We start from the raw sequence: 72,089 nt of genomic DNA, 5'->3' as shown, positions 1-72,089 counted from the left end.
AGGTTTATAGCTTGCATATGTGGGTGTGGATGTGTGAATACATATATCTCAAAACGGCTGTCTGTGTGTGTGTATGTTCCAGCATAATTCTGGAATGCCTCAACCAATTTCAACCAAACTTGGAACACAAATGACTTTCTCTCTGGAAACAAATACTGTGGGTAAGACACCCCTAACACCCCTTGGGGGGGGGGTGTGTGTTCTGTTGTGTACAGCCTGTTGTGCCTTTAAATGGCTTCTACTGTGCAGTGCAGTGGAGTTGTCATGGTAACGGCTTCACAGTTCTCCACAAGGGGGCTCCCTCTGGTAAGGGGGAAAATCCAACAGTAGAAATTACATTTGGTCCAGACATTTTCACCAAGGCTTTGATTATTTTGAGGTCAAATGTATGGCCATGATCAATAAAACATTACTGCAACACGGCCTGCCTACACTACTATGAGACCAGCACAACATACTTCAAACAGATTACATACCAGAAAAGAACTACAACGTCGAACAGCTTAGTGCAAACATCGCGGACAAGAAGCCACTTCTAAATCAAGATCAGAAAAAAACATACCATATGATCAAGAAGTAGAACAAGAAGCAATGGGTGGAAACTAATCAATACAATACAATACAATAGCAAACTTGGAAGGGACCTTGGAGGTCTTCTAGTCCAACCCCCTGTCTAGGCAGGAAACCCTATACCGTTTCAGACAAATGGCTGTCTAACATCTTCTTAAAGACTTCCAGTGTTGGGGCATTCACAACTTCTGGAGGCAAGTTGTTCCACTGATTAATTGTTCTAACTGTCAGGAAATTTCTCCTCAGTTCTAAGTTGCTTCTCTCCTTGATTAGTTTCCACCCATTGCTTCTTGTTCTACCCTCAGGTGCCTTGGAAAATAGTTTGACTCCCTCTTCTTTGTGGCAACCCCTGAGATACTGGAACACTGCTATCATGTCTCCCGTAGTCCTTCTTTCTCTTAAACTAGACATACCCTGTTCCTGCAACCATTCTTCATATGTTTTAGTCTCCAGTTCCCTAATCATCTTTGTTGCTCTTCTCTGCACTCTTTCTAGAGTCTCCACATCTTTTCTACATCGTGGTGACCAAAACTGAATGCAATATTCCAAGTGTGGCCTTACCAAGGCATTGTAAAGTGGTATTAACACTCCACGTGATCTTGATTCTATCCCTCTGTTTATGCAGCCTAATCAAGGAGAGAAGCGACTTAGAACCGAGGAGAAATTTCCTGATAGTTAGAACAATTAATCAGTGGAAAGCTTGCCTCCAGAAGTTGCGAATGCCCCAACACTGGAAGTCTTAAAGAAGATGTTGGATGTCCATTTGTCTGAAATGGTATAGGGTTTCTTGCCTAGGCAGGGGATTGGACTAGAAGACCTCGAAGGTCCCTTCCAACTCTGCTATTGTATTGTTGTCAGGCCTGCGTTTATATTCCTTTTAGAATTTTGGCCTGCCACACTTTCTCTTATTTAATTATGCTGTTTCTTTAAGTATAGTCAATGGGAGGGGGGATTAGAAGGAGTAGGATTTTGGAATGTGTTGTTTTTCATTCTTTGCTAGAAGTCAAGGTCATCCTTTGTCTCTGCACTTTCACACCTGACCAGAAGAAGCTGGGCATGGACGCCAGCATGGAAGAAGGAGATTGGACCATGTGATGGACTGTGGGTGTGGGGATAAGATCATGAACTTTTAACTGGGTGGGATTCTGATGTAACTTTGAGAGTTGGGATCCCCACAGCTATGTGCCAACATGCCTGCTTTATTAAATTGGAACTTTAAGTAAAGTTTTGCCTTCGATTCTGATTTGATTCTACATGGTATATGCAATGCTGACATCTCTATTGTATTGTATTGTATTGTATTGTATCAGGGATCAGCTACCCAAACAACAAGGTAGTATCACTTTCCTTGATGTTTCTGGGGGCACAGGGAAAACATTTGTAACTAATTTAAATGTCACTGAAATCAGGGTTTTCCCTGTCTAATACAGGATTAGGATAAATAAATACCTGGGCAACACCGGGTTGTCCGCTAGTTTAAAGATAAATGAAAATACAAATACGGTGATAAAAATAGGAGACCTGTGTTGAATTTCAAACGACTGCCTGTTCATTTAAAGTAACCAAGGATAGCCACAGGAAGGTCAAAAAAAGACAAAATGATGACCCTAAGCATGTGATTAATGCTTGGCATGCAACACATGTAAAAACCATCTGAAGGTTTGATTGCATTATCACCATCCTCATTTTGACTTTTTTTAACTGCCCTCCCCTCTTTCCACAGATATCCCTGAACTAATTATATTATATATGGTGGCGTAGACCAATGATGGCAATGTATGACATGCATGTCAAAAGTAACATGCCACAACATTTTGAGTGACACATCAGCATTCCCCAGCATCTAATAACTGTTGTTGCATGATTTTCAGAGGCTACGGAGGCCACATGAGAATGGGATGTGTCCTATGATCAGGGTGTATAATAATCAGTGGTGGGTTATGACCGGTACACCCCGGTACGGGTTTATGTGATCCAGTGGTGGGTTACAACTGGTACACCCCGGTACGGGTTTATGTGATCCAGTGGTGGGTTGTAGGCGGTACGCCCCGGTACGGGCGTACCGGTCCCTGCCGGGAGCACCAGGTACCATTCTGGTACAGTGCTCCAGAGGGCCCATCCACCCGCCCATGCTCCTTACCGATATTTGAGATTTTCGGGGCTTCCACATACAAGCATGGAGTGCACCTGCACAACACTCCGCTGAACAGCTGGAGTGTCACGGAGGTGTCACGGAGCATTGGGGACAGTAAGTACGCATGCGCGCGCTGCGTTCATGTGGTGGACACCTGGCCCCGTTGCACCATACCAGTTGCAACGGAATCCAGAATCCACCACTGATAATACTATGTATATAAAAGGATAAATAAAGGATAAATAAAAAGGATTTGATATAGCCAGTACACTATTGTTGCAAAACTGGAAATGTGATGTAGCACAAAGGAAAATGCATAATTAAAAATTATTTTAAAAAAGAGAATAGGACATGTCAAAATGTCATGAGCCAGAAGAAACCTTTTACTGTATAAGATGGACACATTAAAAAAGAAACATACCTGCTCAGAAAATTTTAGAAATCAGACTTGAAATGAAACATAATTCTTCTTCCTAGGCATAATTCCAAAATCTGTTAACAAAAAATATCACAGTTTACTATACTCCATGTCTATAACTGCAGTGATAAATTTAGCACAACACTGGGAAAAAGATACATTACCAAAGAAATGAAACTGGGAACTTCAATTTGGAGAACATGTAGTAATGACACAATAAACAGTATATATTCACAACAGACTTTTAACCAAATTTAAGCAAGAACAGGTTTCACACATTCTGTATATTATGTAACAAGGCAAGTGCAAGTATTTAGAAAACAGTTTTATAAAGGGAAGAAAAACTGACTAAAGAACTGAAATCAGAAACACACACAAATACGTAATGTTTATAAATATTGTAGAAAGCCAGTCTAATGTAGTGGTTCAGATGCCAGATTAGAAACTGGTAGAATGTGAGTTCTACTCCCACTTTAGCTATGAAAGCCAGTTAGCTGAGAGATTCACATTGTCTTAAAATAATTTAATGTATTTTGTTTCCTATGGTTAACTTCTTGTCAACAATATAACGCACACTAACTGGAGAGTAACTTCTTTATCCACTTATTGACATTTGTACTACTGTATTAGTTTTTTCTTTTTTAATGGCTATCAAATGATCAATGGGAAAATTCAGTTTTGATGGGTTGCATTCAAAATACTTAAAAGAAAAAAAACAAATACATAAAATATTAGGCTAGGGCCGGGGTGGCACGCTGACCAGCTGACTTCAGCCTTTTTTTGAGGCCATTTTTCGCCCTTCCCAGGCGCCAAAGGCTTTATAGGAGCCTGGGGAGGGCGAAAATAGCCTCTCCCGCTCCCCTGGAGTCCTTCCAGAGGCTTCAGGAGCTACCCTGAAGCCTTCAGCGCACAAAATACCGACCATACGGGTAAACCGGAAGTTCAGGAACGGACTTCCAGTTTGCTCGTAGGACTGGTTTTAGCCCTCTGTAGCCTTCAGGAGCCTTCCGCAGGCTTCCCTAAAGGCTCTGGAGGGCAAAAAACGACCCTACGAGCAAACCGGAAGTCACTTCCGGTTTGTCCATAGGGCCATTTTTCATCCTCCGGAGCCTCCAGGGAACCCTCCTGAAGGTTCAGGAGCAGTTCAGCTGAACCAGTAATGGTTGGCACCTGGGTTGCTGAAACCGGCAGCGATCCAGGCCGCCAAACCACTACTGGTTCGGCTGAACTGGTCCGAACCGGTAGGAACCCACCACTGCTTGGAAGGATGGAAGCAGAAGTGGGTTCCTACCGGTTCGGCCGAATAGGTAGTAACTTAGCCGGACACGTAACCACACCGGTTCTATCCTGAGCGCTGCCATCTTTATTTTATGTTGTGCACATGCACAGAAAAATCTGCATTTAAAAAAATGTAAAAGGTTTTCCTTTTTTAATGGTGTGCGCATGTGCAGACCTTTTTAAGTGCAAATGGGTGCGTGCATGCAAAAATGTTCGGGCACCAAACTGGTAGTAATGCTGGTAGGAACACACACACACACACACCCCAGATGGAAGGCTGAGTCAACCTTGAGCCTGGTGAGATTTGAACTGCAGCTAGCAGTCAGCAGAAGTAGCATACAATATTGCACTCTAATCACTGCGCCACACCCACCCTCCCTGGCTCTATTTCATCCTATTTAGGAACGTTTTTTGAGCAAAGCGCATGCGTGGGAAGCCGGGCGCATGCACATGCACACACATTTGCAAACCGGTAGGGAAGGTAAGTGAACCCCCTCCCACCACAATTTAAAAAACAGCAACCAGAATTCCCTCTATGAAATGCTCCTTAAATATCCAGCCCTGCTCATAAGTAGCACGCTGTCCGTTTTGCAGCTGCTTGTCCCAGTCTTGGGTCAAGCTGGGTATTTTCTTTCCCAAAGAAAGAAATCAACTACTGTATGTATAAAACAAGAAATTGTGGCCCTTTCACAGCCAGCGAGGGAGGAGTTAAAAATTAGGCTGCATACTCCAAGCAAATTGAAATGGCCTTTCATAACAGGGACTGGCTTCCCCCCCCCCCCCCCCGCCCCAGCAATCTTCTAAGCCAGCATACAGTGTCTGCCTCTTAACTGATGTGCCCTTGCAAAACTTGTGCAATTCATCCTAGCAAACAAAAGGCATAGTTGCTAAGAGAGTGTCAGCATGGCGATACATAAAACAGAGGGGAAAAAGGGGGCGGCTCTAGGTTTTGCCAAAATGTTTTCTCTTCTTAAATGTTGTTTCTTTCTGTTCCTCCGCTCCCGCCCCCAAGCCCTGGGCTTTCTCTTTTCAGCCAGAGTTGCTTTTCCTTTCAACTGCTTTGTCCTTTTTGGGTGAAAGTAGCCAAAGGACATTGGCCCAGAGGTTTAATTTCTTTGTTGCAAATGCCAGTCCTGGGCTCTGCTTGGCATTCAGGACCAAAAAAAATGTTGTTCTGCATGATCTATCTGTGTTTTCGCCTGGCAATCTTGGAGGTCAAATCCAAACACTTTCTTCATGAATGTCTTCTGCAAACATAACAGTCTAGAGCAGGGATGGCTACCCTTTTTCTAAAGGGGTGCCAAAATTGTGTGCATGCTCACTATCGCAAGTGCACACCGGCCGCCCCCCACCTGTGCATGCACGCACGACCCCCCACCTGTGCATGCGCGAGTGATCCCCCCCGCACATGGCAGGGATTTTTGTCCTCCCCAGGCTCCGGAGGCTTTTCTGAAGCCTGGGGAGGGTGAAAACGGCCTCCATCGGAGGCCGGGGGAAGCCGTTTTCACCCTCCCTAGGCTTCAGAAAAGCCTCCGGAGCCTGGGTAGGGTGACAAACAGGCCCAATGTGCCAACCAGAAACAAACTTCTGGTTATCCCGTTGGGTCTGTTTTTCGCCCTCTCTAGGCTCTGGAAGCGTTTCTGAAGCCTGGAGAGGGCGAAAAATGGCCTTCCCCGGCCCTCTGGAAGGCCGAAAATCAGCTGGCTGCCGCACACATGCACCCTGGAGCGGAGTACTGCTGCGCCAGCAAATATGGCTCCGCGTGCCACCTGTGGTACACGTGCCATGGGATCACCATCCCGGTTCTAGAACATAGAACAATAAAGTTGGAAAGGACCTTGGAGGTCTTCTAGTCCAACCCCCTGCTTGAACAGGAAATCCTCTTACCTTGTCAGGTAAATGGTCATCGAATCTCTTTTTGAAAGCCTCTAGTAATGGAGCCTCCACAACTTCTGAAGCTATTTCATTGGTTAATTGCTCACACCGTGAGGAAATCTCTCCTTGGTTCTGGGTTGCTTCTCTTATTGGTTAGTTCCCATCCATTGTTTCTTGTCCTGCGTTTCTGGTGCTTTGGAGAATAGGTTGCCCCCCCTCATCTTTGTAGGAGCCCCTCAAATATTGGAACACTGCTATCATGACACCCATAGTCCTTTTTTTCCCATTAGACTAGACAAACCTGTGACCATTCTTTGTATGTTTTAGCAGTGGTGGATTTCAAAAAATTTTCTAACCTATTCTGTGGGTGTGGCCTCCTTTGTGGGAGTGGCTTGCTGGCCATGTGACCTGGTGGGAGTGGCTTGCCGGCCATGTGTTTTCTTTCTCTCTCTCTCTCTCACTCTCTCTCTCTCTTTCCTTCCTTTTGTCTCTCTGTCCCTTTTTCCTTTTTTTCTTTCATCTCTCACTTTTTCTTTCTTTTTTCTTTTTTTCTATTTCTTTCTTCCTTTCTTTCTCTTTCTCTGTGTGAGTCTGTCTGTGTGTGTGTGTGTGTGTGTGTGTGTGTGTGTGTGTGTGTGAGTGAGAGAGAGAGAGAGAGAGAGAGAGAGTGGTGGGTTTCAAACACTTTTGGAACCACTTCTGTAGGTGTGGCCTGCTTTCCGGGTCCACTGGTGGAACCTCTTCTAACCGGTTCAGTAGATTTGACGAACCGGTTCTACTGAACTGTGCAAACTGGTAGGAACCCACCTCTGTGTTTTAGCCTCCAGTCCTTTAATCATTCTTGTTGCTCTTCTCTTTCAACATTCAACAAAGGAAGGAAAGAATGTTATTAGATATATCATCAGTCCAATATATATTTACTTCCTTAACTAAAACAGAGCATAAACAGCCTGTCTCCCTCACCTGTTGGCCAAAACCCAGGTTGGGTTCATCTGATATAATTTTCTTTCCTAACAAAGCGGGCTTTGTTAGTTGTGGTGCCTTTGGTATACTATGGTTAAGCAAACAATGGGATAGTGCAATGTGTGAATCCAGTTACTAAATCTTGCTGGTGAAGGAAGTTAGCACCTACCCCTCTACTAGAAAAATGAAATATCCTAGGAAATATTAAAAAGGCAGAATATTACATTTCTCTGGATGAGAAATGGGGAAACATGTGTTTAGGCAGGAAACAGACTCACTCTTAATACTCCCACCCCTTTGTCAATGGGGCATTTAGTCCTGGGTCAGTCTATTCTACATAACAAAGATCTACCCCCTTCAGGCAGAGCCATTTCATTGCCCTTCATTGCACCACCCACCAAGTTTCAACCAAACTTAGCACACAGACAAACTTCAAAGCTAGCTATGACCTCTGACAGCAACCAATCAGGATACTCTTCCTGTGCCCCAGGAAGTTCAAAACCCAGAGAGGGCATAAAATCCAGGAACTCTCAGCATCTCTTCCCTTTTTCACCCAGGAGCTCCAAGCCATGTGGTCCTGTCCACCATTAAAACCATCTTTCCAAACAGCCTCCATGTTTCCAGTGTCTTTTTCCTCACTTGGAACTGAACCTAGATGGACATTTCCTCCAACACTGGCTATGTTTGAGGGTTCTGGGGCAAAATTCCACATTGTGCTTCTGCTCAAAAAATGATATAAATCTTGCAAATAAACAAAAAAATGTCTTCTTTTGCATATTACTTTGGTGGAGACAGATGGAGAAAGCTGCTTCTCTTCTTCAGGCCTTATTCACAAAAACATTTGCAGAATTACATGCAAATTAAAACTCAAGTTTCTAGAAAGGCCTACAGCTAATTGTGGGATGTGGAGGCCTAGCTCCTCATGAGCTAGGCTATCAGAGGAATTTCAAGTGGTAAAAAGGAGGGGAAAAACCAGAAAAACTAATTTCTTAAATATTTGTCTTTATTTTAACATTGAATTAGCTTCTCAATGTTCTCTCTATTTGGAGTAGAAGTAGGTGTTTAGGAATTTTCTGGTAATGTGACAAGAATGGACAATGACAACAGCCATTTGCCTTGTCTTTAAAAACAGATGACGCATTTACTCACTCATGGATAAGAAGTGGAAGGGAAGAGAGTACGCACTTTAAATAATATGAATATTTAATTTAAATAATATGAGAATAGTATGAGAAAGGAATAAGGAGAGCCAGGTATATTTGGGCTACAAGATCTGGGCTGCAGAAACCCTATGCGACTACTAGGTGGCAGCAAATACATTCAGGATACTCTGATCACTAGGTTGCCATCTAGTGGTTGTACTGATTTTTGCAATGCAGAATCCTAGGATAAAGAAACAGCTGCTTTAATGAGCTATTCATTAAATCCTGCAGGTTCCCAAACACCCTTTCCTAAATCACATCCAAAACACTGCAAATCAATTATTATTTATCAGTAGTAAAATTCGTAGTGGCATTTCATTTCATTTCAAATGACACACACACGTAGGAACTGGTGAAGATTCAGTAACTTCCACCTGGACCTTTTTTTTTTTTTTTTTTACCCTACCTTGCAGGCAGCCAAGCAGGGGAGATTTATAGCACTGCTGTTTCTTTCTCTACCAATTTTCCTCTTTTGCTAAATAGGAGGTTTTTTTTTCCAACTTCCCCTGCTGATGAAAGTATTGCAAGGGGAAATTGGAAAGGGAAATAAAATCTATTTCTTGAACTGGAAAAAAAATCTTCTCTGCTTTTGGTTTGGGGTTTTTTGGGTAGTGGTGAAAGGAGATTCAAAATTGCCTTTCCTTTTTCTTCTCAGAACATCTCTTTTTATCATGTAGCAGCTATCTATAACCTCTCAATGGCTGGTAGCTGCATAATCCACTTTAACTAAGAAATTAGCAGAGTTGGAAGGGACCTTGTAAGCAGTGGTGGGTTTCAAATTTTTTTAGAACCTCTTCTGTAGGTATGGCCTGCTTTGTGGGAGTGGCTTGCCGGCCATGGGATCAAGTGGGAGTGGCTTGACAGTCATGTGACTGGGTGGGCGTGGCCAACTTGTAAAATGTGGTGAAACTCATTTAACAACGCTCTTGCTTAGCATCAAAATGTTGGCTCAGAAACTCTGGCATTTGATGCACACAAGTCTTAAAGCTGTCAAGTTACAAGACCCTTGCACCCCTAACCCTTTAGGAAAAAAAAACCCCAGGGATGTTCAAACTTGACAGCTTTAAGACTTTAAGGTTTAGATAGGACTCTTTGAGGCGGGCGGGGCAATTGGTGAACCAGCCAATCAGTGAGTGGTGGGCGGGGCAAGTGTGGTGCGGAGGGGCGGGTGGGGAGCTGGAACCGGTTCTAAACGGCATGGTAGATTTGAGGAACCTCTTCTATAGAAGAGGTTAGAACTGGCAGGAACCCACCCCTGCTTGTAAGTCACCTAGTCCACCCCCCCCCCCAAGCAGGAGACCCTGCACCATTTCTGACAAATAGCAGGGGGATGGGGAGGGAAGGGGTAGGGAGAGGGGGAGGAGGAGATGATGATGATGATGATGATGATGATGATGATGATGATGTAGTAGTAGTAGTAGTAGTAGTAGTAGTAGTAGTAGTAGTAGTAGTAGTAGTAGTAGTAGTCATCGTCAAGGATCTTCAGTAACAAAGAGACCAGTTTTGCATTTGCTTCTAAGTCCTCAGAGCATTTTTTTCCCAAATGATCTTTTCCAAAATTATTTTGCCACGTATCAGGCTGACAACTACCTGGCTGGTGGTTTCTGCCTTTTACATGTTTATTTTGATTAATTAACTAAAGGAAGCTAGTCTGTTCACATTATAACTCCGGACCAGACAGAGATCAGGCACATCCTACTATGAGCTAGAAAGGGACAGATAAGGACAAGAGAGTATTCTATCGCAGAAAGCAGAAACTTCCAGGCATGATCTGGTGGCAGGCATGCACACAAATTAGGCACACACTATTTCTCTTCCTGTGTTGCTCTAGGAGAGACATTTCATTCAAATTAGTTTTATAATTCAAATGATTTCAGTAGAGCTTTTTGTTTGTTTGTTTGTTTTAAAGGTGGGAGGGTTGGTTTGGAACAAGCAAATCGCTTAGTTGGCGAGAAAGTATATGGGATACAAATAGGGTAGAGAAGAAAGGAGGGAGTTTCATTAGCATTTTCTCTCTGGTAACACAAGGGTTGGTGCTGGTCATGGAGCTTCTGCATTTTTTTAAAACAACATCACATTCGGTGGATGGCAGAGAGCAGACTTCAAACATTCCTTCACAACCAAGGAGAAATTGAACAACGATCCTCCTGATGAATGCACTTTTATTTACAAGGTGGTCATAACTCATGGAATCATAAAATTATCAGGGTCGGAAGCAGAGGTGGGTTCCTACCAGTTTGCACCTATTCAGTAGAACCAGTTCATCAAATCTACCGAACCGGTTAGAAGAGGTTCCACCAGTGGACCCGGAAAGCAGGCCACACCTACAGAAGAGGTTCCAAAAATTTTTGAAACCCACCACTGGTCGGAAGTGATCTTGGGGGTGTTTTAGTCCAATCCAGCCCCATGCAGGTATCTTCATATCATACCAGACATCTGGTTCTCCAGTTTTCTCTGGAGAACCTCCATTGATGGAGCACCCGCAACATCAGGAGACAGCCTGTTCCATTGCTTAATAGACAAGAAATTCCTTTTTATTTCAAGGTTGGATCGTTTACTGTAGAGCTTCCAACTACTTCTTGCTTAAGCCTCCCACACTATGGGGAATAAATTCACACCTTCCCTATGAAATCCCTTCATCTGTGGGAAGTATGCTATCACATCTCCCTTCTCTTCTTTAGGCTAAACATGCCAAGTTGCTTCTATTGCTCTTTGTAGGATTTAGCCTCTAAACCCCTTATCGTCTTTTCAATGTTCCCTGCAGTCTTTCCAGTTCCTCATTGTCCTTTTTGCATTGTGGTGGCAGAATTAGAAACAACATTCTAGGTGTGCGTGGAGCCATGCTATCACTTCCCATGAAATTGATACTATATCCTTACTAATGCAAACTCATACAGCTGTGCTTATCAGCTTTGGAAGCCATATTAACACTGGAAGCTTCCACGTTGCCACATTCTTGTGCTTGGGAAATTAGGAGGGGGGATTTAGTAGAGGGAATGTAGTTAGACATAATAGCATTCTTCTTATCGGTCAAGGTCATGGGATTCCTGCACCTGGATGAGGAATGAAGTGATGTCTTGAGTTGGCATGGATTGGGATTAGACCAGTGGTGAAATTCATTTTTTTTTATTACTGGTTCTGTGGGCATGGCTCGGTGGGCATGGTGTGGCTTGGTGGGCATGGTGTGGCTTGGTGGGCATGGCTTGGTGGGCGTGGCAGAGGAAGGATACTGCAAAATCTCCATTCCCACCCCTCTCTGGGGCCAGCCAGAGGTGGCATTTGCCGGTTCTCCAAACTACTCAAAATTTCCGCTACCGCTTCTCCAGAACCTGTCTGAACCTACTGGATTTCACCCCTGGATTGGACCACGTGATGGAGTGATGGGTGCAGGGGCTGGGTTTGGACCTTTGACTTACTGAGGAAAAACCCGGATCTCTCAGATTCAGATTTTCCCAGATGTGCCTGTATACCTAAAATAATAAATGGGAATTTTGAGCAAATGCCTGTCTCTGAGTTTTTTAATTGGAGTTGGGTCCTTCAGGAACACTGACAGCCTCACAATGCTGGCTCATCCTAATTTGTGGACTACCAAGACCACAAATTAGGAGGAACAGCATTCTAATATTTGAGGGGATGCAAGAAGCGGTCAGCCCATTTTCCAAAGCCCCAGAAGACAAGACAAGAAGCAATGGATGGAAACTAAACAAAGAGAGAAGCAACCTAGAACTAAGGTGAAATTTCCTTACAGTAAGAACAAATAACCAGTGGAACGGCTTGCCGTCAGAAGTTGTGGGTGCTCCATCACTGGGAGCTTTTAAGAGACTGGACAGCTTGTCTGGAATTGTATAGGGTCTCCTGTGTGAGCAGGGGGGTTGGACAAGATGACCTCCAAGGTCCCTTCCAACTCTGTTATTCTGTTCAGAAATACAGATCACAAATGCTACTCCTAAACAAGGTAATACTTGGTATTTGTTCCTCTGCGGTTTTTTTTTCCTGCCAAAGTGCTGTAGGAAGTTAAAATCCACCCCCCTTCCATCCCACCTCTCTGTTTCCTGTTCCTGTGTAAGAAATGTATTCTGATTGGTTGTCAGACTCCCAGGGGCTGGTATGTGTGTCTTAGCTAACCTTGTAGGTTGTGTGTCTTTTGAGTCCCAAAGCTTGGTTGTGTTCCCAGGTGCCCTGTGGTGAGATGGGTAAAGGGCTAATACTATCATGCCTTAATCCCACCACCCTGGAGCTGAAGGGGGAAATCGTTGTTATGTAGAATAGATGGGCTCAGGCATTTTAATGGCCCATTGACAAAGGTGGGGGCTATTAAGAGTGAGTCTGTTTCCTGCCTAAAACATGCATCTCCATTTCTTATCCGGGGAAATATAATATTCTACCTTCTTAATATTTCCAAGGATATTTCATTTTTCTAGCAGAAGGGTGGGTTTTAACTTCCTGCAGTGCAGAACTTACATTTCTCCCCACCTTTTATTCAATAGGGCCAAATGTTTAAGTCTGTCAAGATTCCTTTGAATCTTAAGCCTCTCTTCTGAAATATTAGCCATTTCCCTCCCTCCCCCTTTGTGTCAATTAAGCAAATCTATTAGTGTTCATTTTAAAGACCCACTATAAAACATTATTGTCTCATCAGGCAGCAGGATCTAGACAACCTTGAATGAACTTAGAAGTAACCAGGATTGGTACTCGATTGAAAGACTTATTAGGAAATCCCAGGACCGCAGGCTGAGAAACATAGTCATCATGAGAAATCTGGAAGAAAATTGCACGATTGTGCCTTTGAAGTCTCCAAGAGTTGAACATGATTTGGAGACTTCTTTATCTTGATTAATGTAAAAATGAAAGCACATTTTATTTGCCAGCCTAGGCTGTGCTGGGAGTTTCCATTCCGGAGAATTGTTGAAAAATTATGACTTGAAGCTATGCTGATCAACAGTTCCTCTGCAGCCATTAGCTGGCTCGCTTGCCAACTATCTCAGCCTAGAGTCGCCCTTGCCAGAATGCCCTGTTACTGCCTGATAAGCATTCCTTCTACATTGTTCTCTTCATTCCAGCATAATCTTCCTCCTGTTCATCATGAATGGTCTTTGGACAATCCCATCCATCAAAATATCCCAGCAACAAAACGCATGGAGAAATTTCCCCCTTCACTGCTCTCCTGTTGCAAAAACTGCCTTCCCCCAAATTCACCGAATCCCAACCAAGCTATGGAGATTTTTTAAAAAAATGTTTATTATAGGTGGGGTGAACTTTACAGAGCCTGTAACTGAAGCTCTGTTCTAACTGTTGGTCTATTTCTGCAACAGATTGAAGAGGCTGGTTGGATCTGAAAAAACAGTAGTATCTATCATCCATCTATCTATCTATCTATCTATCTATCTATCTATCTATCTATCTATCTATCTATCTATCTATCTATCTATCTATCATCTATCTAATCCAAATACCATTCACTCATCCCAAAATCTCCAGAACCGTAAAGCCTACAAACAAACTTGAAATTTGGCACGTATGTTCCTTTTGGCTTCTTGGTGCTTGCTAAGAAAATATTTTTCAAAATGACAATCAGACTATTAGTATTTCTTATACAGTAATTAACATGCTCTGATGCTAAGGAGTTCTACTCCTCTTCCCCACCTTAAAAGAACTCTGTTCTAATTGGCAGTTGCTTTATATTAACATGCTCTGATGCTAAGGAGTTAAGACATTCTACTCCCCCTCCCCACCTGAAAAGAACTCTGTTCCAACTGTCAGTTGCCTCACATTCTTTTACGTTAGTTCAAACTGGCAGACATTCCACTCTTTCACTCAGGAGAGGTTTGGGGCCCCTTACAGTACTTAAACGTCGGTACCTCACCAAAATGTCTACGCCTTCCACCTATGGAACTGCTTCCGGACTCAAGATGGCAGGAGCGATAGTTCCCTTATGTGTTTCAATTACCAACCACCACTGAGCCAACGTATTGAACTGGAGTGAACCAAATTTCTCCTGCATTGCCTGATCACATAGTTTTATTGCAAACGGATGAGTATCAGCTAGTATATATATATGAACTGAAATAGCATCCTACTTACAACTACAATTGACTCCAAACTTTGTGTTGCTAAGCAAGATTGTTGAGTATTCCCACATTTTACAATCCTTTTGCCAGTCGTTAAGCAAATCACTGAAGTTGTTAAATGAATTATGTGGTTGTTAGGTAAATCTAGCTTTACTCTTTGACGCTGTTTGTTGAAAACCAGCAGGGAAGGTACACATGGCGATCACATGACCCCGGGAGAGTGCAACTGGCATAAGTACATGCCAGTTGCCAAGTGCTTGAATTTAGCCTGTCCCCTCTGCCAAGTAGCTGAAGGGAACATAAAGCACATCCTCAGAAATTGTGTTGCGATGAGCCAGCCAGCAACCAAGGATACCAAACCACAAATCATTAGCAGAATTTATGCTATGCTCTAAATCAGAAGTCATCAACTTTTTCTAAGTTAAGGTTTGGTACGGTTTACTAAGAAACAGGTTTCCAAAAGCAAGAGACCAGTCAACAACAACAACAAAAAAATTGAGCCTGCTGATTTAAAATTTAATATATTGAAATGATTACTCTGCACTTGGGTATTTAACCATGTTCATCTTCTGTCATATTGGCAAATGACAGTTGAATAACTGGGGGATGGATATATGTGTTGTGGCCCGCCAGCAGCCAGTGGAGCTGGCAGCAGATTCGGACAGCGAGGAGGTTGGGGAGGAACATGGGCAGTGGTGGGATTCAAGTAATTTAACAACTGGTTCTCTGATCTAATGACCAGCTGGGTAGGTGTGGCTTGGTAGTCATGTGACCATGTGGGCATGGCCAACTCAACATCACTCAGGTTGATGGGCGCTTCGCCTTAGCTATTACAATGTAATGAGGGTTAACCAGAGAGGCAGTTTCTGTAAGCAGGTCAATAAAGATTAGGCTAGAAACAACACCAGAATGTTTCCTTCCTGCCTTCCTTACAGGATTAGCCCTGTAAAGTGGAAAAAAGCAAAAGGAGGTTTCTTCCAACATCTGGTTCTCTGAACTGCTTGGAAAGTTAACAACCGGTTCTCCCAAATAGGTGCGAACTGGCTGAATCCCACCACTGAACATGGTCCAGTCCTGGAGTCTGGAGAAGACTCTGATGAGGCAGAGAGGGGGGCCAGAGCCGTATGCCAGTTATCAGCTGTCTTCAGAGTCAGACATCAGTGAGGCAGACGAACAGCTGGAGCCTGTTCCCAGTGTGTGCATGCGCAGAGTTGCCAGATGAAGGGAACAGTTAAAGAACAGGGGTCGACCTGGGAGTAAGGCCACAGGTGGATGGCGCCTCCCAGAGGAAATAAAAAAGGAGCAAAAGGGGAGTGGAGTTTGTAGGAGACAATTAGTTCACTTAATTGGTTCGTGACTCTCCGAGACTCCTTGCCAGGTTTTGCAGATATCGGCCTGTCAGCTCTCCAAGCCAGATAAGGTCTGTGACTGTAAATCCTCCCTTGAAAGACTTCAAGGTGTTTGCTTCATGCTCTTGGGAAGCCTAAGTCAGAACAATATGAAACCTGGGGACCAGGGCTGTCTGTAGGGTAGACTTCAAAAAATGCTAAGATGGTATCCACCACCAGGCAGATACCCGCCTGGGTCCTCCAATTGTGCTTTTCTGGACAAAACCATATATCATAGCTAGTGCCACACATTGACTGTGACTAGTTTCATGTAACACACTAAGGTAAAACCACATTATGGCTTTCTGCAATGTCTGAAACCCAAGCAACACTGCAAGGAATTTCTTCCTGGCTCAGCCAAGGACATCTTATCTATCATTAATATATTGTTTGCATTCTCTGGCAGCCACGAACAGCCTGTTGCCTACTACCTGAGGCCAATCTGCTTATATCCTAAATTGACTCATATATTATAGCAAGTCATGGTTGCTTCTCTGCCTTCCTGCCACTGCAGCAATCCCATAAATGCAATAGAAACCCAGGGGCAGAATGCAAAAATACATTTACCTTGTTCAGTTTTCTTCTACTTATCTGAAAGGAAAGGGAAGTTTTTCCCCTCATTCGTTCGTTCATTCATTCATGTCATTGTTAAGATATTGGATTGAGTCTGGGAAAACTCAAGGGTCCGAATCTCCGTGGGGAGTTCATTCCAAAGGGCCGGAGCTGCAACAGAGAAGGCCCTCCCCCGGGTAGTAGCCAGATGGCATTGGCTGGTAGACGGAACCCGGAGGAGGCCCACCCTGTGCGATCTAATGGGTCTATGGGAGGTAGTTGGCAGAAGGCGGTCTCTCAAGTACCCAGGTCCAATACCATGAAGGGCTTTATAAGTTACAACTAGCACTTTGAAGTGTATCCGGAGACTGATTGGTAACCAGTGCAGCTCGCGGAGGATAGGTGTAACGTGGGTGTACCGAGGTGCACCCACAATCGCTCGCGCGGCTGCATTCTGGACGAGTTGTAGTCTCCGAAGTGCAAGTAGATTCTCATCCATGGAAGCTCTCTGGATAAGTTGCTGTTTTCCTTTCTTTTTTCTCTCAGCCCATCCTCAGTGGTGGGATTCTGCCGGTTTAACAACCATTTCAGTGATCATGTATTTGGGATATAAATGAGATAATAGAATAGAATAACAGAATTGGAAGGGACCTTGGAGGTCTTCTAGTCCAACTCCCTGCTTAGGCAGGTAAAATGGATCTTTTTCAATTCTTGGGGGAATTTTTGTAATGGAGGCAGGTGCTTTTCTGACTTTCCTTGGTTGGTCTGTCTTTATTATGGATAAACCGGGCAGGTGTATTAGGCTTTAGATAGGTCTACTGCAACTTCTTTTACCATCTCCCCTCCATCTCCATGTAAAATGAGGAAAAATGTGAATAGCGTCATTGCTACATCCAACAGGATCCACAAAGGCTGACCTTCAGTGAAGCTTTCTACTTTAGCACCTAACATAATATGGAACGCACAAACCAGAGCACTCTAATTCAAATCCTAAAGTTGTTTTTCAAAAGGCAACTGGACTTTCTTGGGTTTTTTTTTTCTTGAAAACATTTCGCTTGTCATCCAAGAAGCTTCTTCAGTTCTGAGTCCAGTTGCCTTTTGAAAAGCACCTTTGAGACCACCATGACCTAGATGATTGAGAATCTCCATGGACCCTCTAATCCAAGATATATAGGATATACAGGATCAGATACATAGTAGTGGCCAACCTTTTGGGAGGAAAAATGTATTTTGAAGTTTGATGGCTAATAACATCACTTTTTTTGCAGTAGTACCATAAAAGTATATATCAATGGAAAGATAATTTAATTAAGAATGTGATGCAACAAATTTTGTTCAATTATCTGTGTTCTATGAAAAGTTATAGATCAGAAGCGATCCAGCAATAAAACCCAGTTAATAGAAGCAATCATTCAATCTTGGTTTCACATTATAATAGTTGCAGAACTAAAAGACTTGGCTCACTCAATGGGAAGACGTTGTAAGGCTGTAATTCATGCTAAAGGTTACCAACTAAGTATTAACTGACATGGTGATAATTTTTGTATATCTCATTTTTTCTATGGTGATAAATTTTATATATCTCGTTTTTCCTACCTGTTTCACTTTTCTTCTTTATGACTGCTATTCTAATAGCAATTCCTTCATAAAAGTTATGGCATTGCATTCTTGATTAAATTATCTTTCCATTTATATATAATTTTATGGTACTACTCTCCAAAAAAAGTAGTGTTATTAGCCATCAAACCTCAAAAATACCCTTCCCCCAAAAAAGATTTCTACAATTTTGGCTACTACTGTACAGTCCAGTGAGGTAGCAACCCATAGATAGCTCCCAGTTTCTCATAAGGTAGCCAAAGCACGACACAATCTTAAAATTCAAAATAGTTTATTGCTCTTCTTTGTAAAAATGCACTTCTTACACTGTCTTTTACTTATTCAGCACTTTGTACCACTGGGTGTCAAAACTCTCTTGTTCAAGTGTGTAACACCATAATAGAGCTCGGATTTATCCCTGACATTCGCCTAAACAGTGCTGGTCGAAGACCCCGCTTAGCTTTTATATAAATACTGTAAAATTTCTCTAGACCTGCAGCATCATAAACAAAAGATCTATTAAAGTAGACAATGTGTTCAATAGTTTTTTTTTCTCGCTTTTCTTGCTTTTAAAAATATACCTAAAACTTTGAGATAATCTTAAAAGAGTAACAATTACAAATAAGAAAAAAATACAGTGCATCGACTTGAATATTGCACCGTCCTTAAAGCCAATATTACTTTTGCATGTCGAAAGCAATTTAGAACTCCCCAACACACAATTAATTTAGGTGTGAGTATTAGACAAGGCAGATATTACTATATTTTTCACCTGCAATTCACAGCTCCTGTGAATAAGGAGAGATCACAATAAATATTAAAATAGGCTCTCTTTTTTGTCTTTCTTGTAAGGCATTTGAGTAGTACAAAGTTTTTAATGGAAGGATCCTCCCACCCCTTGACCCCCAAAATTTGCTCCTCCCCCCCCTCATTTATGTATTCTCCAAATACCTTTTGCAACAAGGCTAAATAACAGGTGGCAAGAGTCGGATGGCGCATAAGCAACTTAAGTAATAAAGCAGAAAATGGCTGGTGATGAAATGAAACTGCCAGGAAGTGTTCAACAGTTTGCAGTTTTCACTTATAAGCACAGGGAGTGGGTGGGTGGGTGGGTGTGTTTGTCATTTTAGTCTATCTTTGCAATAATATCTGTCTCGATAAAAAGGAAGAGAGGGAAAGATGGAAAAAGAGATTTTCCAACGTTCGTCGTAAGAAGTCTTTTTTTTTTTTTTTGCAATGATGTTTTAAAAAGTCTGTAACACTATAAATAGCTTAGGTATAGATATGCATCCTTCCTAATAGGATCAATTTTTCTTTTTTTACTTTTTTTTTTTTTTTTTTTTACAAAAACTTGATTTTTTTTTTAAAAAAAAATTAAATTATTGTTTTTCTCCTTTGTTTTCTCGGCCCCCTTCCACGTCTTTGCATTCCTTCATAGCCAGAAAGGTTTTTCCGAAGACGGGTTTCTATTGCATACGGTCTGGTTGCAGCTGTGTCGCTGGATACTGCACAAAAGTTGTGGGTGCTGCTATTGGTAGACCGGCAGCCGTGGTAGGTTGAGGAAGGGCGCCCGTGTACCCGTATCCCACAAAGCCAGCAGCAGGAGAAGGAGCATAGGGATACTGGTCGTAGGCAGCAGCGGTGAATTGCGAGTAGGCCTGGCTCGCCGTTGTGTAGTCTATGTAAGGAGAAGTGATGGACTGGACAGGAGTCGGGATGACCACGCTGGGCTGAACAATTGCTTGAGGGTAGATAAAGTGATGGGCGAGCCTGTAAGAGGAGAGAGAAAGAGGTACAATCAGATTGTTTCTCTAAACAGTAAGTCGAATCATAACTGGGAAAGTAACAACACAGCTGAGGTTTAAATAAGATATAAGGATGACTGAAATCACGGAATGGTTGACTTGATAGATTCCTGGGAAGACATGGGTCATGAATAATGCAACGCAGAAGCTCCTGTTCACACTTACAATCAGCCAACGGCTTCAGAAATATTCTAGGGCACTCACTTTCACGACATTTGTAAAAGTCAGTAAAATTCCTTTGCCTGGATGTTTAAATGTATGTTCATATTTATTGTGTTAATATTTTAATGTTTTAAATGGTATTATAACTGCAAGACAGTTAGCCCACATAGAAACCGCCTTGGATGGATGGATGGATGGATGGATGGATGGATGGATGGATGGATGGATGGATGGATGGATAGATAGATAGATAGATAGATAGGTAGATAGATAGATAGATAGATAGATGACAGATATGGTATTCCTCACATGTTCACCAAAAGAGACTACTCTTTAACAGGAATGCCACATGGATTTCTTTAAACCTTGATGTTTCCTTCAGCCCGTTTCATTCCTTCATTTTAGGTCAGTCAAACAAACCCCACACTCACTAACACCGATGAGGTTGGATGATGAAACACGTGGAAGAAAACAACCAATTTCAGACAGCGCCAAGCACTCCGCAGTACGTTTGCAACTGCTGCAAAGCAGGTTGGAAATAGCTTCCTTAGATATTTTATATTTCTGGTTGTTTCATTCTCTTCTTTGAATTTTTTTTTTACAACTTATTACTTTTCCTTTTCTGTTTTCGTACTTCTTTTTCTAAAAAGAAAAATTCTACCAATCTGCCTGCTATAGAGGACCTGTATACTGCATGAGTCAAAAAGGGGGCAGAGAAAATATCTACAGACCCCTCACATCCTGAACATAAATTGTTTCAACTTCTACCCTCAAAATGACGCTATAGAGCACTGCACTCCTGAACAACTCGACACATGGACAGTTTTCCCCACATGCCATCCACTCTGCTTAACAACTAATTCACACAACACTGTCAAATAATTTACCAAGAATATATTCTTCTTCTCTTCCTTCCTAGTATCTATCTCTCCCCACTTATCACTATAACCATGTTGTTTGTATCTTTCAACTTATATTGTTTTTGTTTCCTAGTACTATTTGATAGCTTATTAGTAACCTTGACTATCACTAAGTATTGTATCTTTTTATTCTTGATGAATGTATTTTTATTTTCCTTATGTACATTGAGAGTATATGCATCAAAGACAAATTCCTTATGTGTCCAATCACACTTGGCCAATAAAGACTTCTATTCTATTCTATTCTATTCTATTCTATTCTATTCTGAATTTTTGCTTTTGATTTGATAGTTTTTAATCCTGTATAAATTATTTCCCAATAGCGTGTGTGTGTGTGTACACACCGTATTTTTGGAGTACAAGATGCACCTTCCCCCGCCCCCAAGTGCATGGAAATGTTGGTGCATCTTATACACCAAATACAGCCATTTTTGGCCTCCCGAAGCCCCACCCTTGCATCCTATTTTTGCTGAAAAACAGGCTGTTTTTCACAACGGGGGGCATTTTTGTCTTGCCCCAGCCCTGCTGAAGCCTACAGAGGGCTGCTGGGGGCTGAGGGAAGGCAAAAACTTTTTTTTCTTTCCTGTTCAAAATCTTGGTGCATCTTATACACTGGTGTGTCTTATAGTCTGAAAAATACGGTATGTATGTATGTATGTATGTATGTATGTATGTATGTATGTATGTATGTATGTATGTATGTATGTATATGTAGCATTAGGTGTTGAGATTGAGGTTTCCATCCAAATGGTCTCTTTTATTTTCCTCTTTGCAATACCTATGAGGTAAATAGCAAAGCTCCCCATATAGTCTGATAGTCACAGATTAATTTACTCTGCCTTGAATGATAGGAGGGCCCTTTTCAAGTTTATATAACATGTCAGGCTGTTCCATGTTTAGACATGTACTGGCACAATGCTGAAGGCTTTTTTTTTGCAGGACAGCAGTGACTTCAGGGGTCATCTGTTGTCAAGCATGAAATGCTTATTCTATTCAATTTTCTTCCTCATGCCTCCCAATTCCTATTTTCATGAAATCACCAAGCAAGCAAGCACCCTTCGTACAGGTTTCAGCTGAAAGGGCACAAGAGAGGGGGGGGGGAGGAGGGAGGGAGGGAGGGAGGGAGGGAGGGAGGGAGGGAGGGGAGGGGAGAGAGAGAGAGAGAGAGAGAGAGAGAGAGAGAGAGAGAGAGAGAGAGAGAGAGAGAGAGAGAGAGAGAGAGAGAGAGAGAGAGAGAGAGAGAGAGAGAGAGAGAGAGAGAGAGAGAGAGAGAGAAGAGAGACGTAACCCAAGTGTAGCTAAGCATTTCATGCTATGCTCTATTAATTCCTTTTCAGAAGAAATGGCTAAAAATAGAATGAAGGAGGTGGGGGCATCCCAGGGGGCTAGACGGGATGGCAGAGAACATCTTCACTAGTAGGTTTTCTGGTTAAACGGTATATTTTGACTGATTTAGCAGCTCTTCTCTCCAAGATTCCATTCTGAGGGTCAGGCCCATCTACTTTCAGATTTCCAGATGGCATTAAATGGTGCTTATCTGTGCCAAACTCTTTGTATCACTCATGCAATTATTGCACAGACCTTAACATACTACTTCAGTTGGCTGAAGGCCTGTCTACTTCATCAGTATTTGATGACCAAAGTGATAACACAGAATAACAGAGTCCTTGGGAAAGTCCTTGGAGGTCTTCTAGTTCAACGCCTGCTTGTACCAATCTGGACAAATGACTGTCCAATCTCTTCTTTAAAATCTCCAGTGATGGAGCACCCACAACTTCTGAAGACAAGTTGTTCCACTGGTTAATTGTTCTCATTCTCAGGAAATAGCTCCTTAATTCTAGACCTGATCCCTCTTTGATAATCTTCCACCTGTTACTTCTTGTTCTACCCTCAGGTGCCTTGGAGAATAGTTTGACCCCCTCTTCTTTGTGGCAACCCCTGAGATATTGGAACACTGCTATCACGTCATTCCTAGTCCTTCTTTTCATTAAACTAGACATACCCAGTTCTTGCAACCATTCTTCATATGTTTTAGCCTCTAGTCCAGAGGTGGGTTCCTACTGGTTTGGACCAGTTCGGCTGCCCGCACACCCAAACTGGTTCTATTGTCAGCGGTGCCATCTTGATTTTTGGTTCTGTGCATGCGCAAACAATCTCCATTGCAGAAATGTAACCCCCCCCTTTTTTTTTAACATTCTGCGCATGCGCAGAACTTTTTCTGGTGTAAATGTGCACAGGCGCAGAGCACACATTTGGCGTGCATAAATATTTTTTGCACCGAACCGGCAGTAATGCCGGTAGCAACCCACCCCTGCTCTAGACCCCGTATCATATTAGTTGCTTTTCTCTGCACTTTTTCTAGAATCTCAACATATTTTTGTATCACAGTGACCAAAACTAGATGCAGTATTCCAAGTATCATCTTACCAAAGCAGTATAAAGCAGCACTAACATTTCATGTAATCTTGATACCACCCCTCTATTGAGGCAGCCTGGTACTGTATTCGCTTTTTTGGTACCTGCGTACAATATATATTAATATGTACAAACTATTACATTCTACATCTCTCTCTCTCTCTCTCTCTCTCTCTCTCTCTCTCTCTCTCTCTCTCTCTCTCTCTCTCTCTCTCTCTCTCTCTCTCTCTTTCTCTCTCTCTCGCTCTCTCTCTCTCTCTCTCTCTCTCTCTCACACACACACACACACATCCCTCTCTCAAAGGACAAGAATCCTTCGATGAGGCAGAAATATTTTTTCATCTGTACCAATTTGGCATTGATGACACAGGTTTCTTGGGCCGTCCCACATCCTTGAGAAAAATTGATATGGGAGCTCATAGATCTGCACAAGGCTGTCCCCTGTTCTTATGATTCTGAGCAGTTTATTATCCATGCTGCATTCATCTTTGAGGGTCAACCATTCCTAATATGGCATCATCCAAAAGTATTAGGGCTACAACTTCCAAACTTTCCAGAAAGCAGGACGAAACAGGAAAATGATTGGAAATGAGTTGCAAAGGATTTTAGAAGGTACCAGGATCTTCTACGAAAGATGTTCCAATGTAAGTGCTATTCTGAGGTCTGAAGTTGTCAGCTATGGTTACACAGTTAATGCAATAGCGCTCAAAATCATAAGATCAGGGAACACATTTTTGCAGTTTTATGAATTTTCATATAAAAGGCTTTTCTCAAGAATTTGGGACTGCTCAAGAGAAGCTTCTAATACCTGACATCTGGTGGACATCAAGAATTTGGTAGGCCAGTTTAGTTTTTTTCATCATAGTCAACTGATTGCAACTATACTACTCAATTATAATATTTCTCCATACATATACAACCCTCCTCGCAAAAAAATTAAAATTGATTCTCCCACTGTCCTAAATGACAGAAAAGAACGATCTAGATTTGCTGTAAAGTTCTCTTCATAAGTTGTGGATTCTCCAACACTGGAGGTTTCTAAGAAGAGATTGGCCAACCATTTATCTGAAATGTTATAGGGCTGTGATGGTGAATATATGGCACACAAGCCATCACCCCAGCTCAGCTCCGCAGTGCATGCACCTCCCACCAGCCAGCTGGCTTTTGGATCTCTGCCACGCCTACAGGGGGGCCGGGGCACATGTGACAGATGTGCATGCATGCGTGGGGGCGGGGTGTACACATGGGGGTCACACGTACCTGTGGGGGGTGCACATGGGGATTGTGCGTGCATGTGTGGGGGCGGGGAGTGTGCAGGGGATCGTGCACACATGCACGGGGCAGGCCACACAGAGGGGGGGTAACACGCACATTGCCTTATGAGTGTGCGCGCACACACGCGCTTTCGGAACTCTGTGCCAAAAAGGTTAGCCATCACTGTTATAGGGTCTCCTGCTCGAACAGGGCGTTGGACTAGAAGACCTCCAAGGTCCCTTCCAACTCTGTTATTCTGTTAAGCATAGTAGCTTCAAAAGTGCTTTCCATCTCTTTATTTAGTAGCAACCCTTAGCCATTAATAATAACCAATGCTGGCAACTAAGCCATAAATAATGGGGTAGTGGGAGACTTAATTTAGACCAGACAGAGAAACAATTCCTTTATTCATCTCTAAGAGACAGCTGGTTTCATATGGATTGCACTTTAAACAAATTTATATTTAGCCTGCTGCAGGAATAGAGAAGGCAGAGAAGAGCCAAAGGTAGAAGCTATTTGTGCCCAGGGATGTCTCCGTAATTTCTTTAGAATTACATTCCACATAATAAATATATTTTTATGTGTCTGAAAGTTTCCGAACCTCCTTTTTCTTATATGTGTAGGATCTCCGTTTTGTTTTGGCAATTTGAGTCTAACTTCTGCTCTACATTCCTAACCATAGCAATTCATGTACTGCTCTAACGTGATTGCATATCTTTTTCCCTAATCAAGCAAACGTCTTAACCAAGTTAAATAATTCGCAGCACTTCAAGTGTATTACAACCCCTGGAATCTCTTACAACTAGCTATGCTTCTTAGGAATAATGGATGTTATCTCCAGTGCCTATGCTTAGATTAAATCCTACAATTCTTCTTACACCAACCATAGATATTAATTTAATGTGACCCAAATCCCAAACCTTTCTTGATTTAAAAGCAGGTTGATGGAAGCCTTAAACTGGAGAAAAGAAATTATCAAACAGAAATGGCAACCTAAACGTCCCCTAGAATAAGAGCAATTATTTGAATTAAAGTCTGGATTAAATGTTTGAATGGAAGAAAATACATTGATATGCTAAGTTGATTGAGTTGTATTTTTCTTTCTGTCCAAAGCACAGACCAATTTTGTGATGAAATTATCTTCCGGATAAATTATTAAAGATGCATCATAATGTGCTAAAAGCACAAGACTGAAACCTGAAAAGGTTTCATTTTTCATGTTTTGAAAATGAAAGTATGAACTTTCCTCTGTTTTGCAATTCTGTTTGAAACGTGTGGGAATCCAAGAACAGCCCGAGATAACGACTCTAAATGCCAGAAGAACATTTCATCTGAAACGCAATTATGAAAAACATCCATCTTGAAGCGGTCAACCCACATCAGATCTACCCTCTGAATGGGAGCTTGGGAGCTTTTCACAGCGTTACTGATTAACTCCTGGCCAAGACCACAAACAGTTCGAGCACATACCAAGAAACATACTCAAACCTAAAATTAGAACCATTGAGGTTTGTGGTAGAGACTCATGCCAGGTTTCTCTTGCTACCAAGAGAACAAGATGAGGAAGGCAGCATATGGCCACAATCAAGGTGAGACGGGAGTTGCGGGGCTGGATGATACACAAAACATCAACAAGACACAAAAACAGGACATACACATTTACAGGAGATTTGCAATACCTGTAAAAATAAGACATACCTAGTTTTAACTTAAGATCAGTTAATTTTATAGAAAATTTAATTCAATTTCTAAAATAGCTAGTACATATACTCTCCAAGCATCTAACTGAAGAAGTGGATGTAAGGACTTCTGGGATATTTTATCTTCCTTCCTTCCTTCCTTCCTTCCTTCCTTCCTTCCTTCCTTCCTTCCTTCCTTCCTTCCTTCCTTCCTCCTTACTCCCAAGTCCACCCCTGTTCTTTACCTGTTCCCTTCATCTAGCAACTCTGAGCATGATTGCGCATGCACACTGGGAAGAGGCTCCAGCTGTTCGTCTGCCTCACTGATGTCTGACTCCAAAGGCAGCTGATAACTGGCATACAACTCTGCCCCTCCCCTCTGTCTCCGACACAGAGCCTTCATCAGAGCCTTCCCCAGACTCCAGGACTGGCCCATGTCCCTCCCCAACCTCCTCACTGTCCGCTCTGTGGGCCACTGGTGGGCTACAACAGGATCAGCCTTTGCCAGATACTTATTTCTTCAAATTCTGAAAGGATGGGAATTGCGTAGAACTCAATGCACAGGAAGGGCACCAGTCTGAGAAGGCAGGGAGATATGTGTGGGCTTTAAAATGAAAACTCTGGTTTAAGGACCATAAGTTCTCTACAAAGGATAGGGGATCCTCTAAGGCCTTGATTTGTGTCCAGCTTTGATTCTTTCATTGGCCCATAACAGGGCCCTGAAGTGTGTGTGACTCATGAGGGCATCATACAATAATACAATAGCAGAGTTGGAAAGGACTTTGGAGGTCTTCTAGTTCAACCCCCTGCCTAGGCAGGAAACCCTATACCGTTTCAGACAAATGGCTATCCAACATCTTCTTAAAGACTTTCAGTGTTGGGGCATTCACAACGTCTGGAGGCAACTGATGATTTGTGCAGTTTCCAAGTTCTCATTCTTCTTCAAGTTCATTCTTCTTCTGCCATCCTTTTAAACCTAGAAACATCTCCCATTTCTCCAAGCTTTCACCATCAAAACCTTTCCAAACACATGCTCAGCTTTTTCCTAGGAAATTCAACATGTGCAAGGCTACGCCAACGAGAAGGGCTACAATACCTATTTAAAAGGTCAGTTCATCAATACAGTAGATTCATTCCCTCCCCTCCAGCCAGATGTTTCAACGTTTCATTTCTATATCCATGTTATCCGCCGCAACAGTGAGCCACATTAAAGGCTGGAAGAATTAGAAATGATTCTAGGAAGTTTATAAAAGGTTGTTGGGCAACCAAAGGGAAGATACAATAGACACAAAACAACAAAATACAAAGGCAGAGACAGTTTGTCAGCCAAGTGGAAAGAAGAAAGGAAAGAAAGGGAGAGGGGGGGAGAGAGAGGGGGAGAAGGAAGGAAGGAAGGAAGGAAGGAAGGAAGGAAGGAAGGGCATTTGTCCTCTTTTCTAAGAAGGAAAAGAATAAATAAATAGAGTTGACTCTTCCAGTCTGCAGAGACAGAAAAAATAATTTTCAAATGTGGACATCACCATAGAATTAAGAAGATAGTTATGAAACCAGACATTTTCATAGTTGATAGTAGGGGAAGAACCATCCATTTCTTTATGGCTATTTAATGGTTGATTACAACTCCTCTGAAAAAGAGTTGCCCGTGACTTTAAATCTTCCACTTTAATCATAGCTGGGGCTTATTATTATTATTTTTGAAGGTAAACTTAAACAGGAAGTAGACGGGGGCGTAGCAAAGGAGAGTTGGAGAGAAAACATTATACTGAGGGAGGAAGTGGATCTTGTAACACTGCAACAAAGCCAAGGTTACGACACAGGAGAGAGAGAGAAAGGAGAGGGGAGAACAAACAGATGAAAACGTTTTTCACTTCCATGTCCGTCAATGTAGCATTATCATCACCACTCCTTCTACTCTAGCGCTCAAGTTACAAAACGGAGCTGTGCAATCTGGACTGTTAGTGGGGGTGAGCAGGTGGTACATCAAAAAGTCAATGTGGTGATTTTGGTTTTGTGATTTTAGTCACCATTCTGACTTTTTTTGACACACACACACACACACACACACACACACACACACACACATGCATGCAAAAAGAATCCTCCCACAAACACAGGAACTCATAAACAAAATTACAGTTTGTTTCACTAACTTGGCTCAGAAGTACTTCCCTTGCCAAAGTCCCAGTTTCTATGTCCCATCTGCTTTTTTTGGGGGTTAACTGAATTTCTTTTCACACAAATGAAGATTGAGTGGGCCTGCAACAATGGGCTGATTAGTTGATTAGGAGTGAGTATCTCAATAGTAGGGCATCCGCTTGTTGTGCGCAGACCTTGGGTACGTGTGGCCCCGCCCAACGCTTTGGAACGGGTCACCAATCGCCTTCCCAAAGCTGTCATTACTATTTCATTTTTTGTGAGCTACAGGTAGAAAATTATTAAATAATTTGATCTGCATTAAAGAATTAAATGTGCTCTGGTTACTCCCACTAGTTCATTCTGAATCTACTTCTGCTTTGCGGTACTAACCGGGATGTGGCCCTGAATACCAGGTAGGGCACTGAAGTCTGGAAAAAAATGTTCTATACTCTGATTTATGAGGACTCCGATTCAATCTCAGTCCTTCAGAGAGCTCCTGTAGAAGTTGTAGAAGTGATTTAGTTCAGCTAAATTCAGTTTCCTAAAAAAACGGGTGAGCTCAAGATTTTATCATAGCAGCTTACACAGTTCAGCAATTGGCCATTCTGACAGAAGATCTCATACTGTGATGGCGAACCTATGGCAAGCGTGCAAGAGGCGGCACACAGAGCCCTCTCTGTGGGCACGGGTGCCATCGCCAGCTGCTCTTCAGGAGCGCCGGAAACCCGAAGACCAGCTAGCTGGTGTGCATGCGCTCCAGTGTCGACAAAGACCAGTTGGCCGGCGCGCATGCGCATGACAGAAACCCGAAGATCGGGGGGGCTGGCGTGTGCATGCACACTGGCCAGCTGGTCTTTGCGTTTCTGGTGCTCTGGTGCGCGTGCATGCATGCACATGCGGTTCCAGTTTGGACACTGGATGCCGAAAAGGTTCGGCGTCCCTGATCTAATTACATGCTCAGATGGAACCAATTCTTACACTCCCACAACTCTTTATTTTCTCTCACACAGTTCCCATCTCATCTTCACATCTCAATATCTATATTGCAGCTTTGAAAATGAAAACTCCTGAGAAGTCTGCACCAGAAAGACTTTTCCTTAGTTTTCAGAAAGGCTATTAGGAATGTGCTTTTAATAGCTTTTAGTGGCTTGATTGCCACTTTAATATTTTATGTTGGCCGGCTGACACGTTTTTTTAGGTTTTATGATGTTTTACAGGAGTTCACTGTGCATTATCTTGATGGTTGCTATAGCTTCTTCCAAAACAACTCGTGCGTGTAGTGCGATCCCAACTTCCATTTCTAAGGTTGGGATTCTATTAGTACCACTAGATTTTCTGACAAAGTAACAATCCTTTTTTTGACTCTTGAGAACACGTTATCTGTTCTGTAACAAAATGGTTCGTGTGGATCAGTGGTGGGATTCTAAATCTTCTCCTACTGGTTCTATGAGAGCATGGTTCGCGCATGCACTCACGCTTTATCCTCTGTGTGAGCGCTAGTGAGATGAGCTGTCGCGCAAATCAGCTGAGTTAAAAAACAAAGGAATATAAGACAGGGAACAACAGGGGAGGATGGGCGGGGCCAACTAGAGGTGGTATTTTCCGGTTCTCCGAAGTACTTAAAATGTCCGCTACCAGTTCACCTGAACTGCTCTGAACCAGCTGAAAACCATCTCTGGTATGGATGTGAGAGAAAAAGTATCTGTTCAAACGATGCACCTTTTCTGGGCAATGAGGCATATATGTGGACAAAATATCTATTTGTTAGAAGATAAATAGATAAAAGTTCTTCTCCTACAATCCTTTTACTTGAAGAAGCAAATAGGTACACTTCCTAACAAAACATCTAATTGGGGTTAATCGTAATTTATTTCCTTCCTTTTTAAATTCCATTTTTTCCTTCTTCCTTCAAGATATTGAAATATGGTCTCCAAGCTATGGAGCTGGGCTTTCGGTTTTGTTAACGTCTGGAGCATCTGACTGATCATTGACCAGCTGAATTTTCAGCTTGATCCAGATATCTCCGTCTGGAAAGTTCTGCAAAAGGCTTCCCAATTAGCACGTGCAATGCAGAATGTACTGATCACACAACTCTGGATGTTGGCCATTACAAAGCAGTCTTGCGTTAAGACAATCAGCTCAAATCTTTCTTTCAATGGCATGAAAATAAATAATGCTGAGCCAACAGCACGTTTGATGGCAATGCAACGGAAGAAAATTTGACTCCTTCAGTTTAAGCCTGAGCAACTTGGAATGGCAAACTAAATAAAAGGCTCCATTTACCAGGGACGGCAACAAGTAATTGTTTCAGCCATCAGAATCGTTACACATAAGCACAATTGCATGAAGAATACTATTTGTTGAAATGACCTTAAAATTATTGGTTTAAGATAGTATAGTCTTAAGGCTGAGAGATATTTATGAAAGTAAGAGTGGCGCTAGCACTCTATAGCCTTCTAGTTTCTACTTTATTTATTTCATTAACTTTAAGAAACATCTAAAACACTTTAAATCAGGTAGGTCACATTGCCTGACAGACACCAATGGATCTTCCTGAGGGTACTTTCCTTCCCCTTTCCTCCAAGTTTCTTTATAAGCCAAGTAGCTGATAACCCGGTGTAGCCTGAGTATCTATTTATCTCAAACCTGTATTAGAGGGAGCCCCCTTGTAGAGTACTGAGAAGCTGTTACCATGGTAACTCCACTGTACTGTACAGTAGAAGTCATTCTAAGGCACAACAGGCTGTATCTTAACAGAACTTAAATCCAAAATGCACACTACCACTGTCAAAAGTACTGTGACTTGACACTATAGATATAATTCAGTCCTTTTCATTTCAGCGGCCCAGGCTGGAACACACAGGCTGGGGGTATCTTACCGCCACGGTATTTGTTTCCAGAGAGTAAGTCATCTGTGTACCAAGTTTGGTTGAAATTGTTCAAAGCATTCCAGAGTTATGCTGGAACACACACACACACACACACACACACACACACACACACACACACACAGCCATTTTTTTATATATAGAAGATGAGTCCATCCATATCTTCATACCATTCATCTTAACTTAAGCTTCCAATGCTTAATTATGCCACCAGTTTTGTGGCTCATTTTTAATAAACAGCCTGGCTATTGGCTAATGCAGTGTTTTTCAACCTTTTTGTGCAAAGGCACACTTTTTTCATGAAAAAAATCACGAGGCACACCACCATTAGAAAATATTTAAAAAAATTAACTCTGTGCCTATATTGACTATATATAAAGTAATTTTCCCACGGCACACCTTACACTATCTCACGGCACACTAGTGTGCCGCGGCACAGTGGTTGAAAAACACTGGGCTAATGCTATATCCCCAGTACAGTAAGATTGAGCTTTCATCACTTCTCGTACTGGTATCAAATGTCACAAGATATTTTCTCTGAGTCACAAAGCACTTTGCAAAGCCAAGACTAAGACTTAATTAATTTTATTTTATGCAATTGTTACTCCACCCCTTTTCTAAATTATTTGCTATAATCTTTAAACCCAATAAAACAAGCCAGACAGCAAGAGGGTATGGGAATTTCAGTGAAGTCATAGACTTAAAAAAATGGAAGGCTAATTGGAGAGGACTCCTCCAACTGCACCAAATTAATCTACAACATCATAATGGTTCCTAGCTGCTTCTTGGCATGCATTATTCGCTAAGAAGATTGTGCTTCTTCTGTCCACCTGGGTACACAGAGTCTCCAGGGCATGTATGAACATGTTCTCCATGTGATCAGTTATATGGCTATACATTAGGAGGGCAAAATTATGTGATTCTTCCATCTTAAAGGAATGGGAAGAAGTAACATGATTTGGCATATCTATCTATCTATCATCTATCTATCATCTATCTATCATCTATCTATCTATCTATCTGTCTGTCTGTCTGTCTGTCTGTCCGTCCGTCCGTCCGTCCGTCCGTCCATCCATTGGCCAAATCATACATATATATTCATTCACATGGAACATCTACAAAATATGCATGTGTAAAATATCAGTTAAAGGCCTTAGTTGACACAAGACACTTAGTGGTCCCTCTACTTTGGTATAGATCACGGATGTCAAACTCAAGGCCCGTGGGTTCTTAGATCTGGCCTGCAGTGTCACCCTGCAAATAGTGAGGGACTGGCCCGTGGTGCCTCTGCCACTGAAAATGGGCTCCCAAGCTCCATTTCCGGCTGCAACGGCCTCCTGCAACCCTCTGCCAGCAAAAACGGAGCTCCCTTTTCACTGGAAGAGGGTTGCAGGAGCTGTCCCAGCCAGAAACGGAGCTCGGGAGCTCGTTTTTGCTGGCAGAGTACTCGGACTGCCATAGGCTCCCATAACATGAGTGACATCGAGCAGGCCACGCCCGCTCTCACCACACCCACCCCGGCCCCTGAGGTCAAATGCAACCCTGATGCGGCCCTCAATGAAATTGAGTTTGACACCCCTGGTATAAATACACTTACTATCACCAGCAAATCTTTTTTAGATTCATGGACTGAACCTTCCTAAGGAGAGAATTAGAGGAGTGTAGAACATGTGCATATATATGTACATGTGCATTTTTAGAGTATTTTTAGTATTTTTCCATTTTCTGGGAAATGAGGGATTTGTTGAGCAAACTGTTGGTATTTGTGGCTGTTTCTTGAACTCATTCTGAACCTCTGAGAATCAGTCTCTCTTCTTGAAACTGAAGAGCAAAAGGAGGCCTAAGAGATCAAAAGGATTATTTCACGTTTTGAAGATGCTGTGCTTAGGTCCTAGAAAATTGATTTTCTTTTAGCTTAATATAGTTTCTCTCTGATCTTGGTCAGTCACTCTCCCATAGCCTAACCTATGTCTCTGGATGTTTTGGTGGTCTTGTACTGCTTTTAGATATAAGAATAAGGATTGAAATATGAACCAGAGCTATATGCAGTCATTTTATACAGAGGCAAGCCATCTACAACAATCATTTTATGAATATATCTACAATATTTTCTGCAAAAATTCAAATGTGCCCACCAGCTTCATGATCTCATACTACTTCCTAGAATTCTTAATCTATTATTTTATACATGCCACAGAGCTACAACACCTTCTACATCAGTGTTTCTCAACCTTGGCGACTTTAAGTCCTGTGGACTTCAACTCCTAGAATCCCCCAGCCAGCACAGCTGGCTGGGGAATTCTGGGAGTTGAAGTCCACAGGATTTAAAGTCGCCAAGATTGAGAAACACTGTTCTACATCATCCAGTTGGGGCTGGAGATGCTTCTTGGATGAGAAGTGAAACATCTTCAAAGAAAAACCAGACAGCCCAGTTGCCTCTTGAAAAAGCACCTTTGGGACAACCATGGCCTGGATGACTGAGAATCTCATAACCAGAATTTAATCAAAAATGTTGGTAGCAAGCTTACATTTGAACCTGCAGCACTAAGAAGTTACCATTATGAGTAATGCTGCCCAGAGAAACTACATTAACCATGTCTAAAGTATTAGACAACAACGCTCAAAATTTCTCAAGAAACACAACCGGTCTATACTCTAGCAGGGAAAATGGGACGAAAGAGCCCAAGACATGTGGAGATTGGGAAAAGCAACTTAAAATACTGTAGTTGTCTTTTGTGGAATCATAGTGTTGTGGTCTGCCGGTGGCCTGTGGAGCTGGCAGCAGAGTCAGACAGTGAGAAGGTTGAGGTAGAACATGGGTCAGTCCTGGAGTCTGGGGAAGGCTCGGACAAGGGCTCTGCATCGGAGGCCAAGAGAGGGCCGAGGCCATCTGGTAGTGATGTGCTGCCTCCGGAGCCTCTGGAGCCTGACATCAGCGAGGCAGAAGAACAGTGTGAGCCTGTTCCCAGTGTGCACATGTGCAGAGCTGCCAGAAGGCAAGAACAGTTACAACAAAAGGGGCAACTCGGGAGTAAGGCTTGGAGATGTTTGCCCCCCCACCTCAAGACATAAAAGAGGAGCAAACGGATGTGAGCCTTTGCAGGAAGCAATTTTGTTCATTTTAGTCTCTGAGAATCTCAGTTTGGCCTTGCAAAACTAATTGGCAATTAGGTCTCTGGCAGCGTTTCAAGGGAGATGAAGGTGGGTGCTTATCAGCATTACCATGAAAGACTGTGGCAGACATCTGTCGGACTCTTCACAGACTGTTTGTGAATCATTAGGGGGTGTGAATGACCATAATTCACAGCTGTTTAAATAAAAGAGGGTTTTTGGGACTAAGCATGTGATTTATGCTTTATCAGGAAGCCTAGGTCAGAACACATAGCTGGAATAAGGTAGCAACTTCATCAAACCCAAGTCCCTGATCACTATAAGAATCCAAATGAAAGCATTTCTGGAAAATGTTTGTATAGTCTTTGTTTGAAGATATCTAATGTAAGAAAGAGGGGCCCCAATGTTAGTAATTGGCTTCATCATCACACATATTCTTAAGTAAGTTTCTTCCTAACATGTAAGCAGAATCTACTAGCAGCTGATAAGTGTTTGAAAACTGCCACGGGATCAACTTTCTACTCTCCTCAGAATTAAGATCACCTAGTTAAGAGCTCCATTTCCAGGATTTCTATTTCCTACTGATTAGTGATAAAACAATTGCAACAATATCACTTTATGCAGCAAATAAATCTACCAACTGGCAAAAAAAGATCCAGCCATTGCAACTAGCCTAATCTGTCAACTAAGCTCTCCGCCTTCACACACACATTTGTATTTCTTTGGAATCATAAATGTGCTGAGCCCTTATTTCAGTTTAATGGGATCAAAGGCTGAGCGCCAAAGAATTGAGGCCTTTGAACTATGGTGCTGGAGAAGACTCCTGCGAATTCCTTGGACTGCCAGTAGATCTAACTGGCCAGTCCTAGAGGAGATCAATCCTGACTGCTCTTTAGAAGGCCAAATCCTGAAGATTAAACTCAAATACTTTGGGCACCTAATGAGAAGGAAGGACTCACTGGAGAAGAGCCTAATGCTGGGAAACATTGAGGGCAAAAGAAGAAGGGGACGACAAATAATGAGGTGGCTGGATGGAGTCACTGAAGCAGTTGGCGTGAGCTTAAATGGACTCCAGAGGATGACAGAGGACAGGAAGGCCTGGAGGAATGTTGTCCATGGGGTCACGATGGGTCCGACACAACTTCGCAGCTAACAACAACAACAATGGGATCAGTAAGTAGGATCCAAAAAGACAACATTTGGTTCCTTTTTGCCTGTCTTATTTAAACAAAAGAAGCACCCCTAACCCTAACCCTTTAGCAAATTTATTTTAAAGGTTGTTTTAAAAGATCTGTAACCACACAATGCTTAGAAATTTGGATCTTTTTTTTCCCCCTAGACTGAAGAAGCCTTGAGTGTTCAAGGAATGTTGGTTTAATATTGAAGCCTATGTATTACCAATTGTCTCAACTGGACAAGAATAGAGCCAGTGGCCAAGCCTATGTTGCTAGGGGAGTGTTTGATGCTTTGCTAAGAAAAAAGGCACCATAGTAACCGAGATTGCTCAAGCAAATGGCCTTGCCGATCTGCATTTCTCACAATTAAACCACTGCTGGAACAGAATGTGGTGAAATTCCTGTTTACTGATCCAAATGATATATACTAATGATACCTCCCCTGCTTTCTTGCCTCAATCCATCTCTCAGCAACCAATAAATAATTTATAACAAACACTGTCCAAGTGGCCCAAGGGGCAGTTGGGATGGTTTTGATTGGGGAAGTGGTTGTCTAAAATCTAGAAAGGTAAATTGCTAAAGACATACGTATGGATATTTATGTCTCTTATACAGACATAAATACATGCCTGAACAATTCTTATTCATGCACTTAAGTTTTCTGCATACAGGAATAGAAAAAAAGTTGCAAAAATCCTTAATTACATATTGGAGAGGGATACAATCAAGATCAAGGAGGTACTAATATCACTCTATAAAGCCCTAGTAAGACCACATCTAGAGTACTGCATCCAGTTTTGGTCACCACACTATTAAAAAGATGTTGAGATTCTAGAAAAAGTGCAGAGACGGCCAACCAAGATAATGAGGGGGCTGGAGGCTAAAACATACGATGAACGGTTGCAGGAACTGGGCATGGCTAGTCGAGTGAAGAGAAGGACCAGGGGAGACATGATAGCAATGTTCCAATATTTGAGGGGCTGCCACAGAGAGGAAGGGGTCAAACTATTTTCCAAAGCATCCGAAGGCCAGACAAGGAATAATGGATGGAAACTGACCAAGGAGAGATTCAACCTAGAAATAAGGAGAAACTTTCTGATAGTGAGAACAATCAACCAATGGAACAGAAGTTGCCTTCAGAGGTTGTGGGGGCTTCATCACTTGAGACTTTCAAGAAGAGATTGGACTGCCATTTGTCAGAAATGGTGTGGGGGGTCTCCTGCTTGAGCGGGGGTTGGACTAGATGACCTATGAGGTCCCTTCCAACTCTGTTAATCTGTTAAACTTATAAATGTATATATGGACAAATGTACTTGAGAAGGTGGCCACATTCAGCCAATGTTGGCTGACCTAAGGAGCAGTTTAAGAAGAAAAAGAAGTCGTTAGTACTTGAAAAGAAGATTGCCTGGGAACTCCAAGCTTGTTGGCTCAACTGGAAAGTCAAAACACACCCAAGAAGGAAGTCACAAATCATTTCCAGAACATGCCAAGCTCCCTCACAAGAATATAGGTACTTCTCAACTTATAATCATTCGTTTAGTGACTGTTCAAAGTTACAACGGCACTGGAAAAAAAACTTTTAACAATTTCCCCACTTATAGTCACTGAAGCATCCCCATAATCACATGATCAAAATTTGGATGCCTGGTCCCTGGCATGCATTTATGACAGGTTTATGTGATCCTGTGGTGGGTTGCAGGAGGTACGCCCTGGTATGGGCGTACTGGTGCCTGCTGGGAGCACTGGGTACCGTTCCAGTATGGTGCTCCGGAGGACCCACCTGCCCGCCTGAGCTCCTTACCTGTATTTGAGCTCTTTGGTGCTTCCGCGCACGCAGCGTACAGCGCCTATGCAATGCTCCGCCGAGCGACTGGAGCATCGCAAAGGCATTGTGGAGGTAAGGATGCACGCACGAGCTGCGCACGTGTGCTACGCCTGTGCATGTGGGGGATGCCGGGCCCCGTTGCACTGTACCGGTTGCAACAAGATCCGGAACTCACCACTGATGTGATCGCTTGTTTGCGACCTTCTGACAAACGAAGTCAACAGGGAAGCCAGATAACCACCTTACTAACTTAAATGCAGTGATTCATTTAACAACTATGGCAAGAATGGTTGTAAAATAAGGCGAAACTCACGTAACTGTCTTGTGTAGCCACAGAAATATTGAGCTCAATTGTCTATGGAGATTCTCAGTTATCCAGGTCATGGTTATCTCAACTGTGATATTTTTTTCCAAAGGTGTTTTTTCCAGAGGCAACTGGACTTTCCGTTTTTTCTTTGAAGGCGTTTCGCTTCTCATCCAAGATTTTCATCCAACATGCTTCTTCAGTGCTGAAGAAGCTTGTAGGGTGAAAAGCGAAAATGTCTTCAAAGAAAAAAAGGAAGTCCGGCTCTGGAAAAAGCATTTTTTGGACAACCTGCATGACTGAGAACCTTCATAGCAACTGGACTTTATTTTTCCAACAAAGTCCAGTTGCTTTTTTTAGAAAAAAAACATATTTTGGGGCTCAATTGTGATTGTACGTTGAGGTCTACCTATATGTCAAGCCTATCCACAGGTGATACACTCCATGTGAAGGCTGGTGCACTTTTCCTTTGAAGGGCCTTTGTTGCCTTTTTCAATCCCTAATCTTGAACCTGTGAGCAGAAAGTTCTGGGGGCAGAGATCTGTTCACAACCACCTGTCATGCCTGCAAGCAAGCCATCTTTTCTTTTTGGACTTCAGGCCTGCCACACTTTCTACTGTGGGAAAATGGGAGGGGGAGAATTATATGGAGTTGGATGATATGTAGCCATAACAACATTCTTCTTAGAAAGTCAAGGTCATCCTTTGTCTCTGCACCTAGCTGGAACTGGATGGGTGGAATCTGCCTTCGTGGCACTGGAAGATTGGACCATGTGATGAACTTGTGGGTGTTGGGACAGGATCTTGAACTTTCAACTGGGTGGGAAAACCTGGAAGCTTTCAGATTCGGGTTTTCCCAGATGTGCTAACATGACATCTCTAATAAAATGGAACTTTGAGGAAACAGAAGTTTTATTTCATTGGGGGGTGTTGTTTGGAACCCTGACACCACGTATGAATTATCAGCATGTTCTAGGATTGCCTTATTTAGGCTGACTTGTTCCACACTGAACAATCTGTGCAACCATGTGCAAATGGTATTCTGGCAGCTGCTTTAGCTGGATCTACTTGCACTTGAAGCCAAGTGGTGATTGGAAGTAGAGACAAAGAGATGAAAAAGAATCTGGGAGAAAAAAAGATCAAGGGACGGATGCAATTTCTGCTATGGTAAGTGTATTGTAGTTGGCTGCAATTAAAAAAAAAAAATCAAGCGATGAATTGTCATCCTGTGTCATCCAGTGAAATGAAGGGTGGAGAAGCTTTTTCACAGTGAATAAATACATTATGGTATTTGTTGCTGCTGTACTGCTCCTCAAAAACCAAGATCATGGTTGTCAGCAAACAACCCATTAATTTACCACAGATAACTTTGAAAGGAATACTACTCGAAAAAGTTGAAAGGATCACGTACCTCGGTTCTAATTTACATGAAAGCTGGAATATGACCACTGAAGTAACAACAAGGATAGAGAAAGCTCAAACAGCATTCTTAAAAGTGAAAAATGTCTTCTACAGTCTCGACATAAGCCTAAGATTGAAAATCAGGCTTGTCAGATGCTACATCTTTTCTACCCTGGTCTACGGAGTGGAGAGTTGGTCTCTGATAGAAAGCCACTTGAAGAGACGAGAAGCATTTGAAATGTGGATTTACAGGCAGCTGTTATGCATACATTGGGTTGACAAAAACAGAAATGAGGAGGTGATAAGCTGCCTGGGAAAGCCAAGGGAAATCATCAAAACCATAAAAAAGCAAGTTAGAATATTTTGGGCGTGTGATGAGACACTCGGAAAAATACGGCATACTTCACTTAACCCTCCGGGGAAAGATTGAAGGCAAAGGAGGTCCAGGCAGAAGAAGAAGATCGTGGCTTCAAAACCTAAGGGACTAGTGTGGACAAAACTCAACAAAACATTTTCATGCGGAGGTTGATAAAACTAGGATCGCCAACATAAGCGCCAACAGATATGGCCCAACAAGAAGAATTTGCTACTATGGCTTTTCAGACTCGATCCCACAGGAATGCAGATGTAGTATCGGTCTGCAACTTGTTAGAGGAGATGTCCTTTTTTTCCTGGAATCACCTGTACAATCCTACAGCTGACTTAAGAAGATGCAGACAGGTGATGTGTTTGGGCCATTTTTGCTCCAAAGCAGAGATTTCCAACCTTGGCAACTTTAAGACCTGTGGACTTCAACTCCCAGAATTCCTCAGCCAGCAAAGCTTAAAGTTGCCAAGGTTGGAAAGCCCTGCTTCAAAGCACCTTTTGGGAAACTGATCTGAAGCACCGCACAATCTATTTACTACTAAATATGGTTCTTAAAAAGTAGGACAGCTTTAAAAAAGGAATAGCACACATTTGGGGGGGAAATACGGCTATTGGTAGTTACTTGTCACAATTTTTCTTATGTAATTGCTTCCTCTCATCTGTTCCTTTTCTGCCCTCAGCTAAAATGGCTCTTCTTATCTTAAAGCCATCTGTCGGGGCAGCCCAGCCAATCTGCAGGCATTCAACTCGGCTATTTTTCCAAAGTCTTCATCCTCCTCAATCCCTTTTCTCCCTGTCCTCCTTGGAAGTCCATGGCAAGAAGCCTTCTGAAAGAATAGCTCGGTTTGGCTGCCCTGTTATTTAATCCTTGGTGGTGGGTGGGTGGGTAACTAGCATATAGGAGTCTGTGTGCTTTGAAAGCTTCAAGGAAAGAATTGTTTGAGAGTTGAGTGACCTAGAAATGTGACAAATTAAATTCAAGTCACTCTTGGCATCTTTGAAGATGCACACAGTCATAGAAATGAAAGGAGCCACAACAATCACCCTCCCCAACTTTCTGCAGTATGCTGGAAGACCAGTTATGAATGGGTTTTCTGGGATTCATTCAGCCGGTGGGACAGGATTTGCATGACTGCCCGATTCTATTCTGCAGAGTGTTGTAAAGAAAGCTTGATTATGCTTTATTTGTTTACGTTCAAAGTATACGTTGGAATTAATGAAAGCTGCTATTGAAGGAAGGAAATGGCTGTTATGGTTACACAATGGTTACACCTGCTCTTTGCTCAGAGTCACCCTTATCACACTGTAATACCATTAATCACTAGAAACAAGGAGCAGTGTCATAGCTATTCACCACATAGTCCATTCAGTCGTAGCTTGGTTGCAATAAAATATGAAATATGCAATTAAATATGAAATCTTGCTAGAAAGGTGCTCTTCTTCTCGGACTCTCACATATGACTGCATTTTAAAGTGGTAGTATATAATATGGATATAATATCCTCGAACTGGTGTGTATGATACGCTACAAAGTACATGGAAGATCCCAGTTCAAAGAACATACAGATCAAGCTACATACTCTATTGTTCTAACCAAGCACAGTACTGTTTTCCTAAGAACTGATGGAAAAAGCAAAATGCAGACTCTTCAACTAAATGCATCCTGGGTTCAGTTGCTAAAATATATGCAGATAGTCCTTGTCCTACAACCATTCATTTAATGAGTCTGAAATTACAACAGCATAGAAAAAAGTAACTTGCAACTGTTTTCACACTTACGCATGCCCATGGTCACATGATCAAAATCAAACATTGGGCAACTGGCATGTATTTATGACAGCTGCAGTGTCCCGGGGTCATGTGATCATCTTTTGCAACTTTCTGATAAGCAAAGTCAATGGGGAAGCCATATTCACTTAACAACCGTCTTACTAGTTCAACAATTGCAGTGATTCACTTAATGCAAAAAAAACTTGTAAAACAGGGCAAAACTCACTTAACAACTGTCTTGCTTAGCAATAGAAAATTTGGGCTCAATTGTGAATGCAGGTCGAGGACTAGCTGTAAAGAATAAAACTGGAAAATGGGAGCAAGCAAAACCACAGAAGATCAGGTGAGGAAAAAAGAAGCCAAAAAGGAAAGAAGTATCAGGAATTCTGGAGTGAAAGTGAACACAGAGTGACAATGCATGAGAAAGAGAGAGGGAGAGAGGGAGAGGGAGGGAGAAAAAAGGGGAGAGAGGGAGGGAGAGAGAGGGAGAGGGGAGAGAGAGGGAGGGAGAGAAAAAGGGAGGGAGAGAGAGAAAGGAAGGGAGAGAGAGAAAGGAAGGGAGAGAGAGGGGGAGAGAGAAAGGGGGGAGAGAGAGAGAGAGAAAGAGGGAAGTAGAGGGAAGGGAGGTGGAGAGGGAGGGGAGAGGGAGAAAGTCAGAGAGAGGGAGGAAAGGAGAGGGAGAGAAGAAGGGAGAGGGGGAGGGAGAGAAAGAGGGAGGGAGAGGGAGGTGGGAGGAGAAAGGGAGTGAGAGAGGGAAGGAGAGAGAGGGAGAGGGACAGAGCGGGGAGAGGCTCACCAAAAAGATTCAAAATGCTTGCAGGAAGGGAAAGAAAATGTTGTTTGCAAATATTATCTAGAATTATCCAGTTATAGAAACTCCAGGAGGACCAAGGGTAAGCATGCTACTGTTCTTTGTCATCAATAGAGACTCTGAGTGGGATTGGAGGTGATGATCCTCAGACTTCAAAGTTAAGAAGAAGGTCTTCGATGCCATCTTTGCTTTTACCTCTGGAGGTCATACAAGGCAGGGAAGGCTAGCCTATTTATTCATCCCACTCTTGCTGACGGAGAAAAGGTTTGCACTATTTTCAATAAACATTCAAGTTCAGGTCCTCTAAAATATTCCCCAAGTTTTCCCGGTCATGCAAGCTACTTGTGTAAGCACTCTTCTCACCAACATCAAACATTTCTCTCCTCTTCTCTGTTTGCCCACCAACAAATCCACCTGCAGCACCTGATTTCTAGACGATTTCAGGGTGGGCTGAAAACAACAGTGACTTTTGACCTGTATTTTCTCCTCTTACTACAATTCTTACTCTGCATTTCCTTCTTGCCACTGCAGCTTCATCAGCTATAATAACCAAAGCCCTCAAAATTGGGACTGAGCCAATTCTTATTATTACGTAGTATCAAACATGCCATAAAAAGCTTCTTCATAAGAAGAAGTTTTAAACAAATGCAAGATTCATATTCATAGCCCCTGACTGTTCCCCTTTTTTCCTGGGCACTGTAAATTTAAAGCACATATTCATAGACAGGTCAGGATTCAACATCTCAAAGTCATTGTGCAAATGGCTATCTGGGCTTCTTCAGAGGAACTGCAGAATTAGGAAACATCAACAATTGAGAAATGTGGCTATAAAAAAAAGCAGCTACGGAAAGCACCAAGTGAATTGAACTGGGTTAATGTTATAAATTTGAACAACCTTTTCACCATAACAGAACATAACAGAGTTGGAAGGGACCTTGGAGGTCTTCTAGTCCAATCCCCTGCTCAAGCAGGAAACCCTACACCATTTCAGACAAATGTTTGTCCAATCTCTTCTTTAAAACCTCCAGATCTGGAGCAAGTTGTTCCACTGATTAATTCTTTTTATTGTCAGGAAATTTCTCCTTAGTTCTAGGTTGTAACAGACTTTACTGAATGAAAATGCTGCTCTGATGCTGATGGCAAACAGAAAACACATTGGAAATTGGAGTATCTTTGCACTTGGCTATTAAGAGTAAGTAAAAAGATTTCTTACTTTTCCTCCAGAATAAAATGAGCATTCCAAAATTAGCGTTAGGAATGGTGTGGAAAAACTTATTTGAACCCTCCATACCAGTGATGGCGAACCTATGGCAAGTGTGTCAGAGATGGCACTCAGAGCCCTCTCTGCTGGCACGCGCACAGTTGCCCCAGGTCAGATCTCCATGGCTTTTCTTTCGTGAGCTTGTTTCCCTGCAAACAACGAAACAGAAGCTCACAAAAGAAAAAGGTCTTACCGCTTGCTGTGCTGCCGGTATTGGAATGACCTGCCTCCCGCCAGCCAGCTGGTCTTTGAATCTTTGCTGCGCATACGCATGTCCGTGCATGCACACGTCCATGTTTGCTCACGTGCACTTTTCAGTTTGGGCATGCGCACGCGAGCTGTTTGGGCACTTGGTGTCTAAAAGGTTCACCATCACTGCTCTATACAAACCAAACAGATATATTAGCAATAGCAATAGCCCTTAGACTTGTATACCGCTTCATCGTGCTTTACAGCCCTCTCTACAGAGTCAGCACATTTCCCCCAACAATATGGTTCCACATTTTACCAACTTAGGAAGGAGGGAAGGCTGAGTCAACCTTGAGCCGGTCAAATTCCTTGCTGTGAGCAGTGTTAGCTGGGCCACCATGGCTCCCTATTAATTCCCTATTATGATGCCATCAGAGCAGCAAGAGGAAAAAAAACACCATCACCACTGGAATCATAAACTCAGAAGAGTGGAATAATCCAGAGCAGGAAAGTTGGAGAGGAAAGCTCTAAAGAAAGACAGTTTATGTGTGGGTTTCTGGTTGGGGGGGGGGGAGACACAGAGAAGATTAAATATTAATTCCTCTTGGCAAAGAAAACAATGGTCCATTGTTTCTTAAACCATCAGCCTTCCAAAGTTTTTTTCTCCCCCCCCCTCCCCAAGAGAACCGAATTTCCCCAAATTCATTAAAAGACACACGCATACCCACAAATTTCCATTTTCAGAAAGCAGTGCTGGAGAGCGAAAGAGAGCGATTCAGAGAATTACATCAATCATTAAACAGTTAAATGAAGTTAGGATGACAGTTGCTATTGTTGTCTCTAAGCACTCTTGGCTTTTCCAAAGCAGCTGCCAGATCCTATTAGATGTATAAAAAGAGGATGCTTTAGACCAAAGAGAGCTGGGATATTCTATTGAAAAGTGGAGACAATAGCCAATTTCTGTAAACTCCTCAAGTCCTGTATAACATCTGTCCAGAATCAATTTTTGACCTAATGTTTCTTTTCACTGAATATTAGATTTACTATCTGAATGCAATTTGTTCTCTGGCCTGGAATTGCCATGTGGGGCCCAAAGCAACGAGATGCAACCCGCTGCCAAGGCCTCCTGCATCGGCACCATTTAAATTAGAACTCAAACAAACAAACAAAGCTTTTGTTGGATTTTATAAAACTCACACAGCATGTCCTCGTAAGAGGCCTTTGGGTGCCTCAAGCCCAGGGAGGCCACAGTCCTATGGGACAAGGACCTCAGGAAAGAGACCTGCCTAAGGTCCAAGTAACACCCCCAACGAAAGAAAGCTCCAAGGCTTGAAGTTCCTCAAAAGTTCCATTTTATTAGAGATGTCATGTTGGCACATCGGGGAAAACCTTAATCTGAAAGCGTCCAGGTTTTCGCCACCCAAGTGAAAATTCAAGCCTCTGCCAAGCACCCACATGTCCCTCACATGGTCCAATCAGGCACCGTCCCAACCAGAGATGCCTCCCAATCACACCACTCCAGGTGCAGGGCAAGATGACCTTGACTCTCTGAGAAAGGAATATTATTTAGACCAGTGTTTCTCAACCTTGTCAACTTGAAGATGTCTGGACTTCAACTCCCAGAATTCCCCAGCCAGCGAATGCTGGCTGGGGAATTCTGGGAGTTGAAGTCCAGACATCTTCAAGTTGACAAGGTTGAGAAACACTGATTTAGACTATATATCTCCCCTACTCTATATAATTCCCCCCTCCCATTTTCCCACAGTAGAAAATGTGGCAGGCCTGATGGCCCAATGCAAATGATGGCCTCCAGGCCTGACATTGTCACCCATAAGAAACACAATCTCAGGGAATCATATGAAGGATCCTTTCAACTCCAGGGATAAGAATAAGATAAGTTCAAATGCATGAGTTCACATGTCAGGTTAAGCCATAGTTGGCTGAAAAAACATCCATCGGTTGAGTTTTTCATGTTGGGAAGATGTAGCAGGTTAGGCTAAAGTAGACCAAGCCACGTTAAAGGCTAGCATTTTATAAGAATGCAATCATTTTGCATGAGATACGTAAGCATAAAAGCTAAGCCATAATGTGAATGGCTTTATTTATTTTTCCGTGTATAAATCCAGCCAACCGTGGTTTGTTCAAATAAACAATATAATTAAACTATGACTTGAAGGCTCTGATCAAACCCAATCTCGTCATGGGGGAAGCATTATGGGAAGACTGGATGGGTACACACAACCCGTTAAATCTTAAGCATAAGTCACACAACCACTGGGTATACGTTACACATTCTACCTAAGTAAATAACATATATTAAAGCTTAATATCATGGTCTAACTTTCAAAACATTTAAAGATCACTCAATCCCATTTGAACTCAGCATAGTGTACATATGTATATATAGTGTTACCCTGTAGTAAGATAGGTAACCAATAAATTTGATTAAATAAATAAAAATGTATGAATCTAGCTGTTCTGCTTCCCAGAATAGGGTAAGAACCTCCACTCTGTTTCATCACCTATGATCATGAAATAGAGGAATTCAATTTAGCACTTAGACTTATATACCACTTCATAGTGCTTTACAGCCCTTTCTAAGGGCTTTACAGAGTCAGCCTATTGCCCCCAACAATCTGAGTCCCCATTTTACCCACCTCGGAAGGATGGAAGGCTGAGTCAACCTTGAGCTGGTGAGATCTGAACTGCCAAACTGCAGCTAACAGACAGCTGAAGTAGCCTGCAGTATTGCACTCTAACCACTGCGCCACCTCAGCTCTATTTACTAAAAGTGGAGATCAGTGGTGGGATTCAAAAATTTTTACTACAGGTTCTGTAGGTGTGGCTTGGCAGGCTTGGCATGACTTGGTGGGCTTGGTAGGGGAAGGATACTGTAAAATCTCCATTCCCTCCCCACTCCAGGGGAAGGCACTACAAAATCCCCATTCCCTCCCGATCAGCTGGGACTCAGGAGGTAGAGAATAGATGGGGGCAGGTCCAGTCAGAGGTGGTATTTACCATTTCTCCAAACTACTCAAAATTTCAACAACTGGTTCTTCAGAACTGGTCAGAACATGCTGAATACCACCTCTGGCGGAGATCATGGAATGAGCTTACAGATGATCCATCCCTGTAACAATTCTGGGACATATTGAAGAGGACCAGAGAAATAGAAATGTTGAACTATATCAGGAAGGAAACTTGTTTTTAATGTATTTTAAGATTATCCGCTATTTATAATCAATTGCTGACATAGTTGGCCCTACAAATAGAATGAACAGATGAACAAACAATCAAACAAATCACCCAATCTAAGGAAGTTTTCAAAAGGTTTGCTTCATATTCTAAGTGAGGACCAAGAATTCTTGTTTGAGATGCTGTAGCCATACTAAGTTTTGTAACTTAGAGCTTGTTTCCTCTGTCTTTGATGCTTTATGAATTCGTACCCAGATTGGTGGTTAACCCAGTTAAAAAAGAAAAGTTCCACTTACCCATAGGGTCTCTGAATAAGAGCTGGATGTAACTGCTGCACCCCTAAGGTAAAACCTAGGGAAAAATGGTTGAAGGAAAGTTAAACTAAATCATGCAACTTGGCGGCTTCTTCAACAGTGCAACCCAACTATAGGATATGCATTTTATTGCTTTCATATTTCACTTGTCAATATGCACTAAACCGTTTTGGATTGTGCTAGAAAGATGTATATGGCACATCTTCCCTTTCTTTAAAACTTTCCATCCGGCATACAAAAAAAATTGTACTTCAACGTTTTAATGATTGACGAATGATGAAATATTTGTGTTTTTTTAAAGAAATAAAACCTTTTTAAGATAAAAAAAAACTTTCCATCCTTTCTTACACAACATGACTTGAGTAGAATAATGGTACTGCAGTTGATCAATTCTCCCCAAATGTCTAGATTGATGTTCATATTTGCATCTTTTATTACTTTCTACTCAAGTGCCTCCAGTTTATTTATTTATTTAGATTGTGATTAAATTCAATTCTCTTAATGTTCACCTTGAGATTGCATTGCATTTACATCTTTGTTTCCTTTTGGTACACCTTCTGGAAGCAGAGTAATAAACATTTAAAATAACGTCAGTATGAACTGTGGAAGTGTTTTAACTCAAAATAGGGTCTCTCCTTGGCCTTCTCTATTTTTGGCAAAGAAAGTTTCAAAAATATCGTCCCCAGGTGAAATAGTACATACTGCGGAAGTGTACTTAAATCACAGCTTAAGCTTTATTAGCATCCATCTTAATTAGGTTTTCCTTAATTATTTACTATGCTGGGAACTCCATCCACTGCATTAACTCATAGTTCTGTAAACTGTGCACACCAACAAAAATAATTTAAATCAGTTTAATTTGTTTAATTTTCTATTTTGGGGGGCCACTTCCCCCTTAAACAGCAAAGGTGGGAATAATGGGGAAAGACTGGGAAAAAATGGGGAAAGTTACTAAAACAATAGAAGTAAAAGAGAGAAAAAAGAGTGGGAACAAAAAATATAGAAACTACAAAAACAAGAAAAAGAAAAAGCTGGGCAAATGTGTGGAAGAAAAGAATATAAGAGGAGTTCCTGGAGAATAAGAGAAAATGGTTGAAAGGAGGAAAGAAGGAAAAGGATTTACTAGTAGAATAGAATGAAATACGGTAATATTGTCATTGGTATATAGCTAATAAGATGTGAGGGAAACAAATTAATATTATTAATTGTGGATAGTTAATAAAGTGAAATGTTTATTATACAAAATTAAATTTGAGGATATATGTTATTGATAGTAAAATAGAATAATAGATGGAAATGAAATGTTAAATTTGATTAACTTGGAGGGGCAAATAATGATGTTGTTTATATATTAAAAAGAAATTAAAGTTAAGTTGGAAAATATGAAAAGAAAATAAGATGGCTGAAATTTGAAATGGAAATGTGATGTAAAATGAACTATGCACAAGAGAAGATGTAAAGTGGGGGAAATTCAGGCAACACTTTGTTTATAAAAGAAGTTAAAATATGTAACAAAAAATCCTTCGCTTTAAAAAAAATCAGTAGAGTAATTAGGTTTAGTATGTTTTGTGAACTTGACTAATGTATACCATGGGAAGAGCTAGTTATGCTTTGTAGAAAAATCAATGCATTGCAGAAAATCATATTCATAATCTGCCTAATGTTATTTTTTCTATATGTTTTTTAAAAAAGACGATTAAAGAAGAAATTGTGCAGAACAGAGTATTATTCAGATAAATGACCCTTTCTTTGGTAGATAAATGCAGCACTGACATGAACCTGATTTATACAAAATCACTTCTACCTAATTGGAAAATATTTGGCTGTAGTTTTTCAACTCTGTATACAAATTGAAATCATTTTCCTCTTTATGCAGCCATTTCTTTCTGTTTTTACAATACATTTGTTTTTAATGCATATTCAAAATTGCAGATATACATTCAAATATGCTCCACACACTAAAATATATTTGAATATACTTTCTGTTTTCTTTAAAAAAAAAACAATTAAGATCTTCAGCTTATATCTTTGCAGTTTCTATTTCATGTCTTACACAATGCTAGAAACTGAGGAAACAGAATCTATATTGAAGTGCAGGGCTCAAGATTTCTCTTGCTGATTTCCCATCTGCACGTGTGAAATTCTATCGTTTCACTTCATTTTGGCTTTATTTACAAATGTGAAATTTCCAGCAATCCTCTTGTTTTCAGGAACCTCACAATTTAGCTTTCTACATAGGAGGGAACTTTTTGTTAATGAAGCAGTAATACAGCTGCATATACCCTCTGGGACAGAGAAACACAGAGCTGGAAGGGGATGAATCCACAAAATTCTACCCGCAGCTTCATGCAAGAATTCAAATTAAAGTCCCCTTCAAGATCACACCAAGAAAGAGAAAGTCAGCACCTCTCTGGGTTCCCTGCATTTTCTCCAAGGAAGATACATATTTCTAACCTTCAGTTGATACCTCTGAAATTTAAATTTATTACTAGCTGATAAACCGGTGTTGTCCGGGTATTTATTTATAGGGGGGAAATGTCCAGACCAAACATAATTTCTAATATTGGATTTTCCCCCTTACCAGAGGGAGCCCCTTGTGGAGTACTGTGAAGCCCTTACCATGGCAATTGCTCTCCGCTGTAGATTAGAAGCCATTTTATGGCAGTACAGTAGAAGCTATTTTAAAGCACAACAGGCTGTATCTTAACAGAACACATAACCCGAGGGGTGTTAGGGATGCTTTATCCCCACAGTATTTTTTTCCAGAGAGTAAGTCATCTGTGTACCAAATTTGGTTGAAATTGCTTGAGGTGTTCCAGAGTTATGCTGGAACACAAACACACACAGAGCCATTTTTGTTTAGATAGATTCTGTGTCCTGCATTTGAAACAATCAAAAAGTTCTTAAGTTCTTCTGTCTAGCAGAGATGTTTGAAGAATGCATTAGTATATCCCCCTTCACTCTTGAGGTTAAACATACTCAGTCCCTTCAATCGGTGCCCATGGGTTCTCACCTTAATGTTGCTAGGCCAGTGATGGTGAACCAGCAATCCCCAACAATTATTTTCAGAAGCATGCCTGGTTCTCAACACAATTTTTGGAGGCTGTAGGGACCACACGAGAATGGGGTGTACTTTTTGCATGGTCTCTGGTATTTCTAAAAATGAGTTTATTTTGCTTGTATTTCATTTTTGTAATTACTTGACATTTCTTTATATAATGCAAGATTGGACTGTATTTTTTAAATAAGTGAATGCCAGCAGAGTCAAATTAGGCATTTTCTCAATTTTTGACCAGAGCCCAAAGGCCTTAAGGGGCATTTCAAGAAATTAAGATGGTTGCAGCCCAAAATTGTCCTAGGAAATGTGTTCATCTACTATTGTGGGGGAAAGTCAAAGGTCAGATTGTTTTAAATTTAAGAAATTAAATGAGAAGCTAACATGCATCAAAGCAAAGTGCCAACTCAAGCATTATCATCATTTCCAGGAACGTTTCTGGGCTCAGAAGCTTTCTTGGAAAATACACTGACAGGACTTTTAGGCTGTCTTTTCTTTGGAAGTGTGCCTACTTTCCCCCCACCAGGAGAAAGAAGATGGAAGAGGAAGTGATGCAGAGGATTCTGGGAAATGACATAAATTGGTAGAAGCAATCCAGACAGCTTGCCTTCCAAGAAATGAGTGATAGGTGATTGGTTCCACTCATTGTGGCCGCCATTTTGTGTAGGTGCTTGTGACATGAAAGTGCTTGTGAAATGCTCTCACCAGTTCAAATTTGCACATTAACTCTGCAAGAAGTGGAAAATCAATTAGATGTGCATATTTTAAAATATGCATCTCAATGGAATTTTGCCGGGTTTTAAATTTCTCTTGAACAGCAAATGAAGGATGGGCAAAGCGTTGCAAACTGAAATGTCCCAAATTCAAAACACCCTGTTCTGAGCACAAAACAGCCCTTTTAAGTGTTTTGGAAACATTTCAAGTTTGCTACTGAGAGTTTCATGCTCAGAACAGTCAATCTTGATGCCTGTCGAAAGGGCTCAAAAACCAGTTTTGTGTCAAACCTGAAACAACTGGTTTGTACTGAGAGACAGAGAGAGAGAGAGAGAGAGAGAGAGAGAGAGAGAGAGAGAGAGAGAGGGAGAGGGAGAGGGAGAGAAATTTAAATTTGAAATGTTTGCTTATACTTAGCAAGAAAAATTTATCTAAAGGTGAATAATTTTAAAGCATCAAATTAATGAGATGATGAGGTAAAAGTAAAGCTTCCCCTCACACATATGTGCTAGCTGTTCCTGACTCTATTTTTCTACTTGCATTTTTACAGGCTTTCAAACTGCTTGGTTGGCAGAAGCTGGGAAAAGTAAAGGGAGCTCACTCCATTACCCGGTGCCAGGGATTTGAATCACCAAACTGCTGACCTTTGTGATAGACAAGCTCAGTGTCTTAGCCACTGAGCCCTTGTGAGATCATGAGGATGATGGATTAATTCCAATTTCTGCTTGGCTTCAAATGTGCCCATTTTGGATGGCACAACCAATTCTGACTGAGGCAAACAAAAAAAGGATAAAGTTTGGACAAAAATGAAAAAGGGAACATTCACACCCCGTTCTACCATCGGACTCTGGTCATCTGCTACAAAAGGCTACCTAGTTTTGCTATTTAAGTATAAATTCCAGACATTGGTTTTGTGAACATTTTTCTTGTTTCCCCATCATGATTTTGGTCAACTGAGCTTTCATATAACGTTCATAGAAAAACAGAGAAAAAGATACGTATCCTTAATCATTGTCCTATCTCTGTTAAGCTTCATGTCAGACTCAACAATAAAACTCAGCTCTGCAGATAGATTACACCTTATTCAGGAAACAATTTACTCAGCATTAAGATGGTTTGATTGAACTAGCTTCTTTTTTTTCAATAAGAAGAAAGTCACATATAAACAAAATATATGTTCAGGACTCAGAAATCAATAAATATATATACATCTTATGCTCCTGGATTAAAATTCTAGGTTTTTCACACCAAACTTTATGTTTCAATAGATACTGCCTATTCTCTTGATTGCTTGGAAGCTCCTGGTCTTCTGTTATCATCTGAGAAATGTTTCTGAAGCCATACCAGCTTCATTCCTTACAACAGGCAACATTCCCTACTAACCGTAAGGACAGCACATGTCGATTTTGCGAAGTATTTTATTTAAACTTCATCTCTATAGCTGCCCATCTCAATCCAGTGACTCTGGATGGTGAACAAGTGCAAGTTGCACAAGTGAAAACAATGTTCAGTTTTATCCCGAGCATGCTAGAATCTCTAACCTGCAGTCTATCTTACAAGCCAATGGACTGTTGCATATGTCTCGTCATGAAGGGCATGAAATGTGGCATTGCAGGAAAAAATGCATAGTTTAGTTTACTTTATTGTCACTGCACATTGTACAATGAAATTAAATGCCATCTTCGGTGTACATTATAACTGAAAAAATAAAAACACAAACACACATCCGCCACATGCTATATAATTGAAATTAAAAACCTGATATTGCATTAATATTGAACTATAAAGTAGAATTCAATATGGTTACAGCCCTGGAATAGAAGCTGTTTTTCAGCCTGTTTGTCCTTGTTTTTATTGTCCTGTACCATCTGCTAGATGGTAATAGTTAAAAAAAAAAAAAAAGGTGCTCAGGATGAGATGGATCTTTAAGAATGTTTTGAATGTTCTTAAAGCAGCGGGAGCTATAAAACTCTTCCAAAGAGGGGAGAGGGCAACCAATGATTCTCTGGGCAATGACGTTAACCCTCTGGAGCGCTGTCCTATCTGCCACTGTGCAATTGCCAAACCATACATAGGTGCAGTAAGTTAAAATACTCTCTATGGTGCAGCCCTAGAAGGTCACCAGCAGTGTTTCATGTTTCCTGAGAAGTCTCAAGTAGTATAATCTCTGCTGGGCCCTTTTGACCAGTGCTGCAATGTGAGTGCTCCAGGTCAGGTCCTCTAAGAATCCAATTGCAAAACAAGCGTATGAAGAATTAATGAGTCAAGATGAAAGGGAAGATGGAGAAACTTGTGTAATGGGATGGAGCTGCTGAGATCCTCAAAAACATAGAAGTGAGGCATTTGAGGAACAAAAGCGAATGCTTGAATCAATATACATGTGAGGGGTATAAGGATGGCTTGCAAGATTAGAAAAATATAAAGGTATAATTTAGATTTGGTTACTTTTTCCTTTATTTTTATCTTTAATTTCTGTTGTTTTATTACTTTTTACTTTTTCCCCCCTATGCATGGAATAATGTTACTTATCCCCTAAAGCAGGGGTGTCAAACTCTCATTGTCATGGCAGCGTCATGTGACATATCGGGACTTCCCCCCCTTCACTAAACCGGGTGTGGGTGTGGCCAGCATGTGACACATCTGGTCCATGGCCCGCATGTTTAACAGCCCTGCCCTAAAGGAACAGTACAATAGGTATGTATATACACATCCAGCTGCTTTGGATTGCTTAAAACATGGTTTAGAACAGGGTGTAGACCCACTCAGTAATGCAAAACACTAAACCAAGATTATTAACCATGCTTATTGAACAACCCACAATAAGCATGGTTAATAATACAAACTAATACATCTTTCAATTATATAGGCTATATTTGGCAAATTATGGTTGCAGATAAAGGTTGCATTTGAATCATCTGGTACATCACTTTAAAACTTCTTACACAGAATGACAGGTTATAAATATTTGAATAAATCAATAAAGCTAGGCCAGAAAACAGGGAAACTCCATAATGATTTAGTGTAGCAGTCCCAACTTTTCTGGCACTTGTGACTGGTATTGTGGAAGACAATTTTTCCATGGATCAGGGAGGACGGAGGGGGAGGAGAACCAGGGAGCGGGGAGGACCCGACCTATTTCCTTAGTATGCACAGTTAACAGTAGGATTCACGCTTCTATAAGGATCTAGCCTGTTGATCTGAAGTGGAGCCAAGGCGGTGATGCTAGCACTGGGGAATGGCAGAAAATACAGATGAACTGTCAGTTGTTCACTCACTGCTCACCTCGACCTCTGCAGCCCAATTCCTAACAAGCCATGGACCAGCACCGGTCCGTGACCTGGGGGATGGAGCCCTCGGACTTAGTGCAGAGTTTCCCACCTCAGCAACTTTTAAGCTGTATTGAACGCATACCGATGAGCCATGGTGGCGCAGTGGTTAGAGTGCAGTGCTGCAGGCTACTTCTGCTGACTGCTGGCTGACTGCAATTTGGCAGTTCAAATCTCACCAGGCTCAAGTTTGACTCAGCCTTCCATCCTTCTGAGATAGGTAAAATGAGGACCCAGATTGTTGGGGGCGATAAAAACCACTTAGGGAGATCTGTAAAGCACTGTAAAGTGGTATATAAGTCTAAGAGCTATTGCTATACTGGTGGGGAATTCTAGGAAGGCCACATGGCTTAAAGCTGCTGGGGTTGAGAAACAATGGCTTAGTGCAATGTCTGAACCTAATCTATGGCTATTTATTGGGGCTTCTGCTGCATAATAGCACCTCCACTGATAGACACAGAGTCTGTTTGTGGCTTTGGATACGGCAAGCTTGGCAGTAGAAAACAAGTAAGAAAAGACTGCAGGATTTACTTGAACGCTGCATAAAGCATGAGAGTGGGATAAAATTGAACAGCCCTCTCTCAACAGAGGGGAAGGGATATGGCATCATCTATCTCCAGTCTGTTCAGCAATTCCAAGAAGGCTCCACACCCATTTGCACTACTCAAGTGACCCTGAGGACACAGATAAACCTCCAAGCGGCCTCAACGACTCTCTGAAAGAATGCAAATGACCAGCTGTCTGCAAGAAATATAAATCCTTCCATTCCCCACCATCCAAGTCAGAGCTGAAGAAGCTTCTTGGATGAGAAGCAAAACGTCTTCAAAGAAAAAAACCCAGAAAGCCCAGGTGCCTTTTGAGAAAAGCAGGTTAGAGCTCTATACTGGATTATCTCTACAGAAGTCCATATAAAACAGTGTTTCTCAGGTTTGGCAGGCTTTAAGATGGGGAGTTCTGGGACTTGAAGTTCACCCATCTTAAAGCTGCCAAGGTTGAGAAACGCTGGCATGGAAGGTGAAATAACTTAAGTGACGGTAAGAGAAGAGCTGTTGGCCTCACCAGTTTGAATACTCCTTGGCTTTGCTCCCAGATAGGCTAGGTTGACGTTTGCTTTCCGCCCATCAATGATGGGGTTGGGATCTTTGCAGGCTCTTTCAGCTGCAGCTCTGTCAGTCATGGTGACCTGGAAAGAAGCAGACAATTTCCCTTTGTAGAAATGCAGATCAAGCACAGATTTTGTTTTAGAAAGGCGTAGCACAGCTTCCCTCCCAATGGATGGGACAAGGGATGGATGCAACAATTAAAAATAAGATGTAAGAAAAGCAAACCTTAAAATTAAAAGCATAACCGGTTTTACGTTAGATAAATGCAAAATTTACATTTCCCCCCACATACGGCGTTAGCATGGCACAGGTGTAGCTCCCATCAAATAAGATGGAATCAGAGAGCCCACAGGACTTGTCTCTGGGTATGCTTGGTAGGTATTCTTGTAAATTATACAGTCATACATGACATAATAAAAAGGAAATTAAAGCCAAGGTGATGGGTGCTACTGCATGATCAAAGCCCTGGCCCATTATTATACCCACCACCCTGATTTTTTTCAGACCTCCACAGATCGTCCCTGATAAAATTTTGCAGATAAGACCCATACTTATCTGTTAACTGTAAGTGTCATGGCAATGAGTCAATTTCAAAAACCATGCAAAGATCAAAGACAGGTGACACAACCGTCCATTTTGACAGACTACAGTATTGTAACCAGAGAGGTCTTCATATACCTATCCCACTTTGGCATTTTTTTTAAAAAAGTATCTTAACCTGATTATCCTCCATGCATGTAAATATTGGCTTGGTTTGGACGCTTTTTATCAGTAATCATCTGGGAGGAATAAGCCAACACCAGGGGTGGGATTAAAAAATGTTAGCAACTGGTTCTCTGCCCGCTTGCTGTGTGGCCTCCTGTACCATGGGGGGGAACATTTTTGCCCTCCCCAGGCTCCGGAGGCTTTCCTCGTGTCTCCGGGAGGGCGAAAATAGCCTCCCCTGGGCTCTGGAGGCCGGAAACAGGCCCATTTCTGGACTTCCGGAAGTTCTGGGAGGCCTGTTTTTCCCCCTCCCAGAGCCTCTGTGTGGGCCCCGATTTACTTGCCATCATGAATGGGCCGCGTGGAGACTCCTAGAAGGGGCGGGGCCAGCTAGTCCTTGCAACTACCAGTTCGGCGAACGAGATGTAAAATTAACATCCGGTTCGCTCAAAACGTTCCAAAACGGCTGAATCCCACCCCTGGCCAACACCCCAGAAGACAAGTTCAGGATCCAGAAAGATCTTGACAGACTTGAACAATGGGCCCTATCCAACAAAATGAATTTCAAAGTGGAGAAAAGCGAAGTTTTACATGTAGGCAGGAAAAAACAAAGGTGTAAATGCAGATTAGGCGAGACCTGGCTCAAAAACAGTAACTGCGAGAGGGGCCTTGGAGTCCTAATGGATGATCACTTCAATACGAACCAGCAGTGTGCGGCAGCAGCCAAAAAAGCTAAATACAACCCTGGGTTGTATAAACAGAGGCATAGAATCAAAATCACGTGAAGTATTAGTACCACTTTATAAAACTCCAGTAACACCACACCTGGAATACTGCAACCAATTCTGGTCACCACACTACAGACAAGATATTGAAAGTACAGGGAAGAGCAACTAAGATCATCAAAGGCCTGGAAACTAAAACACATGAAGAACGGTTGATTTGGGTTTGGCTAGTCTAGAGAAAAGACAAATTAGGGATGACATGATAGCAGGTTGGTTTCTGGCATTTTTTTCTAGTTTCCAACAATAAACGCCCATTATGTAAAACTGAATCATTTAACGGCTATGGCATTTGCTTAACCATCACCAAAAAATGTCAAAAAAAAATGGATCCATTCATGTGATGTTTTGACTTATGCTCATAATGACTTATTGCCAGTAATTCTGGGCTCAGTAACGGCCCTAAATTGAGAACCACCTGTATTGTGGTCTGCCCAGCATAATTTATTACTCAGCTCAAAATAATTTTCAAACCTTAAACTATGGTGGCTAAACTATGATTTACTAAAACAATTCAGATATATCTTAAAAGCTTATTTTGAGCCTGATTTGGCTGATCTGAAAAAGCTAAATAAGAGTGAAACTTGATTAGTATCTTGTGACGTTAGTTAATATTATAGTCCGGTTTGATGAGGAACCATTTATGAGTTCTCTCTGAATATGCTTTTAAAGCCAAGTATATATCCCTTTATTGGTTAAGCCAGGGCTGTCAACCTCCAGCCTACGGGCCAGTTGCATCACACACCCAGTTAAGCAAAGGGGAGAAAAGTCGCAATACATCAGGTGACGCTGCTGTGATGATGTGGGTTTGACACCCCAGGACTAAGCCATTCAGTCCACAATTTAACTGGCTTGCTAACAGAATGTCACGGGTTATTTTGTCAAATAGTCTGTGGATACACTATGTCTATAAGATTATTATAATATGCTAAATAAAGAATTGAGGCCTATGAACTATGGTGCTGGAGAAGACTCCTGCAAGTCCCTTGGATTGCAAGGTGATCAAACTGGTCGGTCCTAGAGGAGATCAACCCTGACTGGTTTTTAGAAGGCCAGATCCTGAAGATGAAACTCAAATACTTTGGCCACCTAATGAGAAGGACGGACTCACTGGAGAAGGGCCTCATGCTGGGAAAGACTGAGGGCAAAAGAAGAAGGGGATGGCAGAGAATGAGGTGGCTGGATGGAGTCACTGAAACAGTCGGTGTGAGTTTAAATGGACTCCGGCGGATGGTAGAGGACAGGAAGGCCTGGAGGTCGCGATGGGTCAGACACGATTTCACAACTAACAACAAATAAAGATTCTGACAGGAAAATAAGGGAAGTCTGGTAAAAATTGTTTTTGAGAAATCCAAGTCAAATTTGAATACATTGGAAGTTAAAACCATCTGGCCTGCTCCTAAAACTGGAATTTAAAAAGGACATTTAAAGCACAATATGTTGCCTGGGTTCCATATTGCTCTAATGCAGTGGTTCCCAAATTTGGCAACTTTAAGACTTGTGGACTTCAACTCCCAGAATTCTCCAGCCAGCAGAGCTGGCTGGAGAATTCTGGGAGTTGAAGTCCACAAGTCTTAAAGTTGCCAAGTTTGGGAACCACTGCTCTAATGTGTGCATCACTGATCTGAGCTAAGCACAATGGATAACTTAACCATTACATTTATAAACCATGATTTATGGCTAGTCCTGCACAAACAAGACATAAGCACTTGTTGAAATGCAAATTGTATCAATAAAACACTGATGGTTAGAAGAGCCCTGGTGGGCCAGTGGTTAGGATGCAGTATGGAGTGCTGACCCTGCTCAGTACCAGGAGTTCAATCCTGACTGGCTCAAGGTTGACTCAGCTTTCCATCCTTCTGAGGTCAGTTAAAATGAGGACCCAGATTGATGGGGACAATATGCTGACACTGTAAAATGCTTCAAGAGGGCTGTAAAGCACTGTAAAGTAGTATATAAGTCTAAGAGCTATTGCTAGTGCTATTTAGGTATGGCAGCCAATTTGGTGTAATAGTTAAGACACAAAATTTGAAACCAGGAGACTGTGAGTTCTAGTCCCACCTTAGGGACAAAGCCAGCTGGATGACCTTACTCAGTCCCCCTCTCTCAGCCTCACAAAGAAGACAGGAAGGGAAAATCACTGCTAAAAATCTTGCCAAGAATAGTGGCCCAGGAAAGTCACTAGGAGTCAACACAGACTCGGAGCACACATCCCTCCCCCACTGTAGTAGATTAAGTATCCTCCACTGGGTGGGTTTGAAGAACAGCAAATGGCTTCATTATTCATTCCAGTTTCCCCCAGCAAGACAAGAAAGTGAAACTTTATTCGTTGGAACTTTACAGTTGCATGGGGTGAGGTAAGAGTTCATTTGCTGGTCAGGAAACTGAGCCTCACCTGTTGCTCTTAACAACAGATTTCCTCTTCAGAGTCTTTTTTTTTTAAGTCGGGAGTTTTAAGAAAACAACCAGAACAAGAGAAAGGGATGAAGTGTACAAAAAGCCTTTAGCTGCAATCCCCAGCATCTTTAAGAAGGGGTGTGTGTGTGAGTTCCTAGCAAACTGGCTTTCTCTGCACAACACACTTAAATCAAATCAGTTGCAGGATGAGTCACACAATCACCGAACCTCAGTCAGCAGTGGGGTGGGAGAGAGTTTATTTTAATTCCCCAACAGCCTTGAGTTTGTAAGGGAGAAGCTACATTCATCTGGTCAGTTACATTGTGTGAACATTGCTTGATCAAAAGTGGGATATTTTCCAACCCTTATCGAGACATTCTGCTAAGACAGCATGCTGGCTGGGGAATCCTGGGAGTTGAAGTCTACGTATCTTAAAAGTTGCCAAGGTTGAAAAACACTGCGATAAGAAAAAGAGTTGGCAATATGTACTGGCTGAACACAAAGGAGCTTTTCTGTTACTGAACTTTGGGTTAAAACCAGAGATCAGCCAGGGGCCACCTTCTCTCAAGCACCGATTCACTCAACGGTCATGGTCAAGCCATGCCTGTTGGGGAGGGGCTGTTTCATGAGCAGTAATAAAATTTTGCCGATAATGAACAAGCACAACACTGGATAGGTGAGCAGGCATTTCTTGAATAAAACAGATGAGGGCTCTTTAGTCCCATTATATTGGGTGTCAAACTCAATTTCACTGGGGGGCATCAAGGCTGTGGCTGACTTGTGGGGGGGGGTTGGTGTGGCCAACTTGGTGGGTATGGCCAACTTGGTGGGCGTGGCCAGCTTGACACCACTCCCCAAACTGCTGGCATGTTTCCTCTTCGCATTGGGTAGACTGGGCCGAAGCCATACTGGTCTGATCTTTCCTCTTTGCATTAGGTAGACCAGGACAGTCCCGTGGACTGGATCTGACCACATTGCGGGCCGGATCCAGCCCGTGGGCCTTAAGTTTGACACCCCTGCACCAGAGGTGGTATTCAGCAGGTTCTGACCAGTTCTGGAGAACTTGTAGCAGAAATTTTGAGTAGTTCGGAGAACTCTAATTGTCCCCGCCCCCCTCTATTCTCTGCCTCCCGAGTCCCAGCTGATCAGGAGGGAATGGGGATTTTGCAGTAACCTTCCCTTGGAGTTGGGAAGGAATGGAGATTTTACAGTATCCTCTCCCTGCCAGGCCCACCAAGCCACACCCACAAAACCGGTAGTAGAATTTTTGAATCCCACCACTGCCCTGCACTATATCAACTTTTGACCCAGTTACTGGGGCTATAAGCTGCAGAACTAGGACATTTGACTAGGTTGTATACTATGTGGACAAGGTCCACAGAGAAAATATAGAACAGCATGGGGCAGTGGTCAACAAGGATGTTGCAGTCTGCTCTACCTTCCTAATTCAGCATGCTTCCTTGAATGAGGCTCTTCTAACTACACCTTCTTTCCAGTAATAACAACTCTCTGAGAAGCCCAAGAGCAGCATCCGAGCTACATTTTGTCCCCTTCTGCACGTTTCAAACGACTCATGCCTACAGATGTGCTATTTCTGAACCTGGGATAATACATCACCACAATTTGTACCCACAATTTGTCATGCATGGAAGAACCAGTCTCTTGACCTTTGACACCAATGACTGGCTGAGAGCATTTGCTGTATAAAAAGATTCCAGGGACAGTCACAACACAGCATAGTGGAGCACATTCTTTGCAAGTGCTGCTTGCAAAACATTGTTGTTCTATCCTAGGATATTCCATGTCATCACACATTTCATGCCTTCATGCTTTTGAGTTTTTCCCCAGAAACTCAGCCAGCAGTCAGTGTATTTAGCATCACTGAAAAATTTAGATCTCCTATCAAGCTCCATGTTTTGGAGAATTTAATTCTTGTATTCCACATTCCAGCAATTCTATCGACAAGACACTGTTTTGCTTGGCCTTTGGCTACAATACTCACAATAAAGGTACTATTCAAGAATGGACATTGAAAGTAACAAACCTAGCTGAGATGGCTAAAATATCTGCATATCTCAAGGATCATTCAAACGAGAGATATAAACTGGAGTGGAGAAGATGGATTGACTATACTCAAAATAAATATGGGACTAAGAAATTTCAGATAGCTTATGACTAAAGAAACAAGGAATGATATAATTTGTTTAGAGCTAGCCTAGCAAGGAGGAGTTAAAGCTCAAATGAAAGATGATATTATTTTTTTAAAGTTTATTTTAGAATGTTTTTGTTAAAGATTTATACCCTGTATTGGTTCTGGGAAGTCGGGGGAGGGGAGGGAAGGTTAGGGTAAGGTAAGGTAAAGGTTGGTCACTGCTAATAATTATGTGGAAATATATTCATTTTATTTTCCTGGGCTCCAAGATCACCGCACATGGGGACTAGAGCCAAGAAATTAAAAGACGCTTGCTCCTGGGGAGGAAAGCTATGGCAAATCTAGACAGCATACTAAAAAGCAGAGACATCACCCTGCCAACAAAAGTGTATATAGTCACGGCTATGGTTGTCCCAGTTGCAATATATGGCTGTGAAAGTTGGACCATAAGAAAGGCTGAGACCAAAGAATTGAGGCCTTTGAACTCTAGTGCTGGAGAAGACTCCTGCGAGTCGCTTGGATTGCAAGACGATCAAACCGGTCAGTCCTAGAGGAGATCAACCCTGACTGCTCTTTAGAAGGGCAGATCCTGAAGATTAAACTCAAAAACTTTGGCCACCTAATGAGAAGGACGGACTCACTGGAGAAGAGCCTAATGCTGGGAAAGATTGAGGGCAAAAGAAGAAGGGGATGACAGAGAATGAGGTGGCTGGCTGGAGTTACTGAATGAGTAGGCATAAGCTTAAATGGACTCCCGGGAATGGTGGAGGACAAGAAGGCCTGGAGGAACGTTGTCCATGGGATCGTGATGGGTCAGACATGACTTCACGACTAACAACAACAACATGACAGTAATATCATATAATATCTCAGGTTTCAGGTGTTATTATGTTGAGGAAGAAGTAGGTGATGTTATAACTTACAGCGGATCAAGAAAGAAGGAAAGGATAGACTTTGTGGCCATTTCTGTAGCCAGATTTGGAAGTTTGAGGGAATATCACAAGTGTGCTTATAAATGGCTGTTGCAGGGAGTGGGGGCTGCCTATTTAAAACATGAATATCAAGGTGGACATATCTAGTCACAAAACACTGTTTTACCAGGAAGGTAAACTGCCAAAATTACTCCTTGGCACTCTCTTTACTATCTAATCTTACATTGATCTTTGCTTGGCAAAAAAGATCAACGTACAATTAGAGAGTAAAGAGAATTTGCTACATGGCACCCTTCCAAAGTAATCACAAGAAAACCTAACTTTTAATTTCTTTTTCTAGGAATGCTTAGAGGAAATCCAGAGGCATAAAGATACTAGAGGCCGATGTTTGTAATATGACTACTTTTCATTCAGTTTCTCTATATAGTTAAACCCATTAACAGATTTCATACTGCTGCCCTGGATTGGATCAAAAGCAAGTGACAGTATTTGTGTTGGCTGACTGCAATTGTTTTACATAGTGCATTTAAGGGGGAAAAAAGAGCTTAAACGTGTTCTGCATGTGTTTGTGCCTCTCTTATGATGCATTTTAATCTGCAAATTGATTTTATGATATCTCAGTGCTTCCTTAGTCATGCTTTAATTATCGAAAAATTGTCAACAATTTCCATTGTTACTGTTTCTTTGGAATCAAACTGAAATATGTTATATGTTACTTCCTCTGTAGTCAACCTTTGTTACTGGCTGTTCATGGTTTCCTACATTTCCTCCCTTCTCCAATAATCAGATTTAGCATCTTCCTCCCTTCTGATGGTTGGCTATTTTTGTTTCCTTCTTCCCAGGGAGAAAAGGAGAAAAATCTCCAATAGAAACTTTTGTTCTAATACTATTAAGTGTCCATTCTTCTTATTGTTCAGCTAGGTGAGAATTCTTTGGCGCTGAGCCTTTCTTATGGTCCAACTTTCACAGCCATACATTGCAAATGGTTTTCCCAATTGCAACATATGGCTGTGAAAGTTGGACCATAAGAAAGGCTGAGCGCCAAAGAATTGAGGCCTTTGAACTCTGGTGCTGGAGAAGACTCCTGCGAGTCCCTTGGACGGCAAGGTGATCCAACCGGTCAGTCCTAGAAGAGATCAACCCTGACTGCTCTTTAGAAGGCCAGATCCTGAAGATGAAACTCAAATACTTTGTCCATCTAATGAGAAGGAAGGACTCACTGGAGAAGAGCCTGATGCTGGAAGATTAAGGGCAAAAGAAGAAAGACACAACAGAGAATGAGGTGGCTGGCTGGAGTCATCGAAGGAGTAGGTGTGAGCTTAAATGGATTCCAGAGGATGATAAGAGGATAGGAAGTCCTAGAGGAAAGTTGTCCATGGGGTCGCGATGGGTCAAACACGACTTCGTAACTAACAACAAGAAGGTGAGAATATCTTGCTATTTTGGCCAACATCAAAAAGCTAAGGAGAGTCAGATAGTACTTGGGAGGGAATCTCCAAGCTGTAGATTTTTCAAAAAGGTGAAAATATATCCTAGAAAGCAGCAATAGGAGTATCTCTGTAGCTCCCAAACAAACTTTATTGAAGTAAGATTTCCTGTATTTGCTTATTACTTGAAAGGACAGGCATATCTCCATCCCCGAATTAACATCTCACGGCATACAGAGTTTCCCACTCACCATAGTATCTAAAATACTTTCCTGATATTAATTCCTTGGAAGTTCAACAATGTAGAGATAGAACAGTAATATATAAGCAGTTGCCATCCAATCTCTCCACCATTTTGAATGATCCGCAACTCACTTCGGAGACAGTTTTTGTTTCCTATCCTGTGATTTTTTTTGAAATGGTAGTGGAAAATGGTAAGATAGGCAAGGAACCTATCTTCAGTATAATGTTGTATCACAAAAACTTCCTGGCTTAGAATGGACAGTTGTGAGATATGGAAGAACGACACCACCAATGTTTACAAAACTGGAGTACAACTGCATCAAGGAGGATATAAAGTCATCCTGTCTCACAAACACATGTCTTTCAATTGTTCAGAGATCAGGGAAAGCAACCAACCAATTTGCAGTCATATCTCTAGTTTTCAAGACAAAGAATGTACCAATTTCCAAGAGAAATAGCATTATAAAGAATCCACATTTGGTGTTATCCCATCTCTTTGTCCAGTTTTAAGGCCCATCAATCCATCATTCCAAGGTTCTGCAAAATGAGTTCAGTTGCTATCTGGAAACATTAGAAGAAATTCCTATATTTCAGAAGACAACTTCGCGACAGAAGACAGACCATGCCCCCAAGGCTGCTTATACAGATATTAGATGATGCAGCAATGAGCCAATTATACCTATTTATTCAGAAACTTACTAGACCAGCAAACTGCCCTACCCTGTCATTAAGTTCTTTTCATTCTAGTTAAATGAAAAGAAGGACTAGGGGAGACATGATAGCAGTGTTCCAATATCTCAGGGGCTGCCACAAAGAAGAGGGAGTTAAACTATTCTCCAAAACACCTGAGGGTAGAACAAGAAGCAATGGGTGGAAACTAATCAAGGAAAGAAGCAACTTAGAACTGAGGAGAAATTTCCTAACAGTTAGAACAATTAATCAGTGGAACAACTTCCCTCCAGAAGTTGTGAATGCTCCAACAGTAGGAAGTTTTTAAGAAGATGTTGGATAACCATTTGTCTGAAGTGGTGTAGGGTTTCCTTAAGCAGGTGGTTGAACTAGAAGACCTTCAAGGTCCCTTCCAACTCTGTTATTCTATTCTATTCTATTCTATTCTATTCTATTCTAAGTCTCTTTTGTATTATTGTGGACAATAATCCTGATCTACAATTAAATGGAACCTGGTGAGACTATAAACGGCCTTTTTGAACTCAACTCGTTAGATCTAGGGAGCTGCTTCTGATCTCCAAAGAATCTTCCAGAACAGCAATCGCTGAACCCAACTGTTCACTTTCTATTCTGTTTAAAATTGGCAGCCAACTATCTTCACCACTTCTCTCCTCCCACCCGGCATCAATGATTCATCTTACCTCTGTTATGCCAACCACAGGCACTTCTGAAACTCATTCCCTAGAGACACATCTCAATCCGTTTCAGAAAACTTGAAAAGGATGGTTGCAGCTCTGGGGATGCTTAATGCACAATGTATTCCTTCTCATGTTTTACATTCCATTCCTCCCTCCCCAGTTGCTTCCTATCTGCTTAAAGTTCAGAGCAAGAAACACAATCCAGTCGGGGCGCACAAACATGAACTGGAATGAGTCCATGTTCAGACCACACGTTTAATCTAAGTGAAGGTAGTCTTCGACTTACAACAGTTTGTTTAGGGACCATTCGAAGATACAACGGCACTGAAAAAATGTGACTTATGACCGTTTCTCACCGTTACGATCGTTGTAGCATCCCCATGGTCACGTGATTTACATTTGGATGCTTGACAACTGACTCATATTTATGACGGTTGCAGTGTCCTGGGGTCATGTGATTCCCCTTTTACAACCTTCTGACAAGCAAAGCCGATGGGAAACCAGATTCACTTAACAACGGTGTTACTAATTTAACAACTGCAGTGATTCACTTAACAAATGTGGCAAGAAAAGTCTTACCATGGGACCAAACTCACTTAACACATCTCAATTAGCAACATAAATTTTGGGCCCAATTGCAGTTATAAGTTGAGGACTACCTGTACAGATTTCATTCACTGTCTGAATTCATTATAACATCTTAGATGTTATAACTAGGTAAGGTAGTTTCACAAAATTAAGCCACAAAGAAACGCACCACTAAGCCACAGCTAAACTGAGCAAAGTTAGCATTAATCAGGCTGAAAATACGATTCAGTTAAGCAGAGCTGTGCAAAAGCCTCTCACAATGAAAATGCCGTTCGTTTCCAATCCAGGATGGAGGAAGGAGAAGAAGAAAAGAGTTAGGTTTTCCCAAATTGTGTAAACAGGAAAGCCAAGTAGCTGACTCTGTGGTTTTTTCCCCAAGCCCCCAAAACTTTAACCTCAGACTGTTTACTGTTGACTTCACCCCATTCCTAAGAGGTCTGTAAGGGGCGTGCATAAGCACACCAATGTGCCTACCGTCCCTGTTCTACTGTCCCCATGTATTTTTATCAATTTCATGTATTCATAACCATATTCATACTTATATCTGTTATCTAATTCATGCTTGATGAAATAAATAAATAAATAGGAAGAAATACATAGATGATAGTTAGATAGTTAGTTAGTTAGTTAGTTAGTTAGTTAGTTAGTTAGTTAGTTAGATAGATAGATAGATAGATAGATAGATAGATAGATAGATAGATAGATAGATAGATAGATAGATAGATAGATAGATAGATAGATAGATAGATAGATAGATAGATAGATAGATAGAGCAAGCGGTTGCTTAAAGCCAGAGGGGAGCTGAAGAGGAGATTCAGATGCGCATTTTCTGCGATGTTCTGGACAAATCTTTCAACTGTTTCTCCCCACCCACCCCACCCCAAGGGCAGGTGGTAGAGATGTGCAAAAAGGAGCGAGCCCGATATGCCCAGTTTGGGATGATGGGTCATATAGCCCAAATCATCCGTACAGGACCCGGCAGGGAAAAGGCGACTCAGTAACGTCGTCCGAGGCTCCTCCGGAGCCTTTGTTACAAGTGTCTGGCGATTGCGGGGCCGGTCCCGACGGCTCCGGGGACACCCGAAGGGAAAAGACTCCCGGCGAGCGATGTGCCGCTCCACCCACTGCCCCGCGCACTTACAAAACCATATCCTCGGGATTTGCCCGTCTGCCGGTCGGTAATGACCACGGCTTCGTCGATGTCCCCGAAGACCTCGAAGTACTTCCTCAGCGAGGAGTCGGTGGTGTGGTAGGGCAGCCCCCCGACGAAGATCTTGGTGAAGGTAGTGTCCTTTTGCACCGTGTGCATGGCGCTGCCTCGGGCGGAACAAGCCCGGCGGCGGGAGCAGCGGAGGCTGTCGCTCCGGGAGAAGAAAGCGCCGGCGGCGGCCGGTGGTGGAGAAGAGGAGAGGCTGGCAAAAGCATCCAAAAGAGGCGCGGGGAAGCCGAGACGCCAGGGAAAAGTTCCAGGGCGGAGGAAAGGCGCTACGCAGCCGGGATCCTGGCTCTCGGCCACGGCGGGGAAGGCAAACCTGCTCCCCCGGGGGATCGGGCGCAAGGCTTACGGAGCGGACCTGCAGCCCCGCGTCCCATGCACCGGCGGCGGCGGCAACAACAGCAGCATCGGCGCCCTTTGCAAAAACGCACCGCTCGCCCGCCCGCCAAGATCGCCTCCCCGAGCCGCCGAGGACGAAAGTAATTTCTGGCAGATGCAACCAGCGGGCTTTGTACCCATCCTTCTTTCTCCCCCCGCCCCTCCGCCCGCTTCCACCCAAGATCCAACCACGCCTCCCCGTGCTCTGGCGGGGGGGGGAGAGGGAGGGGGAGGGGGAGAGAGCCGCAGAGGACCCTGGGCTTCGTAGTTTTCGCCACTCTCGGTCAAGGGCGGCGGGCAGGGGACTCTTAAAATGCTTCTGGCCGAGCTAGGATAGAATGAATAAGAGCTAGAAGGGATCTTGGAGGTCTTCTAGTCCAGCCTCCTGCTCAAGCATGCCATTTCAGACAAGTGGCTGTCTAGTCTCTTCTTAAAAACCTCCGGTGTTGAAGCACCCACAAGTTTGGAAGTTTGTAAATTTGATTTTATTTATAGGCCGCCCAATCCCGAAGGATTCCGGGCGGCTTACAGAAGGGAAGAGAATAAAAGAATAAAAATAAAATAAGAAAAGTTAAAACGATACAAATACATTCATTTCAATCGGGGCTGGATCTCAACAATGAGGTCAACAGCCCCAGGCCTGCCGGAAAAACCAGGTCTTGACAGCTTTTCTGAAGGCCATGAGAGTGGGTGAGGTCCGGATTTCTGGGGGTAGTTCGTTCCAAAGGGTCGGGGCAGCCACAGAGAAGGCTCTCCTCTGGGGGCCCGCCAGCCGACATTGTCTGGCTGACTGCATCTGAAGGAGGCCAACCCTGTGGGATCTCAACTGCCGCTGGGAGGAGTGTGAATCTTGCAATCTGATTGTTTTCTGAAGGCAAGCTGTTCCACGGGTTAATTGTTCTCACTGTTAGGAAGCTTCTCCTTAATTCCAGATTGCTTCTCCCCTTGATTAGTTTCCAACCATTGTTTTGTGTCCTGCTCTCTGGTGCTTTGGAGAATAATTTGACCCCCCTCTTCTTTGGGACAGCTCCTCAAATACTGGAACACTGCTATTATGTCACCTCTAATTCTTCTTTTAGGGGACGCAGTGGCTCAGTGGCTGAGACACTGAGCTTGTCGATCAGAAAAGGTCAGCAGTTTGGCAGTTTGAATCCCTAGCGCTGTACAACAGAGTGAGCTTCCATTACTTGTCCTAGCTTCTGCCAACCTACCATAGCAATTTGAAAGCACATAAAATGCAAGTAGAAAAAGGTTCCACCACAAAACCGCGTTCGACTAAAGGGCGCTTGACGAAACCGCGTAGCTGACGTCATCACAACGCGACAACAGCGCGGAGAAAAAAGCACGCTGTAAACGCTAAACCTAAAATTAACCCCTAAACCTAAACCTAACCCCCCTAAACCTAATACTAAACCTAACCCTAAACCTAACCCTAAACCTAACCCTTAACCTAACGCTAAACCTAATCCTAACCCTTAACCTAACCCTAAACCTAACCCTAACCCTTAACCTAACCCTAAACCTAAACCTAACCCTAACCCTTAACCTAACCCTAAACCTAAACCTAAACCTAAACCTAACCCTAACCCTAACCCTTACCTTAACTTGAATTGGCTTGCTTTCAAAGCGCTATTTAAAGCGCCCTTCTTTCTCCGCGCTCGCTGTTGTCGCCCTGTTGATGATGTCAGCGACGCGGTTTAATCGGGCGCGCTTTAGTCGAGCACGGTTTTGTTGTGCCACGGTAGAAAAATATGGACCACTTTAGTGGGAAGGTAACAGTGTTCCATGCCCCTTTGGCGTTTAGTCATGCCGGCCACATGACCACGGAGACATCTTTGGACAGCACTGGCTCTTTGGCTTTGAAACGGAGATGAATACCGCCCCCTAGAGTCGGGAATGACTAGCACATATGTGCGAGGGGAACCTTTACTTACCTTAATTCTTCTTTTCTTTAGACTAACAAAATCCAAATCCTGCAGCCGTTCTTCATATGTTTTAGTCTCCAGGCCTTTAATCATCTTAGTTGCTCTGTCTATCTTTTTTGTAGTATAGTGACCAAAATTGGTTGCAGTATTGCAGGTGTGGTCTTACTAGGGTTTTATAAAGTGGAACTAATACTTCATGTGATCTTCATTGTATGTCTCTGTTTATACAACTCAGGGTTGTATTAGCTTTTTGGCTGCTGCTGCACACTGCTGGTTCATATTGAAGTGATCATCCATTAGAACTCCAAAGTCCCTCTCACAGTTACTGTTTTTGAGCCAGGTCTCGCCTAATCTGTATTTACACCTTTGGTTTTTCCTGCCTACATGTAAAACTTCGCTTTTCTCCACATTGAAATTCATATTGCTGGATAGAGGACATTTTTTAAGTTTGTCAAGATCTTTTTTTGAGCAGCATAGGAGCGGCATCCTTTCAGACTTTAGGGAACCGTCCTTGACAGCAGCCCTATTCCTTCCCGTGGGGTTCCCCAACCTGACTCGGCCATCTCTTGTTCCCCGTTTGAATTCTCAGAAACCTTAAATGAACTTTCTAAGGTAGTTGCTAGGGTTCTCATCTAAGGTGAGGGACAACTGCTTCTGGCTAAGTACAGGTTGTTGTTGTTGTTAGTTGTGAAGTTGTGTCCGACCCATCGCGACTCCATGGACCCCAGGGGATCGATCGCATGACGCTGGAACACTGCAACCGTCATCAATGTGAGTCAGTTGCTAAGGATCTGAATTTTCACCATGCGCATGCTGCAAGGGTTGTTAGAGTGAAAAATGAGCATACGTCACTTTTTTCTGTGCTGCTGTAACTTTGAATAGTCATTAAATGAACTGTTGTAAGTTGAAGACTACCTGTACATTCCTCACAGCTGCAGTACTGCATATGAGGCCAGCATCTTGTTATCCTTGGCAACTTTAAAACGTGGCACGACAAAACCGCGCTCGACTAAAGTGCGCCCGATTAAACCGCGTCGCTGACGTCATCAACAGGGCGACAACAGTGAGCGCGGAGAAAGAAGGGCGCTTTAAATAGCGCTTTGAAAGCAAGCCAATTCAAGTTAAGGTAAGGGTTAGGTTTAGGGTTAGATTTAGGGTTAGGTTTAGGGTTAGGTTAAAGGTTAGGGTTAGGTTTAGGGTTAGGTTAAGGGTTAGGATTAGGTTTAGGGTTAGGTTAAGGGTTAGGTTTAGGGTTAGGTTTAGGGTTAGGTTAAGGGTTAGGTTTAGGGTTAGGTTTAGGATTAGGTTTAGGGGGGTTAGGTTTAGGTTTAGGGGTTAATTTTAGGTTTAGCGTTTACAGCGTGCTTCTGTCTCCGCGCTGTTGTCGCCCTGTGATGACGTCAGCTACGCGGTTTCGTCGAGCGCGCTTTAGTCGAATGCGGTTTTGTGGTGGAACCCTTTAAAATGGGTGGACTTCAAGCTGGCTGGGGAATTGAGGTCCACCCATCTTAAAATGGCTAAGGTTGAAAGATACTGGTCTAATATGTAGCATGCTGGCTGGGGAATTCTGGGAATTGAAGTTCACCTATCTTAAATCTCTCAAGGTTGGGAAACATTGGCTTAGTCTGATGGGCAAAACACCTTGTTGACATGCCTGTGTTTCAATGTAGTTGAGTCTATAACGAGTGGACTTGTTTGAAACTTTTTGTTGCTTATCCAAGTAGCTTCTTCAGTCTGCGCAAGTTGGTTAGGGAACTCCATTACATCCCTACCCCCAAATGGTTTCATTTGTCACTTAATTTGAATAGGCCCATTAGGTGAGTAGACAGAAAGTCATTAAGAATCATTGTTCCTAACTCCTTTCTCCTAGGTGTGTTAGGGAAGGAACACCACAGGACCAGAATCAGCAGTATACCTTCATTTAAAGACAAGGAGACTCTTTTGAGGACAATAAAATTCATATTTTGGACACAGGAGACAGATGGTTTAAGAGATGAGTGAAGGAATCTACTGATGCCAAGTAGAAAATCATTCACTTAATAGAGGTGGAGGCCTCAGACCCAACCTGTCCCCCTTTTTAATGCTGTTTTTTCATCATTCCCTGGGAAAATTAAGACGACTTCACGCTGTAGGAAGAAATATCCATCTGGTTCAGTTCCAAGCTGGGAGAAAAACACTGGAGACAAAATGGAGGCTGGAGGCTGATTGGAAAGAGGGTCCATTTATTGATGAAGCAAAACCACATGAGTTCTGAGCAACTGACCACATGGAGTTGAGAGTGAGGGATTTTTATATCTTCTCTTGGGCTTTGCACTTGAGTTTCCTGTTCCTGTGCAAGCACATGTATTCTATTGGCTGTTGTCAGACTCCTATGGCGCATGTAGGGGTTATAGCTGGCTCTATAGGTTAAAGTACAAATCCTAGGAGTTTGTCTGAGCACCCAGGTTTGATTGAGGTTTCTGAGGGTGATGCAATGAAGAGGCTTGTATTTTGAAAGGGTAATTCCTATTGTGGCATAATGACTTTTTCTTATGTTGGCTCTTGGGTGAGGGTATTTGCTTATGAATAGAGCTATCTATCTCTTAAGTGTTGACATCTGCTGAGAGATATGAAGAAAGGTGAGGGCTGTTTTCTCCCTCTAAAAACATGTTTCTCCATTTCTCATCCAGGGAAATATAATATTCTGTTTTTTAAATATTTCTCAAGATATTTCATTCTTCTAGGGTGGTGGGTGGCTTCCCACAACAGGTTTACC

At 42.3% G+C, this 72,089-nt stretch overlaps 1 protein-coding gene across 1 annotated transcript; it reads right to left on the bottom strand.

Moving 5' to 3' along the window:
* Positions 1 to 18,319: 18,319 nt before the first annotated feature.
* Positions 18,320 to 67,515, bottom strand: RBM38 (RNA binding motif protein 38). The gene is made up of 4 exons (XM_014052561.2): positions 66,957 to 67,515; positions 55,179 to 55,302; positions 47,007 to 47,061; positions 18,320 to 19,814 (listed from the first exon to the last, which is right to left on the bottom strand). The coding sequence occupies exons 1-4, from the start codon at positions 67,122 to 67,124 to the stop codon at positions 19,511 to 19,513; spliced, it is 651 nt and encodes a 216-aa protein (XP_013908036.2). The 5' UTR covers positions 67,125 to 67,515; the 3' UTR covers positions 18,320 to 19,510.
* Between the last annotated feature and the right edge of the window lie 4,574 nt (positions 67,516 to 72,089).

This window comes from Thamnophis sirtalis, unplaced genomic scaffold (genome assembly GCF_051295495.1).
Source record: "Thamnophis sirtalis isolate CommonGarterSnake01/CBP01778 unplaced genomic scaffold, rThaSir2_p1.2 scaffold_7, whole genome shotgun sequence".
In the NCBI taxonomy this organism is placed as follows: Eukaryota; Metazoa; Chordata; class Lepidosauria; order Squamata; family Natricidae; genus Thamnophis; species Thamnophis sirtalis.
Note: the sequence above shows the minus strand (reverse complement) of the source record. Positions and strands in the feature narration are given on the sequence as shown.

Coding starts and splice junctions, on each gene's coding strand:
- RBM38 (XM_014052561.2), bottom strand. CDS start 67,124: ATGCACACGGTGCAAAAGGACACTACCTTCACCAAGATCTTCGTCGGG. Junction 55,303..66,956: donor AATCCCGAGGATATGGTTTT/GTAAGTGCGCGG, acceptor GCTTCTTTCCAG/GTCACCATGACTGACAGAGC. Junction 19,815..47,006: donor CTTATTCAGAGACCCTATGG/GTAAGTGGAACT, acceptor CTCCTCTTACAG/GCTCGCCCATCACTTTATCT.